The 65745-nt window shown below is 44.4% G+C and overlaps 3 protein-coding genes and 1 pseudogene across 32 annotated transcripts; 2 read left to right on the top strand and 2 right to left on the bottom strand.

The window, feature by feature from the left end:
* The first annotated feature begins 12867 nt into the window (after positions 1–12867).
* Positions 12868–16798, top strand: LOC103718532 (EIN3-binding F-box protein 1-like). The gene is made up of 2 exons (XM_008807402.4): positions 12868–13242; positions 14055–16798. The coding sequence occupies exons 1-2, from the start codon at positions 13218–13220 to the stop codon at positions 16010–16012; spliced, it is 1983 nt and encodes a 660-aa protein (XP_008805624.1). The 5' UTR covers positions 12868–13217; the 3' UTR covers positions 16013–16798.
* A 1769-nt stretch (positions 16799–18567) lies between these two features.
* On the bottom strand, positions 18568–30083 carry LOC103718533 (CBL-interacting serine/threonine-protein kinase 8-like). 29 transcript variants are annotated; one of them, XR_005513541.1, is made up of 8 exons: positions 29399–30068; positions 28405–28524; positions 28071–28300; positions 27886–27939; positions 25010–25135; positions 22783–24933; positions 22569–22637; positions 18568–18980 (listed from the first exon to the last, which is right to left on the bottom strand). XR_005513541.1 is itself a non-coding variant. In XM_039130527.1 (3 exons), the coding sequence occupies exons 1-3, from the start codon at positions 29510–29512 to the stop codon at positions 22987–22989; spliced, it is 267 nt and encodes an 88-aa protein (XP_038986455.1). In that variant the 5' UTR covers positions 29513–30083; the 3' UTR covers positions 22650–22986. The 29 variants fall into 29 exon arrangements, 1 of the variants encoding a protein (XP_038986455.1); XR_005513540.1 differs by having other exon boundaries at positions 28405–28537; XR_005513539.1 differs by having other exon boundaries at positions 29355–30068.
* A 12855-nt stretch (positions 30084–42938) lies between these two features.
* On the top strand, positions 42939–43750 carry LOC120111959 (annotated as a pseudogene).
* Positions 43118–52119, bottom strand: LOC120111958 (G-type lectin S-receptor-like serine/threonine-protein kinase SD2-5). Of its 2 annotated transcripts, XM_039130528.1 has the most exons (3): positions 51930–52119; positions 48917–51791; positions 43118–44333 (listed from the first exon to the last, which is right to left on the bottom strand). In XM_039130528.1, exons 2-3 carry the CDS (start codon positions 51403–51405, stop codon positions 44204–44206), a joined length of 2619 nt encoding a protein of 872 aa, XP_038986456.1. In that variant the 5' UTR covers positions 51406–51791; positions 51930–52119; the 3' UTR covers positions 43118–44203. The 2 variants fall into 2 exon arrangements, with proteins under 2 accessions (XP_038986456.1, XP_038986457.1); XM_039130529.1 differs by lacking the exon at positions 43118–44333 and having other exon boundaries at positions 48621–51791.
* Positions 52120–65745: the final 13626 nt, after the last annotated feature.

Here is a 65745-nt window from a genome sequence, read left to right on the forward strand (position 1 = left end):
GATTATGTTTGAAGGCAGCTGGGGTCTCTTGCACAGAGTGTTATGCTAGCTCAACGTTGGGAGACATTTGTAGTATAACTGTAATGTTGATCCTAGATCTGAGTGATGCTTGATGGTCCTGGTAGCAATGAAAGTGTGATCAGATTCAGGTTGTTTCATGTGATGGGAAGAAATAATAGTTTCTCTTTATCAACTCGAGCAACTTTTAACTGTAGTCTGGTATGATAAGTCGTGATGATGTTGGGCATTGTAATCTTTCCGTGGATTTGAATCTTCTGGGCATGCTAACCACATTTTGCTGATTTGCGAGGTGTATTGCCTGTTGATGATTCACAAGCATGATGACTCTTGGAGATTGATCTGTTGGCTGTTCAGTTTGTTGCTTAGTTGGCATTTACGTGGAGTTGATTTTCAATTTTACTGCTATTTATATAGATGTGAGTTGCATGTTAAAAGCTTTGTTTTGTTTTCTTTCTTTTTTTCATTGTCCTTTGCAACCTCCATTGCACCTGTTGGTCTTCTTGAGAAGTGTGATTAGTCCCTCCTTTCTTCCCAAACCGTTGTTTGATTTTAATTTTATCAATTGCTTGAAGTGAATGACTTGCAGGATTTTCTTATGATTTGATTGGAATGGGTGTTGAGTTGGCGTGAGAACGTTACTATGTTAGACTGAATGATGCTCCTCATATAAATACACCTGAATACCTCGCAAACTGGTTTGACAGATGGATGACGGTGGCGGCAGCAACTGGGTCCTCTCACATTGGCCCGTGGCCGTGGATGCGCATGGGATGAGCTACAAGCACTAATTATTACATTTGCAAGTTGCTGTCCTGCGCAGCGAAGATTTAGCAGCTGCTTCTGTTGGTCTCCAGATGATATGCTCCAGCTTGCCATACAAAATCTTGTAGAACTGCATGAACAAATAACCTAACCTAGTCAATGATGGTAAGTACATCATCCTCTCTTTTAGTAAGCCGCTTTTAGTAACAATAAATTAACCAATCAAGATACAGTTATGATGCACTCTGGTCAAGCAGTTCCACGTAAGGATACAATCAGGTCTTTCTACCAATTACTAAACCTTTTTTCTCGGGAAAGCCATTCAGTTTTAAATTACCCTGGTCCAAATACTTGGGATGCACCGTCCAAGACCTGAACTAGGAACCTCTAGCTTGTTAGGAGGAAGGGTGGGCATGGCAATTGGGCAAATGCCCAATTCAAATTGTTGACCTCAAGTCACCACCAACAAATAGTTACAAAATCCTTAAGATAGTGGGTGCTTCGGGTTTGACCTGACTCGACCCGACTCATTACCTCGCTCCTCCCAAGATTTGGACCCAATTTGGCCGACCCCAATCTAATTATATGAATTCACCTCCTCTCCACTTTTCTCATCCATAACCTCCATTGCTTTGATTAAACTTTGTTAGCTCGTTGAGCTCTGGCTTCCGCTGCTGGCCCTCAAGCCAATTAATCATCAGATCCTCATCATCCCGCACAAAATTATTTTGGAGCAAATCATTATACTTTAGCTTTACTTCTTCTTCAATGTACTTAAGCCTCAATTTTAGATTATAGTACACATAGATAAGATCGTTGTGCATTTCTGTATGAGACGATTCCTCTGTTTATTGTAGATTAGGACGAATGTGGACCAATTATGCTCATAGCCATTGGAGGACACCATCTGTGAAAGGACCCAAATAGTAAGCCGTCTAAGATGTCGAGCTAACTCCTTAAAATAAAACCACCACTCAATTGCAAAAGTGTTGAAAAGAATTATATATAAGATGGTGGTAACTATAAAATATCAACCAATCACCTAATAGCTATTATTTATATGTAATATACTTGGATCATCGTGATACTGCACTTGTTGAGCATAGTTTCTCGTTCATCAAAGTTGTAGAAGCCCTCTCTAATAGTTATTTGTGCAAAAAGAGTTATGACTCATGATGTTATAATATGTTATACGTGTGAAATGGATATGAAATTGTGAATATCTGGAGCTAGACCCAACTCTTCTCTATTTGATGAAAGTGTGTTTCTATGACCTAATCACTTGGATGTGTCCATGTAACACGGTTTGTGATCGTGCCCTCGCTCATCACGCTCAACGTATGCTGATCCTAAATTTTGTCTATACATTAACAAGAAATATAATTTTTATATAACTCAATTTTTTTTGGTAGACTACATAACTCAAATTTGGGAAGAGTGCATTGTGAAGCTTTGTATTTTCATGACCTTTCACTCTTTAAAGATACTGTAGCAGTGCATTTTTTTTTTTTTTTTTTTTTTGGTGGGGGGGGGGGGGGATATGATATAGCAGTGCATCTTACATGTCATATTTCCATGTATGCTGTTGTTGCTGGATCCTCACGGGAACATACGTAGCCAAATTGAATTGTTCCTCGACGGTCGCCTATGGAAGGTTTTCTTTTCTTTTCTTATTTCAAAAAAAAGGACAACCTAATTACAATGTTTTTTTTTTTTGGTCAAAACGGTATTTCATTCATATACCTCTAACGTGAATACATCCAGACATGTCAAAGAAAAGTAGACAAAATAAAGCATGTGGAACACCCTCTAATCTAGACTAGAAGGCCTCCCCAGTATGCCGGGCAACATAGGAGGCGACCCAGTCTGCTGCACTGTTCGCCTCTCGGTAGGCATGGGCGATCTGACAGGAGATCAATTCGCGTACCAGACTGCGTATATCCCGTATCAGCGGGTGACCATCCCCATACGTGTCCACACCTCGTATCCAGTCAATCACTGTCGAGCAATCACCCTCAAGAACAAGTCTGTCGGCCCCCAGGACCCGTCTCGCGACCAGAACTCCCTCCCAAGCAGCCTGCACCTCTGCTCCCACCACCGAACAGCCAAAGATACTCCGTCCTCCAGCCGCGATGAGTGTACCACGATGGTCCCTGATCACGAAACCCACACCCCCGGATGTGCCATCCTCCGCCATACCACCATCGAAATTCACCTTCAGATAGCCAGGGGGTGGGGGTACCCAAGAGAAGAAACGAAACCTGGACGCTGAATCAGCAGTGCAGGTACCCCAGATATCCCTAGTCCTCCCAAGTGAAGCCGACGTGGCCAACATAGATGTCTCCGCTGCCTGCCGCAGTGCTCTCTCCATCACAATCCGTGGGGGTAACCGTCCGCCCTCGAAGAGACGGTCATTCCTAGCCAGCCATATATGATAGGCTAGGTAAGCCACAATGGAACCTGTCTCAGCATCCCCCGGCCTCCGAGTAACCTCATGCAAGTACCGCAGCAGATCCTCCACCGACTCCCACAAGGGAGGAAGTAGCGCCGAGGCTAATCTCCAACACTGCACTGCTATCGGGCATCGAAGCAGCACATGGCCGATAGTCTCCTCAGCATCCAAGCACATCTCACATAGGGATCCCATCCTCATCCCCCATCCTAATTACAATGTTCGGAAGTGCCTGAAGGGCCGTTTGACCGTGGAAGGAGGCAGCGGCTTCAGCCACGTGCCTCTTGCGTTCAAATTTGCGCATATTCCCCTCGTGGCACAACAAGCGAGCACCTGTTGGCACCCGCCTTCTGGTCTATTAGAACAGAGTGTGAACGGGCGGCAATTGGTAAACTTTATTTTATTTTATTTTGAAGGGGCCGCACTTCTTTTGTTTTTACCTCCCAATTACAAATTTAGTTGTATGAGGATCATGCGGATATATATTTAGTCCCACATTGGTTATCATCGAAAAGATCTTGAGTATTTATACAGAGCTGAGAAATTCCAAAAATACCTTCCGACTAGCTATTTTAGGTGAGATTCCGACTTCTGATAAATAGTATTAGAGCAGATCCGGACCATAACTCATATAGACTAGAGGACACTACAGCACATGCTTTCTAAAGCTGACCACGGGCCGATCATGATACTTGTGATTAGATTTAAATAGATTTGGATTCTTAGCCTGACGTCTCGTTGGGGCTTAAACGGAGAGAGTATACGAGGACTCGTTTGTGGTGAATCTTAAAAAAGCAACTTAAAAATGGTGTCTCTCGTATTTCTTTCTCGGCATTCCTTTTAGGATGCAGAATTCACCTGCAATCCTCATAAGAGGGAGAGTTCTTTGCTTCGGGTGAACCAAGCACAACCACCTATCACTAATTCTTTCCATCTTAATGTCCTCTTATGCCATTCTACATCTGAACTGAATTCTTTCTGGTTAAAGAATCTCCTTTTATTTCCGAAGGCTAAGAAGTTAGTGCCGGATAAAGAGCACGTCGAAAGAAAAAGCCAATCTTTTGCAGGGGGACCTCCTATAGAAAGTATAATCAACGGATGATTCGAGATTCCAACAACATGAAAAAAGACTAAGATGCGGAATAGAGATTGTGACAACTAAACAAGCACTGGTAGGAAGATGTACAATCTATCGTTCGAGCTATCACGTCAAATAAGCAGTGCAAATATTTGTTATATGTATGGCGATGCTCACAATGCGGTTAGATGAGAGAGCTCCAACGGTGAGCTTTTTGGGTTGTGCTGCAAAGATGGACGGTTCTGCTTGCCATGCTTGCTGGATGCCCCTGAATTGCTTTCTAAACTCTTTGACGGATGGATGCTCTTAGAGTTAAATATAAGGAGTGGGGATCGGCTCACTCTCACGCACATACGTGCACCCAAATTTGCACGGTTGTGTGTGCGTGCGTGCGTGCGTGTGTATCCATTATAATTAGAATGAATTGGACGATCAAATGAAGAACTTAACAAAGGGAGGAGCTGCGAATAATATTAGGAAAAATGATTCTTACAAAACAGCCGGCAATGCTGAATACGTCAACCCCAATGCTGGCATGTTAGATCATGGTCAGATAATAGACTCGCACATTGGACTTTTTGGTGATCGCAGATTTGACGAAATGCAGTATATTTTGCAGACAAGCGATAAAATTGCCGCACTGATGATGATTAATGGAGATGGTTTTGAGGATTAAAAAGGTCAAGATATAATTATCAGGAAGCAATCCAGGGAGTTAGGATCTATGAAACTACATGCCGCTTTAGCAGCCTCTATTGTTTCCATATGGCGAGAAAGGATGGGATTGCCTCGGACATAATTTAGATAAGCGCAGCAACTTTGTTTTTTTTTTTTTTTTTTGGGGGGGGGGGGGGGGGGGGGGGTGTTAAGGTGGCAATACAAAGAAGCAGACTTCTTAAGGTAGAAAAGAAGAGACGGAGATGGGTGCAGCCAGCTATAACAGCAACTAAGGTAGAACACTTGCAATGAGCTAGAACTAATTAGAAGCAATTGTGAGTTGAACTGTAAGATGGCTAGAACTAATCAGCCATTACTACGGCTATTAGGAGAGTTGGGTGCTACTTTTGTCATTTTATAGGGGTACACGAGATATGTACTAGAAATACTAAGATATCGTGACTATTTTTCGATGGACTTGTCCACCGAACTTTTTTTTACCATAGCAGACGCACTAAAGCAATTTCCAGGTCTAAATTAAATTGTAGATTAGATTAGATATAGTTGCAAATTTAAAGTTTAAATTTTGGAATTTGTGGTCGTCCTAAACTTCTTAAGTTCTTTTACTTTTGTTTGGAAACTTCCTGCGGGATGGAACGAGATCAAAGCGGGGCGTGAAGGGAGGGAGGGAGCGAGCGAAGCGAGTCCAGCAGCCCGCTCCTTGCGGACAAGAAAAAGACCTTGATAAGCCTCTCTTTTTTTTTTCTTTCTGATCCCTCGAGTTTTTTTTCCCCCTGATCCTGCGGTCGGGGCTGCGAACCACGTGCTCTTGCTCTTCTGACTCATGCTCCCGTTCTCCTTCCACTCCAAGCTGAAATTCTAGCCTATCCCACCAAGAGTCCCCAAAAGGATAATTCTGTCCGGGGGAGGTGTAAGGGCAGCCTTATTCTCTTTTTTACGCATCATGAACCAATTATCATATATGCTAACTTTTCTATTCACCCTTAATTGCATGCACAAAAAAAGAGAGAATAATTTTATTTATTGATAAAAGATAAATCATCATAAAATCTATAGAGTAGTAAATACACTCTATTTCTTCCCCTATTCCCTTCTTTTTTTTTTTTTTTTACAATATCAATAAAATTTTGGCTTATTCTTCTCAAATTTATTCCTCAAACCATATTGAAGTATTGGATTGATCTAGCATTGCCCGCCCTCCACGGCACAATGACCATGAAGACCTGCTCGCTCTCCAATTCCACCATGTAGGCGGAGTCGTCGACCTACAGTTTTCCAACAAACGAAATGGTAAACCAAATGGCCCAACCCTTGCACCCTCCTCGCCAATAGTTCTTTGAACCTGAAAGTCAGTCGGGAGCCCATATTCCTCCCCCCTCAGTCTCCAACCATAAAAGAAAATATTTAAAAAAAACATGGAAATGTTTGATTTTTACGATGAAGCATCTCGCCCTGTGGTAAGAGATGCGACCCATCGTCAAGACTTCTAGGATTCACCTCCTCCAGCTATACCTTTAGCATAATTTTTTTAATAGATAGACGGGTTTCGGCGAAGTAGGTGGCCTGGGATATGGCGATGCGTGGGAACCTCCAGTATGAGGTGGAGGATTTTCCACTCGCCGACGACCACCTGATGGTGAGGTTCAAGTCGGAGGCCGACCGGAATAATGCTCTCTCCGACCGCCCTTGGGTGGTACAGGGCAGGTGCTTGCAATGGAGCCATGGGCTCCCGACTTTGTCCCGGGCCCAGACACAGTCAAAATGATGGTGTGGATATGGATGCCAAAACTCCCAATGGAGTATTGGGAGAAGGAGACGATCTTGTAGATCGTCATTGTTGCAAGTCGTCCGTTGGCCGTGGACGGCATCACCGACCAATAGAGGAAGATGGGGTTTGCTAGAGTCAAGGTGGCCATTGATGCCGCCAAGCCACTGTTGCCGGGGATTCAGCTCAAGGGACGAAATAGGGTTTTGTGGTAATCGTTCGTGTATGAGAACATCCCAGATTTTTGCTATCAATGTGGGCAAATCTGGCATGCTGACGATGTCTGCAAGTTTCCAGCAATGAAGCTGGTGGTGAAGGTGGGGGATTTACAGGATCGGTCGAAGTCCCCGGCTCCCATGGTGGTGGAGGTGGGTGGTGACCGGGGGGCGGTGACAAGCCTGACTCCAGCTCTAATAAGCTGGCTCAGAGGCCGGTTTTTGGCCTTTGGTTGGCAACAACAAAAGTCCGGCTACCGAGAGCCATGAAGAGCCCACCGCGACCGAGAAGACGATCGAGTCAAGCCCAAAATTGTCTGGGCTGAGTTCGCTGTCCTCACGGCCATGTTTCCCCCGTAAATATTAGAGCTCCCCTGGCTCGTCGTCGGACTCGAAAGGGTGGTAGAAGTCGGCGAAGGTGGCATGCCGACGCTCACCCCCAAAAGACTGGTTAGCTGAAGATGGTGCTGACCTAGGCACTAGTACTTGGGCAACTTAGGTGGGTCATTGAACAGGCTCGAGTTTCAACCCCTTGAACGATGTTGTTGACTCGACAGAGGAGTCAAGCGGGGTTGGATCGGGTGATGTTTAGGCCATCTCATACATCACGATGGTGGACATGGGCCTAGGCCACTTGAATCTCAAGAGGGCCAGGAGCCCAGCGACAACGAATGGTGGATTCGGGCCGCTTTGGCTATTGGGCCCAGCATGTCCTAGTCACCCGAGCCTAGACTCGAAGGTGGGCAAGGCCCTAGCAAGCGGGGCCAAGCGTTGCCCATCCCTTCGCCCAAGCGTCGACGGCGACCCCGATGACCGAGCCTCTGGTTCCAGCAATCCCCGGCTCTTCTTCGGCATCGCTGGGGGCTTCTTCTCCGACCTCCGAGGCCACTTAGGAGGTGGCCCCTCTTGTTGGTGATGGCTCACGGCCAAATGCTAGCTAAGCCAGCTCTGTAATTGGCGGTGGCGCTGGCACTGGCTGATGGGGAGGTCTTAGATAGCTGCAGACCTGTCAGTGGGCACCCAAACCAACTCTCCTCGGCTGTGATGGGAGATCACGCAACAACGGTAAGGAGGGCAAAGAATGCCTTGAAATTGGGAGTGATGGATAGGGTGGGTCGGCCTAGCAAGAAAAGCCTGGGAAGGGGACTTCGAGTAGTGAGGAGCAGAGTCCCTCTTTATCGCGCATTGAAGAATGAAGATTCTTGTGTGAAATTACAGGAGGGTGGGCAAGCCCTCCTTTACTGCCTCATTTAAGAGATTCATTCACGTTCATGGCCCGAATATTTTTTTTTGTATGAGATGCAACTCTTTGGAAATAGCCTTCTCCGAGTATAGTGTCGGTTTCTAGCAACCTGGGAATCTTCTGCCATTGAATCGTAAGGTCTATCAGGGAATATTATTGTTCTATAAAAGCGGGGCATAGCCACTGTGGATGTGTTTCATAACTACCTCAGTAAGTTGTAATGGTAATTTCAGAACCCAATGAACTCCTTTGGATCTTGTCGGGTGTGTATGCCAGTACTGACTACAGAGTGAGGAGGGCCCTTTGGGGAGAGGTGACTAACCGCACAGGGCATCGGCATCTCATCCATGATTGCTGGGAATTTCAACTGCATCTAGGGGCCCATAAACAAGAGAGGAGGCAAGACCTACACTGATAACGTACAAAGAAGAGAGTTCCGTGACTTCATGGCGGCGAGTGGGTTGGTAGATCTTAGATTCTCTAGACCGAGGTTCACTTAGTGCAACAACTATACTGGCCATGCTAGAGTGTGGGAGAGGATTGATAGGGTCGTAGCATCTGCTAGTTGGGTCCAGTGCTTTCTCACCTATCAGATTTGTCACATTTTCCGGATTGCTTCGAATCATTGTCTTCTCTTGCTTAGCATTATTTCCAAAATCTGTCATCACAACCCGTTTCGATTTGAGAAGATATGGCTATTGTATCCTCAATCTTGAAAATATTATCCCGGGGTGGGGGGGTGCTTGAGTACGAGGTGATGCTATGCGTAAGGTCACTCGCAAATTGAAGCTTATCAAGCAGAGGCTGTGAAGATGGAACCGAGAAGTGGTGGGTGATATCTCTAGACGTTTGAAGGAGGTGGAAGCATCTATTACCAACCTTCAGAGAAAGCAGGATAGCAGTGGCAAGTTATCTAAGGTAGAGCTAGCTGATCTTTGTTAGAAGCTGCCTATGCATCTCTCTTTTGTGGCGTTAGGAGGTATTTTAGTAGTAGAAGTCCAGAGTCCAGTGGATTGGGAAAGAGGATAGGAACACCCGATTCTTCCACTGATCAATCATCATCAAGAGGTAGAGGAACATGGTCTGGTCTTTGAAAGATGAGACTAGGCAAAGAGTTGAGGAAGAGAGCAGGGTAAGATAGATACTATTTGATTTCTTCAGATCTAGGTAGATTGATGGTAGCGATCGGGGGGGGGGGGGGTGGCCACCCCTTTTCTACCACCAGATGTTGGAGTTAGGACGACAGAGAATGTAGGACTCGTCGAGCTGGTCTCAAAGAGTGAGGTGCGTGGGGCGCTTTGGACCTTGGCGGAGGATAAGGCTCCGGGCTCTGATAGTTTTTCTCTGTTCTTCTTCAAGAGATATTGGAGTATCATTCTAAGAGAGACGGTGGAGGCAGTCCAATTGTTCTTCAATACGGATTCGATGTCGGATACTAGAAAAGAAACCTACATTACTCTTATCCTAAAGCGCTAGGAATGTGATGGAGCCTAGCCACTTCAAACTGATTAGTCTTTGCACTACCCTATATAAAGTAGTGGCAAAGATAATGTTGGGAAGAATGAAGCCGCTATTACCTAAACTTATTAGCATGAAGCAGAAAGCTTTTGTGGGGAGCCGAAGGATCACAGACAATGTTCTGATTACTCAGGAGATGATGTGGGATCTGCAGCATGCCTTATATCGGCAGAGTTTCATAGCAGTGGCGCTTGATGTGGAGAGAGCCTATGTTAGAGTTCATTGGGATTTTCTCTGGTATGCTCTTGAGAGCTTTGATTTCTATGGGCCTAGATCAGCTAGACTCTAGGCTATGTGCAGGTGCCATCCTTCTCCATCTTGATCAATGGGACGCCTGCACCATTTTTTTACTCCACTATCAGGTTGCGTCGAGGTTGTTCCCTGTCCTCTTACATATTTATTATTTGTGCTAATGTGTTATCCCGGGCCTTGCGAACAGCATGTCAGAAATGGGCTATGGATGCCTACGTGGTAGCCTCGGAGGTCCGACTGATCTCCCACCTTCTCTTTGTAGACGACTATCTCCTTTTGGCTAGGGTGAGGACAAGGGATGCAATAGCTTTCAGACGCGTCTTGGAGGATTATTACGAGGCATCAGATCAGAAGGTGAATCTCATCAAGCAACCATTTGTTTCAGTCCAAAGACCAAACTGCAAGTGAAGCAAACTATCAAGGAGTTTCTTGGTATGAGAGAGCAGGAGGGTCCATAGAGTTAGCTAGGTGTCCCATCACCAAGAGGAGATGACGGACGACGACGGAGTGACTTGGTATGGTGCTGCGCAACTAGGAGCAGTTAGAAGGTTGGAGAGCTACTTCATTATCTATGATGGATAAGCTGACTCTTGTGAGGCCGGTCCTCAGCTTCATGCCAGTCTATCTCATGTCTAATACAATTTTCATGAAGTTAGTGTTGTGGAGGATTGAGCAAATGGCGGCGGACATGGGGCGCACCTGCTGGCTTGGGGTGTCATTTGCCGGCCGATTTTGGAGGGGCTGGGTGTCTAGTCTCTACTTAGAAGGAGAGAGGCACTGGTCGCCAAACATACTGTGAGACTGGTTCTCGAGCCACAATGCCTATGGAGCCAGGTCATGACTACCCAGTATAGCCCTAGGACCATCGATGGGGCATTTTAGAGTGGACGGAGATGCTCCATCATGTGGAGGGAGATATGCAGGTATGCTCCTATTTTGGTCAACACTAGATGGTTGACTGGGGATGGCCGCAGTGTGGATGTCGTGAAGGACCCTTGGGTGGATACTCTCTCATTGAGGCTTTGGTCGACCATGGTTAATGTTGAGGCTGTGGGCGACTTGCGGGTCAATGATCTCTTCCACCCTGATGGGGGAGGATGGGATTCCAGCCTGATTGGTCATCTATTTGGAGAGCACCTTGCAGAGAGAGTGTATTCGTTGGCGGTTCCAAGGTGAGATGGCCTAGATGTGAGGGTCTAAAGTACCACCTGTAGCCCGAAAGTCACAATGAGGGATATCTATGATCTTTTTTAAAGTGAGCAGAGTTGGAGATAGGACTGCACCTGGGTTTGGAGGTTTGGTTTTCACTTGAGGATTGTCTTGTTCCTTTAGAAGGTGACTTAGGGTCGTCTACTGACGAGGGATATCTTGAGCAGGCGCAGGTTGAGCATCCTGCCAGTCTACCTTGGGTGCAAGGTGGAGGAGACCGTGAGTCACGTTTTGCTCTAGTGTGATCGAGCTATACGGGTGTGGAGGATTGTTAATATCCTGCTAGATATCCTGCGCCAATCCGGCTCCTTCACTCAGGTGCTTAGGAGGTCGCCAGGCAATCCTCAACTCGGTATGTAGCCATTAGGGCAACTTATACTAGTTGCTATATTTGGACGGCCAGAAATGCTTGGATATTTGGGAAGAGCAGTTCTACACCAAGGCTCGTCATGGAGAGGGCCCGAGTATATGCTGTGGAGATCATTGGTCTATCGGGCGGGCCGTTGACAGCTGGGGGCATTTTGGACTCTACCTCTTCTCTTGTAGCGTCTCAGATGATATACATCACTTCGAAATCTCCACCCCCGAGCTTCCTCAAGGTCAACTTTGATGGATGATGGTGGCAGGAGAGATAGTGCGAGTTTCATAATTAGAGGCTCGGACTCTCGAGTGATGGCAGTCGGAGGGAGCCCAATTTTCGACATCTCGGTCCCTATGGCGGAGCAGCAGCTTGGGTTGGTTTGTGTCATACTCGTTATGTGTTGTGGGCCAATGTCATCTTGCTTGAAGGTGACTTGGCCACTGTGATCGGTTGGATCTAGGCGCGTACTGATAATGCCGAAGGCCGCCACTCTCTGCTTTAGAATATTTGGGGTATGGCTAGTGGTGACATTACCTTTCGAGCAAAGTATGTCAATAGAGAAGCTAATAGAGTTGCGGACTGAGCAACTTCCTTTGCAATAAATTATTCTAGAGCTGAACTGGTGAGAGAGAGCCATCTAGGATGTTTTGTGATTTGCTATTTTTTAAAAAATATATTCACACTAGATTTGCATGGGCCATTCGATATAACTAAAAAAAATTATTTTATATATATATATATATATATATATATATATATATATATATATATATATATATATATATATATATATATATATATATATATATATATATATGGGGATTGCATGTATCTAGGCGATCATTTAAGCGACCAGCGGCCAAAAGGAGGTAAATCATTCTTTGGCCAGAAGGATATCATACAACCCAAACCCGAGCGGCATCCGTGGGACAGCAATAAAGGTGCGGGGATAGCAGCGAAGCAGCCGGGCGGGACCGGGTCTAATCAACAATAAATTAAAAGATAAGTAAAGAAAGAAAGAAATAATGAGGAGAGTGGGGGCTAGAAAGCAAAGAAAGAAAGGAAAAAGAAAAAAAAGAAGAAAAGAAAAGAATATCGACCGGCCTGTCGAAGGGGGATGAACCAACCATCGGACAATGGAAGTAGAAATAGCGGTTCGTGGTGTTCTTCTGGTCTTTATGTATTCCGCGTATGCGGTGGTGTTAGGTGGTTTGTATCCGCGGTTTCGGGACGGATGCAATGCACCTGTAGCCAATTACGTCATGGCTACTTGTCCTCGTTCCGACCGCTTCAACTCTCTCTCACTCTCCGGTACACAGCATCTCGCACGCACACACGCGCTCTCCTCTGGCCCAGTCCGTCCATCCCTTCCTCCCCTTTTCTGTCGCCATCCTAAATTCATCTCATCTCATCAGTCCCCCCCTTCGTCCCCCCTCTCTTTTAATAAAAAGAAAAGCACTCCTCATCTCTTCCGTTATTATTATTTTTTTGCCCCATGAAAGTAGGGTTTCTTGGATGAGAGCGGGGATTCTTGCCCGGTGATGCACTCAGCGATCGAAGGATTCGCGGATCCTGTGGCGGCGGTGTTGCTCCTCCTCCTTGTTGTTGATCTTTTCTTGTTTCCGTCGGCGGTTGGATTCGGCTTCTCCTTGGGGTTGCAGCGATGCCAGCGCTCGTCAAGTATGGAGGTATTCCCCCGGCCTTCCCTCCCCCCTCGTTATCTGACTCTCGCTTTCTTGATGTCTCTATGGACCCGGAACTAGACCTCTTTCTATCTGATCCGATTAAAAGATGTATATTAGATCCGATTGTCAATTTCATGCTCGAATATTTGTTTTGTCGATTTTTTTCTTTTGCCCCCTCCTCTCTCTCTCTCTCTTTCTGCCTCTTTTAATTTTTAAGTCGCGTTAAGGGTTTTTGATTCAGGATTCATTGTTCGATCTGTTGATCTGTTCTCCTCCCGTACGACTTGGGTGTTACTTTGATTTGGACTTTCTTTGGTGTATTCTCTTTTCCTTTCTCGATCGATTTTGTGGTTTTGATTTAAGATCGTTCCTCTCCATCTCGATGATTTTTGTTGTTTTCTTGCCTGCGCTTGATTTAACTTGTTGGCGTATGTATATTTATGTCGAGAATAGAAGCCTTTGGTGCGGATCGGCTTGAATTTTGAGCTCTGGATGGTAGATCTATGGTTTCTCTTCTTGTACGGTTTTGCAGATCTGGAATTTATGTCGTTTTGATTATTAACCTTCAAGCAGAACGATCTCATCGTCTTCTTTTAGGCTCTCACGAGTTGGTTTTTTCCAGATGATAATCATGTGGGTCTTTCTTCCTCTGTAATGGATCTTTTTTTTCTTTTTTTTTGGTGGATTGATTGACAGTGAATTTAGGGTTCTTTTTACTGATTCGCCGTTCCTGTTTTTTTCTTAATTAAAACCCGCTAGCGTGCCGTATTTGTTGGAAGTGGCCTCACCCTCCCTTCTCCCTTTCTGATTCTTAGGAAGCGATGACCTCTGCCCCGCGGGCCCTCTCTTCTCAAACCTCATGGATTCGAGCCTCCTCTTGTCTCTCGCTCCTAACGTCGATGTCTTCTGCCCGCCTCGCAAGAGGTCACGGGTCACCGCTCCTTTCATCTTCAAAGGAGGGGAGAACGGCGCTGAGAAGCCAAAGCAGAAGCTCTGCTCCATCGACGTTCTTCCCGATGAGTGCCTCTTCGAGATTCTCAGGTGGTTGCCAGGAAGCAGGGAGAGGAGCAACTCTGCCTGTGTATCCAAGCGATGGCTTATGCTTCTGAGCAGCATCCGGGCTTCTGAGATCGCTGCTAACAAGAAGAACGGCAGCAGCAATGGCGACTTGTTGAAGAATCCTTTGCCAGATCTGAACGATGCTGTGAGTGCAGACGAGGAAGAAGAACCTGAGAAGGCTGGATATCTAACTCGGTACTTAAAAGCAAAGGAAGCCACAGATGTGAGACTTGCTGCTATGGCTGTTGGGGTCGGTGGCCATGGTGGGCTGGGAAAGCTTTACATCCAAGGAAGCAATGCGACTCGTCCACTAACTGATACCGGACTCTCTGCAGTTGCCTATGGTTGCCCTTCCCTCCGGGTTCTGTCGATGTGGAACATTCCTTTCATCAGTGATGTCGGCCTTTCTGAGATTGCTAATGGATGCCCCATGCTGGAAAAGCTTGACCTTTGTAGGTGCCCTTTAATTTCAGATAAGGGTTTGATAGCTGTTGCTCGGAAGTGTCCCAAGTTGACATCGCTAACGATAGAGTCTTGCTCAAGCATCGGCAACGAAGGTCTGCATGCTATTGGCCGCTGCTGCCCAAAGTTGAAATCTATTATCATCAAGGACTGCCCAGGTGTTGGTGACCGAGGAGTTGCAAGCCTGGTCTCTGCAGCTTCATGTTCCCTAGCAAGGATCGATCTTCAGAGCATAAGCATTAGTGATGCCTCTCTTGCTGTCATTGGGCACTATGGGAAGGCTGTTGCTGATCTAATGCTTACCGGCCTCCAGTATGTGAGCGAGAGGGGATTCTGGGTTATGGGCAATACTCTTGGCTTGCAGAAACTGAAGTCCATCACAATCGACTCCTGCCATGGGGTTACCAATCTGGGCCTTGAGGCCATCGCAAAGGGTTGCCCAAGTCTGAAGCAGCTGTTCCTCCGCAGGTGCTGCTACCTGTCAGATGCTGGCCTGAAAATTTTTGCCCAAACAGCTAGGGCTCTGGAGAATCTGCATCTGGAGGAGTGTAACCGGATCAGTCTCATTGGTGTTCTTGGTTGTCTTCTTAGCTGCAATGCAAAATTCAGGGCGCTATCCTTGGTGAAATGCTTTGGGATCAATGATACAAGTTTTTGCCCGTCCCCGCTTCCTTCATGCATGTCTCTTCGGTCCTTGACCATTCGTGACTGCCCAGGTTTCACTAGCACTAGCCTAGCAGTGGTTGGGAAGATCTGCCCACAGCTGCAGCATGTAGATTTGAGCGGGCTAGTTGGTGCGACTGATGCAGGGCTTCTGCCACTGATCGAGAGTTCAGTGGGATTGGTTACTGTCAATCTAAGTGGCTGTGTGGATCTGACAGATGCCGCTATTACTGCACTGGCGAAGGCACATGGAACTACTCTCCAGATGCTTAATCTTGAAAGTTGCAAGAATGTTACTGATAAGAGCCTCTTGGCAATTGCAGACTGCTGCTCTTTGCTTGATGACCTTGATATGTCGAGGTGCACGATTAGTGACCATGGTGTTGCAGACCTGGCATCTGCTATGCAGCTCAAACTCCGAGTCCTCTCTCTGGCAGGATGTTCTACACTGACCCAAAAGAGTCTGCCATTCTTGGGCAATATGGGCAGGTCACTAGTAGGGCTGAACCTTCAAAACTGCAACCTGATAAGTACTCAAGGGATTGGAGCACTCGAGGAGAAGCTATGGTGGTGTGATATCCTTTACTAGAAGATAGACCGAGGAAGAAGGGGCGCAGGAGATTCTCCAGTCAGTCCAATGATTGGGGCCTCCAGCACCAGATGACACATAAAATCAGCATTAGTATCAGCAGGGTTGAAATTTCAGTTGGTTTTTGGCTCGTGTTTTGGGCAGTGGGCTTTCTTCTTTGTCACCGGGCATGTTGTTTTTCAGGGACCTCTGACCAGCCTCAATTTTTGCAGATTTTCCTCTTTTACAGGGGAAACCTGTTTCAGAGTGTTTTGCTGCCACTAATTGGCTAGCTTTCCTCTATCCTGGCCTTGGTTCTTTAGATTACAACTGTACCTGGTCCTGGTTCATAATGGTTTCTTTGAGTCTTTGCTTTTTTTTATCTCATTTTTAGTGGGTTTTTTATAGGGTCCTGGTTATGCATCGCTGGGGTAGCGTCATCCATGGCTGCTTCTGGTGTTCTAGCCAAGGCTCATTGGTAGTTCAACCTTGCATCTGAAGTTTCAGTCAGGTCTTGTAGGTGTTGTTCCAGCTTGGACTTACGTCCTCTGTGTCAGTTGGGTCTGTGTGGTTCTTGTTAGTGTTGGTCTTGACTGGTTGCTTTTGCGCAGTTCTGTTTGGATGCCTGAGATCCATGGGGCTTTGGTTATGGCAGCACATTCTTAGAGTGTGCCATGACATCCTAGTTTGGTTGTTTTTTTTCACCAAGCCCTACTTTTGCAGGCTGATGGCTGAGGACTGTAATCTTTGCAACCTTTCTTATAATTAATAATTCTTGTGTTATGTTATATGTCCGGTGTTTAATGATTTTTCATATGTTGTCCGAGACTGATTCAGAAACGTGTTTTCTAATCTCGTTTTTATGAAATTGGAGTTTTGTGCTCATGCACCCTGTTTGGATTATGTTTGAAGGCAGCTGGGGTCTTTTGCACAGAGTGTTATGCTAGCTCAACGTTGGGAGACATTTGTGGTATAACTGTAATGTTGATCCTAGATCTGAGTGATGCTTGATGGTCCTGGTAGCAATGAAAGTCTGAGCAGATTCAGGTTGTTTCATGTGATGGAAGAAATAATAGTCTCTCTTTGTCAACTCGAGCAACTTTTAACTGTAGTCTGGTATGATAAGTCGTGATGATGTTGGGCATTGTAATCTTTCCGTGGATTTGAATCTTATGGCATGCTAACCACATTTTGTTGGTTTGCAAGGTATTGCCTGTTGATGATTCATAAGCATGATGTCTCTTGGAGATTGATCTGTTGGCTGTTCAGTTGGTTGCTTAGTTGGCATTTACGTGGAGTTGATTTTCAATTTTACTGCTATTTATATAGATGTGAGTTGCATGTTAAAAGCTTTGTTTTGTTTTCTTTCTTTTTTTCATTGTCCTTTGCAACCTCCATTGCACCTGTTGGTCTTCTTGAGAAGTTTGATTAGTCCCTCCTTTCTTCCCAAACCGTTGTTTGATTTTAATTTTATCAATTGCTTGAAGTGAATGACTTGCAGGGTATGTATATATTTTGTTGGTCCCTGCGGGATTTTCTTATGATTTGATTGGAATGGGTGTTGAGTTGGTGTGAGAACGTTACTTAGGATTTTTAACTTCATATATTCCAAGAACTAAATTTGTTTTCGTTTGTTGATGTATTTATTTTGGATGCTAGGCTAACCATGTTTCCTTATTTCAGTTATCCATGTGTTAGCCAGCTGAGCCCTTCTTTACTTTTAGCTGATCTTTAAATCTTACTGCATGCTCATTCTATGTTTTCCATCTGGTCCTTGAGAAGGTGATCACCCTTTGGCTTGAAGGTTTGCTTTTATATTCAAGGCAATAATGTATCTGCCTGTTTGCCTGCACGTGGCCTCTTTGCTTTTCTTGTGTTACCAAATGTTTGTCAGGTTAAGGAAGATGGTAGGCATAAATGCAAAGATTTTTGCAGCATTATTTGAAGTATGGAGGGTTGATTGTTGGCATCAATGCATTATTTGCAACAAATTACGCTTATCTTTGGCCATCTAAGACTTGACCAGATAATTCTCTCTTTGAAAACAGAAAAAAGAAAAGCAAATAAAAATTCTCTCCAGCCATCTAAGACTTGACCAGATAATTGAAGCACACCATGGGGACCAAGAGAGAATTCTCTCCAGCCATGCAAACCGTCCGTTCAAGCATTCCCACGGATTTACAATACAGTTCTATTGAGATTTTGGGTCTTCCCTTTCGTCTGACCTAGGTCAAACCTTCCCAAAGAGGACATAGAATGTCTGATACACAAGAAGATATTTCTGCTGCAAAACAAGAATGTTGACCCATTGACGACAAGCCATGCGCATGTTTGAAACAGGAATGCTTCTGCAGAGGAGATTACATGGAAAAAGACGATCATAGATAAGGGCACCTTTCATTCCATCGAAGCAGCCCGTTCCGATCATGCACACATCAAACTCAGATAACCACATCAAGCATCAAAGGTCGTAAAACTACTAACTTCTGTCAAAACAGAATGCGTGACATACGTCCTGCCCAGGCAGACAGCAAGGTTCGGCAGAGTCTCATGCCACGCTGCTCAACGTTCATGTGTTTTAGAGAAAAGAATGGGAAGGATCTTCAGCAAAACTTCATTACTAGTGACCTCGGATTATCGTATATGTACAGACTGCAACTACATAAAGAATCTGTTCTTTATGGACAAACAGCCAGCAACAATTACTACAAGTCATTTCGAATAAGGAAGCGATTTGAATGATGCTCCTCATATAAATACACCTGAATACCTCACAAACTGGTTTGACATATGGATGACGGTGGCGGCAACAACTGGTTCCTCTCACATTGGCCCGTCGATGCACATGGGATGAGCTACAAGCACTAATTATTACATTTGCAACAGATCTTAGAGTAGTTCAGCAAGTTGTTGTCCTGCGCAGTGAAGATTTAGCAGCTGCTTCTGTTGGTCTCCAGATGATATGCTCCAGCTTGCCATTCTTGGAGAACTGCATGTACAATAACCTTTCCTAGTCAATGATGGTAAGTACATCATCTTCTCTTTTTGTAAGCTGCTTTTAGTAACAATAAATTAACCAATCAAGATACAGTTATGATGCACTCTGGTCAAACAGTCCCAGAAAAGGATTCAATCAGGTCTTTTTACCACTTACTAACCTTTTTTTCTCGGGAAACCCATTCAGTTTTGAATTACCCAGGTCCAAATACTTGGGATGCACCATCCAAGACATGAACTAGGAAACTCAAGCTTGTTAGGTGGAAGGGCGCGCATGACAATTGGGCAAATGACCAATTCAAATTGTTAACCTCAAGTCACCACCAGCAAATAGCTACAAAATCCTAACTTAAGATAGTGGATGCTTCGGGTTTGACCCTACCCGCCCTGTAACCCGATCCATTACCCGACTCCTCCCAAGATTTGGACCAAATCTGTCCGACCTCAACCTAATTATATGAATTCACCTCCTCTTCTCTTATCTATAACCCCCATTGCTTTCATTAAGCTCCCTAAAACCCTATACCCCTTACCCTCTTTGATGGATCCCAACTGCTACAACCACATTGAGAATGGCCGTGTCGGTGAGGAAAACACTAATGGCCCTCTCTCGAAGCTATTGTTGTCATCGCTCCCTATCTCCACTGTCGAGGTTTGCAATGAGTATCCCACCACGACCTGTCATTGCCTACAACAATGTCATGCCCCATATTGGTTGGCTTTTTTTATTTTTTTATTTTTTCAAATTTTTAAAATTTAATGAAAAGTATTTTTTTTTGCTTTTTGAATAATTTTAAGTCTAATTTAATGTTTCTTGATGCCTTTTGATGTTTTTATCAAGGTCCGCTATACCGACCGTACCGACGTACAGGTGGGCACCGGTACCGGTAACGTACTAAACCAAACTTGGTCATACCGACCCGGTTCAAGGACAGCGCGTGCGAGAGCACGGGCGCGCGGGGCACCGGTACCGGTAACGTACTAAACCAAACTTGGTCATACCGACCCGGTTCAAGGACAGCGCGCGCGAGAGCACGGGCGTGTGGCCCCGCGCGCGCAAAAAGTGTTCCGCGCATTTCTCTCGTTTTCCACTTAAAACCGCAACCGCGCAACGCGTTTTCCTGCGCCATTTTTCTTGTGGACGCGTTTTCCTCGCAAAACGCGTTTTCTGTGCGGGATTTCCTTCTTCCTAAGCCTTCTTGTTTCTTCTCCTCTCTCCTCCGCTCTTCTCCTGCGAGTAAGCGCCGACGAGGATCGCCCCGACGAAGATCGCCCCAACGAGGCCCAGTACTGGTAAGTCTCCTCTTTCTCTTCTTCTCCTCTTCTTCCTCTTCTTCTCCTCTCTCTTCTTCCTCTTCTTTCCTGTTCTTCTTCCTCTTCTTTCTTTTTCCTCGCACCGGTACTAGGTGGTACTGATGCAAACTGGACTGGTTCGCATTGGTACACAATAGGAACCGGTCGGTTCCAGCTCCTGGGGCCATAACCGTTTTCCGCGGCCGAACCGTATTGGTTGGCTCCGGTACTGGTACGGTACATGCTATACTAGCCGATACGGGCCGGTTCAGCATACCTTGATTTTTATCATCTGGTATACTTTCAACAATGCTTCTCGAAGTTTTGGAGTGATTTTTCTATGCTATCGTGGCATTGCTGTGAAACAATGCTACCTTAGGAAAACAAAAATCTAGCAAATTTGTCATTGGGTTTGCTACCCCAGCTATAACTTTTGCATAAGTGGAGTCAAGATTCCAATCCAAAGATAACCATAGATCTTCGAGTAGGTAGTTAACTAGTGACCAAAAATTCATAGTAGTATAAAACCAAAAAAATGATGGTCTTTAGAAACCAGAGCATTAGATCGAAACCAAAATGAAACGAAAAGAGCTAGTGATCCTGGCTTCGTACGTTAGGAGAAGCAACATGAATTAATCAATTAGTAAAATACAAAACATACAATGATACAATTAATTAGATGTTTTTAGAGTACAACATACATATCGATGTCTAAAATCTCGTCGAGTGGCAATATCTCTCATAGATATTGGGGTTGCTTTCGTATGTAGGAGGCTCAACCCAATGTTCGAACCATATGGCCCTCAGTTTCCGTAAGCTCGTCAGGCCAAACAAAAGGTTCGTAATCTAGATGGTCCCTATACGTGCAGTGGGTGACAGTGTCGCTCTATGAGAAGTCTCCGCCTGATACTGCGGTTGTGGAGCAACCCATCCAAATATGCTGGCAGCAAATTCCGACTCATAAGGTGCTTTAGGTTGTGTACGATAGTAGTCACTAAAGGATGATATGTCTGAAGCACCGTATCTACAAGAAAAGTAGCCGACACCATATCTATAGGATTCCTATAGGATTCTGAACTTGATATGTTGAGAGATTCTACCCCACGTTCTATATCATCTACAACAGCCTCGTATTCACCACGACCTCGAGAACCTCGTCATCTATATGCAATCGTACCTTCACGGTCTCTCGATCGTGCACCATGATCTCTATCCTACATGGCGTGAGTGAATTGAGACTCTCTGATGAATCGAATCCCATCCTAGGGTTGTGAGCCATACACGGTGGTCTGACCTCCCTGGCCACCAAATGCATCATCATTGCTACTCTTATATGACAGTAAGCATAAGAGCTCCTTGGTATCTGAATCTAACTTCTCCATTCTCTTCAACGAGGCCTTGCCTTTGCCTTTACCTTTCTTCGTAGCTGCTTTCTTTTCTGTCCTGCCCCACTCTGACCGGCTTCGCTGCAGTGATAGACCATGCCATCCTAACTGGCTGGACCGGGTAGTGTGGCAGCCTCGTCCAAGTATCTCTAGATCAAATCGTTGGGATGATGTCTAAGATATGGAATCATGTGACCATCTGATCCCCATTGATCCCTCTACCTGATTTGTTGGATGCGAGCGTGGGATGTTACGTTTTGTCCATTGCTCTACATCCACCCTAATCTCGCCCACTATAATGCTAGCTGCTTGTGGAGACGATCCTAACTCGTCGAGCTCTTGCTTCCATTGTTGGCCTTTAAGCTAACTAATTATCGAATCCTTATCATCCTGTACAAAATCATTGTGGAGCAAATCATTATACTTCAGCTCCACTTCCTCCTTAATGCACTTAAGCCTCAACCTTAAATTATAGTGCACGTGGACGAGATTGTTGCGGCATTTCTGTGCGAGACGGTTCCTCTATTTGTCATAGATCAGGACGAATGTGGACCAATTGCGCTCATAGCCACTAGAGGACACCATCTGCGAGAGGATCCAGATAGCAAGCCGCCTAAGATGTCGGGCTAACTCTCCGAAATGAAACCACCACTCAACGACAAAAGCGTTGAACAAATTATATATAAGATGGTGGTAACTATAAAATATCAACCAAGCACCTAATAGCTATTGTTCATATGTAATATACCTAAATTCATTATGATACTGCACTTGTTGAGCATAGCTTCTTATTCATCGAAGTTGTGAAAGCCCTCCCTAAATAGTTGTTTGTGCAAAAGATATATGCCTTGTGATGTTATAATATGCCGAATAAATTTAAAATTACAAAAGGCATACCCCACCTAAATTAATTAACCTACTCAAAACATTGTGTTACGACATCTGGATCAGGCTCCATCTTGCATATCACACTGCACAGGGCATCCATTGCAATATCAGGGATGTACTGGAACTTTGGATTCAAGTAGCAAGTTGTCAATACAATTTGCAATTATTTTAGTATGACATGACCAACTAAAAGACTAGACAATGAACTATTTTAATGCATATTCTTACTTGCTAGATGCAGCGTCCTACCCATTTGGTAGTCCTGCATCTGCTCAATGATGTCTATGTACTCAGGCATTCAATGGATCTGCCTATCTGATCTGCTCCTTAGCAACCATCATCATACGATAAAAAAAGCCCATCTACGGATACCTCTCACAGTCCATAGCCCAAAGCATGGCAGCCAGCATCCAATACTGATTTTTGGTATCATCAATTTAACTTCTGAAGAAAACCAAGGTGGGCAGGAAAATTCTGCTGCATTGATCTGCAAAGTCATCAGATATGTCAGCACTGAAAACAGCTAATGTAGCAGATTGAAAGTAAAGGAATCTAACTTTTAAGTGGTCAGGAATATTTGCACTGCATTGTGGAAAGCAAGCTTCTGGAACAATACAGCAGTTAGGGGAACAGAGATCATGTCAGTTCAGTGCGAAATTCATATTTGGTGATATTAGCAATTATAAAATCACTTTATACAAGTCAGAGCATAGGACACTTCTAATGACCTTTGAATTTTGATACTCAATTGAATCAGCATTTCCTCCAGTTCACTTTGTCAAGATTATTCTTTAACTTTGCTTACCCACCCCCCCCCCCCCCCCCCCCGGCACTCCCACTTCCACTTAGGGCTGTTACTCCAACCCATAAACCCGTTACCCAACCTGGTCCCCGTCGACCCCGCTATGACACACCAATGAATGGGTTGGGGGTATGGGTTCAAAGTCAGACCCATTGAAAATTTCACGTCACGTCTAGGTTTAAGGTTTTTAGACCTGACCTAATTCAGTCCTGACGAATAACCTCATTTATACTATTTATATAATATCAGTTTTATTTATACCCTTCAATTCTGAACTCTTTGTATATGAATGTTCTATAACTTAAAAGGGATAGATAAAAATAATCCCATGTTAGGACATGTTTGGTGTTTGAACTTGACTTTAGATCAAGTGTATATTTTATGTTTTTCCTCAATCATTGTTATATGGGTAACTATCAAATGCTTGTTGATCATGTTTTAACTTTTGCAGCACATAATTGGATGTTACATTAATAAGATTCTCAAAGCATGGATAGTTTTAACTTGACTAATTGCTCAGACTATTAGGTCAGACACAGGTCTTAACATACTTGAACCGGCCTGAAAACCAGATGGGTCTTATGATATTTTTATTGCTCGAGTTAAGACCTGATCCAGTCCTTCAAATAGGCATGAAACAAAACTTAGACCCAAAACTCCAAGAGGTCTAGGTCCAGGTGTACTAAAACCTGGACCCAACCCAGTAGCTCCTGTACTCTTGCTCCTATCTCACTCCTCGATATAAATTTATTAAACTATCTAAGCAGAGACAGAAAGCATGTGACATATTAAGGATTGAAGCAACATACTAAGGATTGAAGTACTGATTTTCTGAATATAGCTAACTCTGTCGTGACATATTTCTCCAAAATAATGAAAGTTATCAAATCAATCTAAGTTTTTATCAAAAAATTCTCATTTTCCCAATCTTACTATGGCTTGTTCTGAATTGTTACAAACGTCCAACACTTTGTCTAATTACTTGACAAAAATCTCAGAAGTTTAGATGAAATCAGTTCCCAACTTTCCATTATTTTAGTTTAATCATTTCAATTAGATTTAGTTATGATTATCTAGTCAAACTGTCCACCCAATTAAAGCATCTAAAATAGTTACATCTTAAATAAAGAAGATTTTGTAAAGTAATGACTTTTTGAATTTACATTGGAATTGTCATCCTGAATTTGAATAATCCCCTTTTTATATAAGACGCCCTTCAACATTCTCCAGTTAAGATCTTAACTCTCGATGCCTTTGATATAATGATGAAAGCATTTCAGAATATCCTAATCCTAGACCTATACACATAGTTTATATACTTAGTAGACACTATAGAAATGCATATGTAATTCAACGAGCATGCACGTAGGCAAAAGAATGATCTCTAACACCATAGTGCAATTATCCAAGTCAAAGGCCACAAGACGGTAACATTATTTCCTTGCTCATAAGGAATTGGAAGGGCATCTTCATGGATGGACTGCAGATTTAATGACAGTATGTTTGTTGCTTGAGAAAATGTATTCCCTGAAATCATACTTATAAAAATGTTCGCTGACAAGAATGTCAGTGATCCCCTGTCAAGCATAAAATACAAAGTTAGGATACATGATGCAGGCCCCTGATGAAGTGACTTTGGGGTAAGGAACTTACTTTTCTATACAAGGTTGGAAAATCAGTCTTGTCAAAAGGAAGATATCCAGCCATTAAAACATATAGGATGACTCCACATGACCATGTATCTGCTGCGGAACCATCAAAACCTTGTTGCTGGAGTTCCTAGAAGCCCAGCTGCTTGTTTTTATACCAGTGTATGGCAAATAACTTGGCAAAATTACTTCAAAAGTAAAAGTAACCATTCCTCAAATTTAACAGTTAAAATTAGATACATATAACAAGACTCAGAGAATCAAACGAAACCTGATAAGAAGCTGATGGAAAGTCCTGAACAAATATGGCAATAAGTATTTTCAACATATTGTTTATTATTAGCGTATGCACAATTGCAGCAGAAATCCAAGATCAGATTATATGTTTGGTATTTGTTTAAGCAGTCTCATATCTCATATGCATCGCAGGTTATAGGATCCCTCCAGTGAGATCTAAGCCAGACAGTAGGTGGAGATACGGCTCTTAGTTATTACACAATAGGCATTGAGACCAAATGAATGAACCATCAAGCCTTTTTTCCAACTGTGGTGTTGCCTTTCTAAATCACCAAGCATTCCTATTTAGGGCAGCCTGTACGTTATTTCAGGACATTGAGACTAAAAGGATAATTTCAGATAATAGTTAGAAAACTATCTTTATGGTATGATTCAAGATATTGCATACTAACAAGCACCTACAACCATAAAACCAGCATAGCCAGGATTTGGTTCTTGAAAGGATTTGATGCATTAGGTATTTTCGGCATGTTTCTTATTCTTTTTTCAGTCATTATTTTCTGTTTAGGAGGATCAATTTTCTTGAAGAAACAAGAGGCCTCAGGCCATCTTTTCTCCCCTCTCCGCCTCTTCTACTTTATTTCCTCATTGTTATTCTTCTACTTCCTCTTCTCTTATTCCTTTTCCCCCGTAACTTGACTATTATCTGGCTTGCATAGCAGAGTTCTATTTTCTAGATCAGAAATCAGATCTACTTCTGTATGCAATTATACCATAATCTTCAGAGATAAAATTTGAAGGGTAAAAGATAATTTAGAATATCCTATTCTAAAGCAATATTTGCCGCAGAAAAATTTATTGTAGCCTTTAAATCTGAACAAAGCCACATTAGAATTTGATAAAATTAAGAGCGAATAAGTTAAAAGTGAAGACATTAAACAAAGGTTCAGAGTTGCAGTAACAAACATTAAGTGAGAAAGTAGATTTTGGAATGGCTTATCCATGTACGTAATAAGTGAAAGCCCCAGCAAAGACAGGATCTCAAATCCAAGTTGATGGGTCAAAAAGCTGAGTGAATGACCTGAGAATGCTTTAGAGGAAGTAGTAAGAGATGATTGAGATCCACAGAAGTGACTCTAAATTGTCAGGTTAATGCTTGTCGTTATTTTCATATAATGCAGTAACCTACTAATATCTCACATACATACAAACATGGATAAATATATACATGTATGTCAAGTTTAGCCAAACTGGGCAGTTCGGACCATACCAAATCAGTCAAGAACCGGAACGGTGCAAGAGGTCTAGATGGTTCGGCACTTTAAAAAAATCCCTCCCCACCACCCCTCATGCGCACAGTCGCCTCGCTTAATCACCCTCTTGGATGCCTCCTCGCCCGATCTTGAGCCCCCCAGCCTCCTCACTTGATTTTCAATGGAGATCCTCGGGTATGATCTCAAGCTCCCCCCCCTCCGCCCCGACCCCCTAGAGTTAGGGTTAGGATTAGGGGGCTCTCTCCCTCCCTCTCTCTCTCTCTCTCTCTCTCTCTCTCTCTTCCCTTCATCCCTCTCTCCCCCTGCTCTCTCTCTCTCTCTCTCTCCCCCTCCCTCTCCACCGCCCTCTCCCTGTTTCAGTACACTCCGGCACGACATGGTACGAGCCCATACTGTACTCGGTACAGGTTTGGTGAACCATGTATATGAGTATTCCATTACATGAGTGCCATGGAATATATTATAGTGAAATATATCGGGGGACGTCTTTATGCGTCTATCCCAATTATCTAACACATGGAATATAAATACAATGGAACATACAAATGCATAAGGAGCGTGCACGCATGCACCCTTGCTGCATAATAAAAATTGGGCATATTTAGGTCAAGGTTTTAAAATGTAATACATGTGGTCGCATTTCTAGATGCAGTCCCTGTTGCATATGCAGCTTCTCAGCACTATGGGGACACATGCAGGCCACTCCTATGTGGGTTCATGCAGATGTAGCGGTTTCAAGCTGATGGATAAGGCAGCTGTGTTCTTGGTGGCCTATGTACATGTATTAAGAATGTTAATATGTTAATTATGTTATAATTATTGTACCAGTTATCAAGTAGTAAGCATTAATTGTTAGTTGTTGTAGTTATTAATATTGCTCCAAGGTATTCCTGTTATTCTTGTTATTTCTTATATATAATAATATTTATTTTATTTTTAAAAAAAACTAACCACATATGCCCCCGTATATGTGGGTCTGTATACCATATAAGCTCCATGCAGTCCCTTGACTGCTCTTATACCACAACCACCTCTCAAAAGACTGGTTTCAATTATATAAGGGAATGAGTTGGCTAGAACGAAATTCATGCACAGTTAAGATTACTTTCAGAATGTTCCAAAATCTGTTATCTATTGTTTAAAAATATTGAATCATTTAGTTTTCCCAGAATAACATATTTGTTTTAAGAATCATCTTGCCATGAAAACACTATGCTACACTTAACATCTGACAAAAGAATGTTTGCCCAAGTTAAACAAGATATCTTGACACAGATATGTGTAAACTATCAAAGAAAAATAGAGCCATATATAATCAATGCAGCCAATCTAATTAACGGATTTGCAAGAACAATGTACTTGAAAATACCTCAGGAGCAACATAGTTTGGGGTCCCACATGTTGTGTGAAGAAGTCCAACTCCCTGGAACCAACAGAATAGCCATTAATTACAAAAATAAATAACTGATAGAATAGACTAAATTGAGAATACAGAATAGCCATTAATTACATGTTGTGTGAAGAAGTCTAAATTGAGAGATGATCATGCCTTACATGAAATTATCTGCTACACTTGTTTCTAATCGTTTTTAGCATCTCTCTATTATTTCTAGAACTCTGTGCTGCAATAGACTACATGGCATACAAAATCATCTGCCATCATCACTATGCAGGGTTAGCTGAAAGTTCCTGCCGTGTTGTCTGCTAGCAATTTAGGTTGTGTTCTCAGAGGCTTGTGGTCTAATACATTGGATGCATGTGAACACATTAACGTTGGAACAAGCCTGGAATAAGAAAAGAGAACCAAAATTTGCTGAATGACGATAATGGGGAATATTTCTTAAAATAAAAAAGAAAAATAAAACATAAACAAGGAAAGTGCCAGCACCAAGCTCAGGAGAATGTCAACGTTTCCCAAAAACCTTTGAGGGATTTTTTTTCTTTTTCTCTCTTTAACGCACTGTCAAATTGATGTTGATCATCCACCTTAATCATCCAATCTCGAATCCTGCGTTGAGCCACTGAAAACAGAAATTAAAACGAAAGCAGATGAACGTTGTTCATCCTTTTCAAAGTCTTGGCCGATTTAGATTTCCAAAACCTATGTTCGTTTGAAATAAGTCAACAATGTGATGATTCTAAGTAATCGACTGTGGATTGCATATCTTTATCCCGGTCCTGCACCTATTGTATTTGTTGTGGTTGAAATTTGGCCTGAGGGTGACCATGCCGGACGAAGCTCAGAAGCCGCCGGCCGGGACGGAGAAAGGGAGCTACCTCCTGCGCTCGGATGTACCTGCACAAAGCCTTGGCTGGGGATTCCGGCGAAGGCCCTCCGATGGTTAAGTTAGCAGTTTCTGAGTGTTTTGAATTGCTTTGTATTGTTTCTCCTTGCTTCGTCCGGCTTGGTCACCCTCAGGCCAAATTTCAACCACAACAGTATTTTTCCTTTTTTCCCTCCTCCTCTGGCTCACTTAGTTTAAGAATTTTTGGAATTTAATGAACAAGCTTTGAAATGAGATCATGATGTTTTGGGCTTCAAGGGAGACTTCTATCTACTGAGTTGGAAAAACAGTGGACTGTTTTCATCAATTCCCTTCCCTGAACAAAATCATGGGGAACAACCGATACTCGAGAAAAAGGGCAGCAAATGCTCATGTTTTTCTCCGCGCAATCTAAAGATCTTTCCCGTCCTAGAATTATGAGTCAAAAGAATGGAGGCGGCAGGACATAATTAGAAGAGGAAGCAATAATTCAGGCGGGGTCTTGTCAAATTCGGTGAGCACGAAAAAACGGAAGAAGAAGGAGAAGGAGAAGGGGAAGAAGAAAAGGCATAACTGATGGACCATCTTGTGCTTGAGGATGGTGGCCTTGGCGAGGACCTTCATGGCGACGCTCTCTCCGGTTTCGGTGTTGATGGCGAATTTGACCTTGGCGAAGGTGCCCTCCCCGATAGTCCGGCAGACCTCATACTTGCCGACCTTTCTGGTCTCCATTAGTCTCCCTGCGCTTATTATCCCTCCACGCTCATTGGAGGCCGCCCGGCCCTGGTTGGGATCGGACGGAATCCCGCGAAAGAATTTCTTCGCTTTTTATTTCAAGAAAGGGAACAAAAGAATCACGCCCTTGCCCCTAAACTAAAACAATGTCCGCTTGCGTTCTTGAGAGGAAACAAAACAAAGCACCAGAAAAAGAAAAACGAAGTGAAAGAACAGAAAAAAGAGAAGGAAGAAGGAGCGAAGAGGAGATGGGAGTTGAGAAGACCCGCAGCGGAAAGATTTTTTTTGCTTTGCTCTGACGAGAAAGGGAAGGACAAAGAAAGAAAGAAAGAAAGAAAGAAAAGAAAGTTATCCATCAATCCGATAATAATGCGAAAGAGAGACGAGATCGCAGGAGCTGATGACAGAATCCGGCGAGGGAAGAATCGAGGGCAAGCAGCTTGGCTTCGAGCGGAAAGACGGGCTGTGGCCTCATCGTTGGACTCGATCGGAATTCAGATATATTTAAAGAATATGACAAGAAAACAGGGGCTGCTGCGATCCGTTGCTGCCTTTCTTTTCTTTTTTTTTTTCTTTTTTTTTTATTTGCTACACAATGACTCCCACCAGCCTGATAGGGATATGTATTAAAAAAAAAAATACAATAAGATCCGAAGCGTCCAAAAACACCTCCTTTTCACCCCTCTAAAGAACTCCGCTTCACCCTGAAGACAATGATTGCAATTTGTCATTACTAGCCTTGTCTCAGATATTTCGAAGCAGGAGGTGGTGGCCATTGACAACGCCAGGATACTTTCGAATTCAACCGATCACAGTGGCTAAGTCACCTTCAAGTAGAATGGCATTGGCCTGCAGCACACACCAAACATAACAGAGGCTGGCTCAAGCAGCTCTCAGCTCCATCCCAAAGATTGAGATATCAAAAATCTGGCTCTCTTCAGCTGCCATTACTGAAGAGTCCAAGTCTCTGATTACGAAACCTGCACCGCTCCTCCTATCACCGTTCAAAACACATATATCAAAGTTGACCTTGAGGAAACTCGAAGGTGGGGGGCTCCCGATGAAGTATACCGAGATACTGCATCAGTAGAAGAAGAGTCCCAGGTGCCCTGAGTTATCAAAGAACCGTTCAATGGACCGGCATAGATAATCTTCGCAGCATGTACTCGAGCTCTTTCTATGACGAGCCTAGGTGTTGAACTACTCTCCCCAAGCAACCAAACATTTCTAGCCAGTCAAATGTGGTAAGCAACATAAGTTGCCTTGATGGACAAATACCAAGTCTAAAGTGTACCAGCTCACCTTTTGAGAGCCTACGTAAAGAAACTAGATACAACCTCCATACCCTCACTATTCGATCACACTGGAATAACACACAATTTTACGGGCTCCTCCGCCTCACACCTAAGGTAGATCGGTGGAATACTCAGTCCTCGCCTGCTCATGATGGCCCTTGTTAGTAGGCATCTCCAAGTCACCTTCCACAAAAATAATACAACTCTCGGATGAAGACCAAATCTTCAAATCCAGGCACGATCTAGCCTATGACTTTACTCACTCTGGAACAGGTCATAGATATCCTTGGCATTGGCTCTCGAACTGCAAGAAGTGCTCTAGACCCTCACATCCGGAGCAATATATCCGAGAACCACCAGAGAATGCACTCTCTCTGTAAGATACTATCCAAATAGATGATCAGTCCAGCTAGAGTTCCACCCAGTCCCATCCGAGCATAGGAGATCACAAACCGGCAAACCACTTACGACCTCAACGTTAACCGTAGTCGGCTATAGTCTCACCGAGAGAGTGCTCATCTAGGAATCCTCCATAAGATCCACACTGCACCCGTCGCTGATCAGCCACCTGATGTTGGCTTACACTTTACCGTCACTAATCGGGAAGGGGGCAGATGGAACATTTGATATAGGATAATAGGAGCAGTAATAATTAATAAAAAATCTCGCATACTCGCATATGGGGCAGGATTAGCACCGTGGAATTACGGACAGATGTGTCTAGAAATGTGTCGATTTCCCCCTGATACGATGGATCTTCCCAAGCGGTGGCTGTGGCCAGCCAACACGGGGATCACCGGGAATCCAGTAAATTGGATGTATAGTTGATCACGGGCTGGGCCTCGGGCCGAAACTCTATTTTTACTTAGGCTAGCATCCTCTATCCCACTTGTTGGGTAAAAAATTTTGCAACGTAAGCTGGAAGTATGGTGTAAAAGTAGTGGCAGCCTTCCACCGGGTACAACCTATAATTATGTCACGTGCTCTAGCACGTTACATGCACATCAATCTATCTAATATGTAGTAATAGATATATGTTGCATGTTATCACAAAAGACTTTGTAGATTTGTGCCACCAACAAATCACGATTGATATAGCTTGAACAGAAAATATCCTCCAAAAATAGTAAGATGTCAACATCTGAGTCACGTGTAGAGCAGCAAACCAAGCATTCACCTACTAGTTTCCGTGAGCATATTTATCACGTATGCAAGTAGCTTACGTGTTGTCTTTAAAATCACAATATGACTAAATTATCTCAAGGTGATTTATCATAAATTTCGATTTTGATAAAGTATCAGACATCACGTTGTTGCAACAATATTTATATCATTTTTTTCAAAGTGAAAGTTCTCTTACGTTACGTCACAAGATACGACAAATGCTTTGTAGTCTATAGCATGTTAAGATATAATGTCCATTTCATTCTTGTATTTTTTTTTTTTTTTTTTTGTGGGATGGTGGCTCATTCATCATTTATAAATTATCCGCTATCTACCATCATTCATCAGTTATATTTTACTACTTTTTCTTACGTTTGATATAGGGTTGAGTTTAAAATGTATGGCCAAGTGATGCTTGACTTGAGAATAATAGACTACACAGTCTACACTATGAAATTTTCCGTACAATCCTTCTCAACGCGGCATTTATTTCACATACCACAATTGTTTGCGAAAATATTTCCACATATTAGGCCAGATCTCTCTCTCTCTCTCTCTCTCTCTCTCTCTCTCTCTCTCTCTATATATATATATATATATATATATATATATAATTTATCTACTCTACTTAAAGGATTGAGATTCCAATTCTACCAATTCAACATCAATATTGGACATTTTAAATTAAAATTCTACATCATTTGATATAATCTATATCAACAAAACTATCAAGAAATCAAAAATCAAGTATTTTAGAAACCTTCTATCTATATATTGATAGGTACAAATGTCGACGAATGTGATAGTGTTAATGTGCCAAACTATGTCGGCAAGCACATAAATTAGAAATTTACATCGTTGATCATATACTTTAAAATATGTAGATATGAAAATTCAGTAGATTTTGATGTATAGACAACAGACCTCGAAAAGATATATTTTTGTTTCAAAGTTTCTTTTGATATCAACGGGATGGGTTCTCTATATGAGGCTTGGTGTATGAAGTACATGCAATCTCGAGGAAGAAGAATGGTATTCGTCTTGTTGAACTAGTTATTTTCTACATAGATTATATTAACATATAGATATAATTTTATTATTTTTTGGTGCATTTTTTTTCTTTTGGTATATCTGGATACTTGTATCAAGCGAATGTAGGTGCATCCCTGGCTCGACAGCGTGGACGGGACAAAGTAAAATTTGCTCCACGGCCTGGCTACCGTGCATCCAATATCTGAAAGCGAACTCCGCAGAGTCCAGGAGGGACCAGATGAGGGTCATCTCGATAAATCAAACATTTATCAACTTGTACCGATTTATTTAGTAGACGGTATAAAAATTCAGATCTAAAATTGTTCATTTTAATAAACAGATAATCTAACCGAATTTGAGACAATCTAAACGGGTTAGTGCTTTACCCGGGCTGCAGACGGGCCCCGGCTCATTGGGTCATCAGTCACCGCCACACGTTTGAGGGAGATGGGCGAGGTGCCTCGGGGTTTAAGAGCCGCGGACCGTGTCAGCGAACGGAAACCAATTTTTGACCGCACATATGGCTCCTTGCTCCTCCTCCTTTCTCCTGTCCTCAGCCTCAGGCTCGGCGTTCCTTCTCTACCCTTCCTGGACCCGTGATGGCTTCCCTCCTCCTCCTTTTCCTTCGTCTCTCCCCTCCCCCTGGGGTTCCGGGGGTTACCCTACTGCGCTCTCCCCTTTCCTTCGTCTCCGCGGTCGCTCGCCCCTATGTAGACCAGCAGACCGGCTATCCCATCACCGTCTGTGCCACGGCGCCACCGGTTCGGGTTCCGGCCCTGGAGAGCCTCCTTTTGGAGAGGATCCAAGCTCCTTCGCCGGTTCGTATCTCTACCCTCCCCCTCACCCCTACCCTTTGGATGGGAATGCCCCATGGCTGCATGAATTTGCCTTCTCTTTTCCTTCCTTCATATTCTCTTTATTAGAGAGATGATGCTTTCCCTAAGAATTCCTAACTGCGCGGTTTATTAGGGGGATGGTGATTTCCTGTTCAATCACGAGAAAGAAGCTCTGCGTGTCATCGTCAAGAGTTCTACTTCTTTCTCTCGGTTCCTCCTCTGGGATTCGCCCCCCTCTTTTTTCTTTGTATTTTCCACGAATAATATATATATATATAAAAACTTGTTGAGCGTTTTATATGGCGAGCGCGATGCTTGCTGCGGCCAGAAGTTGCTCTAACCGTTTTATGATAAAATTCAACAAACACAAAAGGCTGTCATTTATATGCGTTGAAGTCCATTCACTTATAATCTGGGTTTGACAGGAGTCCTATTTTTCGGTTTGGAAAGCGTATTAGGAGTGCACTTAGGTTCTAATTTGAGTTATTGTGGTAGGGGTCAAGTTTGGGTCGGGGTATCTTAAGATTTACAATTCTTGTTCTTTTAGTGGTTATGCTTATAATTTCTAAAAGCCTTGTGACACACTCTGAATTGATGAAATCTGCTTGGTTTTTCTTAAAAGACCCGATAATGGAATTTGTTTCAAAAGTTTTCGTTTCTTTAAGCCCTATCTCTGGAAGCGATCGGTTTATTTGTTGATAGGACAGTATCGTATCGCTGATTTAGTATGTGCTTCCTTAGAAACATCTTTCGTAGCGTCTGGACTCTGGATCCGCTTAGTGGTTGATTAAGCACCCGGAAGCTCTTTCTGTTATTTTCTAAACAGCGGAAATGATGGAACAACCTTCGTCCTCAGCCAAAACTTATATTTGGGTGAACCAGCGAAGACACTATTTCCTTGATTTTTTAATGATAAACTTAGGGCCTCACTGGACCTTGCTTCCCGGTCAGGAATTTGATCGCCCTTGTCTTGCTACCTCTTCATAAGTTGCTAAAATCAGGATGGAAGAAGAAACTCATTGTAATGCCTAGGTCGAACAGAAATTCTTATCTTGGAACCTCTACAGTGGCATTTGACTCTTTTCCTCTTTTACCTGATAAAAACAGGACAGTCCAGTGCATGAGGCTCCCATCATTGTGGGGCTTGAGAAGAGCCATCTATATGTGCAGTTAGACTGTTTTCATGTTTCAGACCTGTCACATCTAGCGCAACCTTACCATTGCATCAAGGTCCATCCTCACCTCTTTCACTTGATATGTTTGCAAAACAAAGGCATTCCTAAAATCTTACCTTCAATACTTCTACTCATCCGTTCAGTTCAAAGATTTAGGGAAAGTTGCCCATTCAATTGAAAAACTCAGAAGGGTTCTCCGGTATACTCATAAGTTGGCCAACCAACAAAATTGTCAACTTAGTGAGATTTGTTCTCGGCCATCTGTGCCCATTTGGCTGAAGCAGTTCACGGGATTCATATTCTACGCAAAAGCTGAAACAGTCTTATGGTTTAGATATATCAAATTGACTCAATTTATTGAATGGTTATGCATCCTGTACTTGCTCGGCTAGAAAAAATAATCTATCACAAAAAAATGTCTGGCTAGATCAGGGAATATCGAACCATATTGGTCAAGGGGGTGAGAAGGGAAATTTTTTTTCTCAAGTTAAGTGGGACGGTTTTTTTATAACACCTATAGATGGCTGAAGAACCCTACCAAGGGCCGATTTTTAGGTTCCGGAGGTGTCTTGCTGATTTAGTTGGTGGTAAATGTGAAAGATTCCCCACAAAGAATAAAGGCATTTAGCTAAATGCCGATCCCCAAAGAAAGGCATTTGAACTCACTAAGTAAATGAGAGATGTTGATAATAGAATTTTTTTTCATTATCATTGAAGGAGTGCATTTCTAGGTATTTTGATGTAAGTTACTACCTTGAACTCTCTAAGTAAATGAGGGATGGTATAGTAGAATTTGGCGTGGCTTATCCCTTAGGGGGTACATTTCTAGGTGTTGTGATGGAAGTTATGTAAGTAAATTAAGCTAGGTGCCAGTCTAGGGAAGATGAAATTATCAATATTTAAATTTTTGTTTCATGCATTGTTTTAAGTATGGTATGGGAGGCATATCATATCAACCCAATAGGCTTAGTCCTCTGCCTGTCCCAACGGATGATAGGTATAGGTATGGAGGCGTACCATAGCATATTAGCAAGGTATTGGTATGGATTCAGGAGTGAGACTTAAAATATTGGTTTTGCATTTGGTCTTAGTTGATTATAACTAATGATTGACTGTATATGACTGTCATTGACTATGATCATATTCTTGTAAAAGGTTTCAGTGTTATCATTTCAAATATCAGGTACTAGATTTCACATTCAAGAAATTAATGCATATCATTTTTTGCATATTTATGCAACCAGATGGACCTGGACCAACCCTAATGGCTCAGACAGAATGTTATGTAATGGATATTAAACTCAACTAGATCCATGCCCAAAATGGATCACAAATTGTCATGGATTGTAATCAAAGACTCAATATGGATTAAAAAAGCTTAACTTTTGAAAATAGTTCACTCTAGGCATTTTTGAGAAAGCATGGCTCTGAAAGACTAAGATTGGGGTCGTTGACTTTGATAATTACTATAGAGGAAGATTCAACAACTCTCTCAAATCCATAATAAAGCGGAGGTTTGAAACTTGAACTCTTATTGGAGTAGTGCCATAATATGTTTAGTAACTATCAACTATTAGAAAAGATCTAGGCAGAAACTTTAGGTAGGAGCCTCCTTACTGATATTTGTCATTAATTCAAGGTCTTTGGGGGATTTTGAACCAAATCTCAATTTGGAACAGAATAACTATTCAGTGTTATTGACACTTGTATGGCTGGATCTTTGCTATGATCGAGCAAAACTTGTTGATTAGTGTACAAATATGAAGTTATTTAAGGATTCAATCCAGCAATGATGTACAATAGATTGACCCAATAGTCTCCAAAATATTTTCCTAAATATGTCTGGACAATTGATTACTGGAGATTGTTTTATAAGTAAGATATCCTTTCTGTACTTAATCTGGGGCCCTGCTATTATTCATGTAGGATTAAACTGTTCCTTGCACTCTTTTCATGCAACTATCCTATAGCAATTTTTAACTATTAAAAAACTCTATTACTGATTAAAATTTTTTATGTTCTTTCATTGATTTCTTGTCTTTTGATGTGCCTCTCTTCGTGTACTCTCTATCTTTTTCTCTCTTTCCCTCCAATTGCAAATCATGTCATGTTATCACGAGTATCATTTCTCATCTTTCCTGATCAATCATATTTTTTGGACGGTAAGTTCATGTCCATCTCTCAATTTTCTGCAATATTTTTCTAATCATTGTTCTTAAGATTCGGATCTAGTCGTAAATCATAGAAGAGGTTAGATTGAATCAGTTATATCTAGTTGATGTCTCCGCCTATTCAAGACATTAAAAGCTACCTATGAGTTGAATTATCTTTTCTGTTAGAATGTTTAGGAAAGCTCAAGGAAAAGATTTTAGCAGATGGTTGTAAGTATGAAAATTTGCTCTTATTGTTAACTCCATTAACTCGGATAACATGCTTGTTAGTTTGACAACTTCATAGTTATTATTTATAAATTATAAGTAATTTAGAAGCCATATAGTTAATTTATTATAGATAATGGACTTCCACGTGATTTGATATGCAAGTAGCATGATGATCCAAGGGACTACATAATCCGTGTCCTTATACATATCATAATCTTTTGTATTGAAACCTCTTTATATGCTTGTAATGTGCATCAATTTAATTTATTCCAGTCCTTTCCATTTTGCCTTGAAGATGGAAATGACTTGTGCCTGTGTCTTTCTTCTATCGGGCTGTTGGATTATTACTTTTTTGATTGTTATGATCTGGTAGCTAATCTGCCCAAACCAATTTATTTCACAAGAAACCTTGTGGACAAAAGTTCTTTTTATGTTCTTTTATCGTCAAATGAATAATGAAGAATAACTCCATCACTGAGGCTTTCATGATTTCTGGTAATTGTATATGCATTCTTCAGCTATAGACTGTAATATTTAACCTGTTTTGTAACTAGAGCCTATGTCATTTGCATAGTCTGTAAATAATGCTGCTAAATTATAAACTTTATGATTGAAGTCCCTTCTCTTTGTAGTTTGCTGTGCTTCCCAGTGAACTTGTGAGAGAGGCTTTTTTCTCAGTATTGCAACATGATACCAGGATGCCTATTTTAGTTATTCATCGCTTTTGACTTTTTGAGTAACTGAAGGACATTGTTCAAATTTGGGGTTGTCATTGTGCATAAAAGGTGATCAAACAATTTAACTTAATCCATTTTTTTCTGCAGCCCTTCCAGCAACTGTGAGTAAAGCATCACAACATCACTGCCGTTAACACTTTCTGTGTTGATCACTTCGATCTCCATAGTTATGTCTTTGTTGCAATTCAAATCTTCAAAACACACAGACACAAAAAAAATTGGGGTTCCACCCCACCGCCTGCCCCCCACCCCCCCACCCCCCACAGACATACACCCACCCCCTGCGCACACACGTACACGCATAAAAAAAAGGGGAGCAACATAACAAGCTTTATAATATAGTTGCCCGAACTTCCTTAATGTTCTAGATTAGCACACGATTGCTTCACGGGCATGCTGGAATACTATGGCAGGTAAAGGGCAAATTTAGTGCTAAAATTGAAGGCATGGTTGGATTTTATTAAATAATGAAGGACCCAAAGCTTGAGCCAGCATGGAGTTTCGGTGTTTCATCCGTTGCAGGAACTCACATGTCAAAGACAACTATAATTTATATTGCTAGGGAGAATTTCTAGTCAACACATGTGACACCATAGGTAGCTCTGGCTTTTGAGTTGTTACATCTACATGAAGAAACGAAGGGCATGTAGTGTTTTAATGTCCCTTGGTGATATATGTAGATGATCTGATTGATTTATCTGATAAGAAGGCGCCAATTACATCAAGATTGCAAGGCACACACTATTTCCAATTACTTTGAAGGGAACTGCGATGATCAGAATAGAAAGCTGAAGCTTTTAAAATATAGTTGAGGAGACTTAGAGGATTTTAGGAACTTAAATGCATGTGTAGTTAATATATTTCAGTTGACATTGCGCTAATGATCTTTCCTTTCATCTTCTATTACGATGCATGATAATTGATGATTCTTTGATACAAGTTATAGCCATCTTGGACAGGTCTGCAAGCAACGCTCTCAAGGATCCAGGATAAGTTACGGATTTTCTTAGCTGTTCTTTTCTGGATGTCTTTGTTTTTCTGGGGCAGTGCATGGGATGGGAGAGATAATGGTAGAAAGAACAAGGGACCCCGGTTTAGAAAGTGACTCAAGTTTTTGAACTATGAATGTATTGGTCTGCGGGTTCTAGCAGAATCTATGGAGATGTAGCATTTATTCTTTCATATAGCACCAGTAAGTGTATGTCTTTCTTGAAGGTTCCAGATGGGGCTTGATTTTGAATCAGATGTTATTCTCCCATGCACATTTATTAGATGTGGTGATTTTGATCTCTTCTTTTATACATGCTTTTGATCTCCCACACGCGTGCATGCGCATACACATCTCTCTCTCTCTCTCGCTCTCTCATGATACCATGTGGTGGGCAACTGCTGAAGGTGGTTGAGAATGATGGTAGGGAGCTGGGATATATGAACATTCTGAGGGTCAACATACATTGATTTCATTTGCTTCTACATTTTCTTGTTCGTCCTCCTTGTCATCCTCAATGAATGACAAGATTGCTTATTTCATAATGTAACCAAGGGCTCGTGGGCCGAATCTGCTTTTACAGGCCTGTTGTTTGGTGTTGTTTTCCTGCTGGCATTTGGATGCTTGCAAGTTGAAATCTGTACTGTCTGCTTATGTACTGAGGTAAATTCTAGTCGTAGACTACTACTAATGTAGTCAGTTAAAGAGTTTGGAGGTATTGAATATTCTGTATCCGATCGCGTTTTAGCATAGAGGGCTCGTTTGGTTTGCGGGAAGCATTTTCTCTCCTAGGAATATGATTCCTGAGAAATAAATTTCTAGGAAGAGGATGCATAGGAAAGTACTTTTGGCATGTTTGGTTGATCATCCACTTTTCTGGGAAAGTTATATATAATTTCTATTATGCCCTTAATAAAAATTAGGTCTTTAATGCTTCTTTAATGCTAAAGGGCCTTTTTGGAAAAAAATAAAAATAAAGTGATTTTTCTATGTTTCTCATGGGAAAGACTTTTCAATGAAATGTGGGAATCATATTTCCATGGAAATACAACTTTTCCATTTCTCTCCTTTGAAAGCTCCAACCAAACAAGAGGCATCTCATTATTTTTCCGTTGATCACACTTTTTCCTTTCTTTTTCTGCGAACCAAACGAGCACGAGCCCAGAGTAAGAATAGAATCCAAGGAGTTTGTCTAAAGTTTTGCTTGTCAGGTCAGGCAGGCTGGTGAATCAAAATGGCGGCATCTTGCATTTCTATGATTATGATCGTGGCCGGCAACGGCAAAGGTTGTCCTTAACAAAAATTATTGGTGGATAAGGGGTCATAAAATGGATGCGGGATGAGAATTAATGGTTATGGTCATTGACCCAGCTGTTATGGATGCGGAATAATAATTGATGATTATTGTCCGTTGTCAGCGTCTTTTGTGGTGGAATGTGAGTCCGGTTTTTCTGTTATTTATTTTCTCGGTTAACCTTGCATTTATAGGCTATTAATGGAGAAATTATGTCCCACATCCGGTCCTATCAGCTCAGCTGCAGTCCGGATCAACTTCGCTATGCTACACCAAAGGGAGTTGTAAGATATTGCATGGAACACTAACTATGACATGGAACAGCTGCAGTCTGATTGCGCAAGATGCCTTGATGATGCGAAGAGTACATCGATCAGGTTATGCCTTTCTCTCGTAGATCAGGCACATGCATGATTGTGGGGTTGGCTTCAGAGAAACGAAAGGTCGTGGAACTCTTCTTACTAGAGTCAAGGACGTCGTGATGGTCCACACAGCAATGCAAGCAACATAGCTACAAACAAAGCATACGGAGGATGCTACGAAAGCAAGGAAGAACAACACTGTACCGTAATAACAAGTCAGCTATAGCTGTAGACAAGAACCCAGTGAGCAACTATCGTATGAACCGTAAAGTTGTATAAGTATTGGTGCAGGAGAGAACCAAGATATAAATCACTATACGACCCGTGAACAGCTTGCATACATTTTTTTAAGAATTTGTTTGATCCGTGAAGGCTTTTTTTATATATTGAGTATTGGTACACCATCTGTACTATATATCAGTATCGAATCAGTACAGTATAGTATGTCCTGTACTGCTCGGTTCAGGTTGGTACAACATTTTATGATTCATAGGGAGAAAAAGAGGAAAAGTGTGGTCAATGAAGAAATGTTTTATGTTTGGTTAGAATTTTCAAAGGAAAGAGATATAAAATAGTTTTTTTTATGGAAATTAGATTTTTATATTTTATAGAAAAAAAAAATTCATGTGAAAAATAGAAAAGTCTAATTTCTATAGTGCTGAAAATTGGATATTTTTTTTTTCCAAAGTACTCTTAAGCTTTTAAATAAAATAGAGTAATTTTTTTTTCTTTATTAAAGAGATAGCAGATATTTTATATATTTTTTTCAAGAACGTAGATGTTTAACTAAATATAAGCTATTCTGAAATATATCATTTTTTATGGTTAAACAAATATGCAAAAATTATTTTTTCAGGCATCAATTTTTCAAAAAAAAAAAAGCAGACAAGTCCCAAGATGTTCACTGAAAATAAATTATGATATCTTAAAATTAATGGGAGTTGTAAAAAGGCGCTTTAAGAGTAAGTGATTGAAATCTAGATGCAATAAGAGCTTTGCTCAAACAAGTCTAAGCGTCAGCACCGTAAAGCAAAGCATGAATAAATATGGGGATAAAGGACACCCTTACCACCACCCCATTGTAGAAGTAAATTGAGCCGCGGGGGATCTATTCGTTAAGAAGGAGAAGGCTGGATAATGAATCTTTTAATCCATTTAATCCTCGTCACAAAATTCAAACTACTGAAGGACAACTTCTAAGGAGCCCCAACAGTGCCATGAGCCCTTTCCCTGTCTAGTTTAATTGCCATTAGAGAACTCCATGCATGATAGATTGCGGATTACAAATATTTCCTTTAGAGTTGCAGAAATTAAAAATACGATAATCAGCATTAACGAGAAGAAGAAGTAGAAGAAGAATAGGCAAGAGCGATTTGTACGAAGAAAGCACAACAGTCAATAGTAACCATGCTACTTTTAAATATTCTGAGTTAGCTTTAAGGCTTGTTCATTACGATTATTACAAATATCACAATTCACCAAGAGCATTTATCATACAAAGCAGTCCCATCTAAACAACGAAAAAGGTATCATACAGAGGATTTAACTATTTAAGTTACCCAGACACTGTAAATATGATAGATATATGTGTCCCTAATGCAAATTCTATCATTTGCTTTTGTCCTAAGACAGTTTGTACTAACAAAAACATGGGCTGCAATCAAGCAAATGGAAACGGGTGCAAGATTAGGATCGCAAGAAACCCTTCTTAAATTAGCCAATGATCCCGTGTATTAACAGTAGACTTCCGCCGCCAAGCTGTGGCGAGAAAGGAAAAAGGAAGAAAATTATGGACCATTTGGTTGCCTGTGAAGTTTCTTAAAATAAATAATCTTAAAATCTGATTTGTTTTTCTTATAGAGCATAGGTTTTATGGAAAACATAAAACTCAATTTTCAGGTTTTGTTACCCGTCAACTTTTGCAAAGTCAGTTTTATAAGACTTAACCAACCACGCATTTTCATCAAAGTTGTTACCTTCGGGTTTTGCACAGACCCATTTTAGTAAAATCCAACAACCAAACTATGACTTCCAAACACACGCACACATCAATTATTTTACAACAAATCAAAGAAGCTTGAATGTAGTTTAATTGTCCAATCTTCTCCATCTCTAAGGCTAAAGACAGAAGCCCACTTCCCCAAAACCTGAAGGGATTTCTTTTTTTTCTTTGCGCTAAGCCGGGTAATTCATACAACACGTATATGGAAACATTCGGTGAAGTCAGAACATCATAGAGCTCGTGAGGCAGCTCTCCATCTTCTGCCCATACGATGCTGCCCGCGTGGTTGGCCACTATGCCCACTTCTACTTGGTTGTGAGCATTGTCATCGTGCTTGGATGCGTTTTCTGCTACAACATTTTAGGCAAACTGCCCACCATGAAATGCTATTAGCACAGAAGACTTCCACCTTCAGATCATCGAAGCTTCATGTCTCTGAAAAGGCCACGAGTCAGCGGATCCTCGAAGCTTGCACTGTAGCACAGCTGATGTTTGGAAAGAATTCATTGTCGGTGATCTACATTGTCGCGCTCTCTATATTCCCCGGGATTCATAACTGAAAACGTGCATTCGGAGCTTCTCAAGGATTGATATGTTATTCTGCTGGTGGCGGCATACAATGTGTCTGATTCGGTTGGGAAGTCTTTGACGACGGCATATGCTCCAAAAGGTACACAAAGGGCTATATGGCATTGCTTTGCTTCGTATTCTATCCACTCTCTGCCGCCTGCCTCCATGGGCTCAAGTTCTTCCAAACAGAAGTCCCTGTGATATTTCTGACTTGACTCTTGGTCTGAACAATGGCTACCTCACAGGCGTGCTCACGATTCTTGCTCCCTTATCAGCGTCCTCCATGGAATCAGAAACTGCAGGGACCGTGAAGATGATGTTCTTGGGAATTGGGCTTGCAGGAAGTTCTGTTATTGGTTGGTTTCGGGCCATTTAATGCTCATGACTACCTGCGGATATCTTTTGTATGGACCAAATGTGTAATTCCTATGCTTAGTAGTCCCACTAACATCGACTAGATGACAGGAGGGAAAAATCCAAAAACCTCACCCACCTTGTGAAATAGATTTCATGTCTTCATCAATATTTCCAATGTAATTCTGCAAAAAGTATTCCTGTGAACCACCAGTGAGTGCTTGTGCCTATTGACATGAATCAGAATGTGAAATAACGGGACAGACATAATGGAATCCCAATCACCGATGACAAACAAGAAAACTTCAGAATTATGTGCTTTGCAGCCAACTACACTTTCTGCATAGAGAGTAAAGAGCTCCTCTGAATGATTGGTGTTCACTGTTTGTGTCCACAGTCTGATAGGCAGAACTTGTACAATAAGAACCGATGCCTCCACCAAAATAATTCCAAGATCAAAGATCATTCATTACACATGACAACATAATATTCTTGTAATTATGAAAGGAGAGAATCCAAAATAACATACTGCAAAGCCAAGGGGATGATGATTACAATTAGTTTCTTCTTGCTCCACGAGATGCATGAGATGTTGCTTAATAGACTATTCCTAAGCCCCCTGATAGCACTGAAGTATATTCCAAATATTTTACATCATTGGTTAAACAATTTGCAGTACCAAAAGTAGCAATAAAACAAATTCATACGCTACTAGTAGAAAACTCAGTATCGATAACATAAAAACAGACTAGAAAATTTGGAGTAAACAACCAAACTAAGGCAACAACAATTCAGGGATCAAGACATCATGTTCGTTTTGCCCCTTCGCTAACTCTCTCCTTAAATTTATCAGAAAGCACCCCGAAGAGCATCCAAGACAACAATCAACATGACCTAAGCATCAGAATTCTTTTTTTTAAGAGAATGACCAGATATCAAAATTCAACATCATCTATAACCAGTAGAAATATCCTGATGTTAGAAATCTCGATAGACGACCTTAGTTAGGACACAGTTCTGAAGTATCTTGTTAGCTTGCATTTGTTGCCATATTATATCACAGTTATCCAGGCCCACATCGATACACATGACAAAAAGCAAGTCAGATTAAAAAGAAAAAAGCTAACAAACGACGCTTACTTTCAGATGAAACATTATAGGATAAAATGCCAGCTGAAACATTTTGAGAAAAAGAACCCAGAAAAGGACAGAATGTGACATATCAAAGATGAAAAAGAATCACCTCACCTCCTCTGGCTAGGACAGAGGTTGTGGATGAACTGGAGCATTAGTGCAACAGGGAAGAAGGCAAATCGATGTTGATTGAACCTAGAAACTTTTGCTAGCAAGAAAACGAAGGAATACGGTGCATCCGCCAGTCAAAGTCTGAGGAATAAGGTAGATTATGCCACGACGATTATTCAGCTAGGCAAGATTGATGAGGATCCATCAAACTCCTGTCAGATCAGCTGCATTCATGCATTTAAAAAAACAAAAAACCCCTTCATGGAGCACATCTTGCCAGCCAAACATCTTTGAGAAACTAAGATTTCTTGGCACTTGCTTAAATTCCAACACTTTAGGAAAGATTGCAAAATGGTCATTGAAGCTGTTGTGGACTAAGAATAATCGCGTTTCTCTCTAGAGGTATTGTCTGCTGTGGGGATCGGGGATCGTAGACCCTTATACGGAGCCACCCATCCACCCCTTACGGTTTTGCTCTTTAAAAAGCGCCTCTGAAGAGAAAGAGGGGAGCCCCCCCCCCCCCTTTAAGGCACAGCACTCTCCGTCACACAAGCGGTATGGGATTAAAGGAGTCCCCCCAGACCCTAACATAGCCCCCCCTGACGGAGAGTGCTGTGATTCCACACTTAAGTTTTACAGGTATAGGGTGGGCCCTCCTTCTAGCGCCAACTGTTGTGGACTAAGAGTAACCGCGTTTCTCTCCAGAGGTATTGTCCGCTTTGGGGATTGGGGATCGTAGACCCTTATAGGGAGCCACCCATCCACCCCTCACGGTTTTGCCCTTTAAAAGGCGCCTCTGAAGAGAAAGAGGGGAGCCTCCCCCCCATTTAAGGCACAGCACTTTTCGTCACACAAGCGGTATGGGATTAAAGGGGTCCCCCCAGACCCCAACAGAAGCTTTGGAGATCTTGCTTCATTAAAGGTTACAAATTGAAATAACTTCGTGAAAACTTCCCAAAACAACAGTAAACTGTCTAGAAACACCCTTATTTTTCCCAAACCTAAAGTTTGACAAAATTTGTTTGTAACCAACCACAGACTACTTTTTTCAAAATAAGTCCTCCCATAGTACGAGGTGAGTCAAAGAAAAAGGAGCTACTCACCAGTCAGTTTGAGAGATTGTGCCATAATTTGTATTTGTAAAATAGCTGGATGGAAAATTGGCAGGCTGGTGTGAGTATCTATGTGTTATGCACTCTTTTAATAGGAAACGTCCATTTCTCAAGATGCTGTTTCTTGCAACCTTGTTACGGGGGCCTCATCTTGGTCAATATCCATGACTAAAATTTGTTCTTTTCCTTGTTTCAGTCTGTTTTGTTATTTTTTAATTGTTTATTTATTCCTTTTTCCCTGCTGGGGGGATTGAGGAATGGACAGGAGGGGATCGATGGTAAGAAAGACACCAGCAAGAAACTTCAGATATGAACCTGTTATTTCCAATAAGTATGGATGAATGACAAGCTAGCTTTCTTAGTTTTCATAAGGAGTTCCAATAAGACCAACCGGATCCAACTACCTTAGTCGTTTTACAGATCATCATCGATAACTTCTCCATGACACAGTCCAACTACCATTAAAGACCACTAGAAAGCTTGCTTACTTCCCAAGCTATGATTGTAATGAATTTCTAGAAATAAAATACTAGAAATACCTCCAATCAGATTTGATGCTGACAACTCCTAATTTAACTTCATAACTAGCAATTTGCTAAAATGAGGACAATGGACATCCTAGAAGCCTCTAATTGCTTCTATCTGGACTTTGAGCAAGACTCCAAACTGACATTTATAAAAATCTTGATGCATGTTAATATGGAAATTTCAGAGCCTGCTTATCTCATGATACTGTCTCCATGCTGATGGATTATTATAATCCATCTCTTCAAAATCACTTCATAGTTAAATCTTATATGTTTAAATTTGCATGGCCCAATTCATTCCTAATGATTTGACTTGTGTGATTTCTCATAGATAATTTAAAATTACTAATGCTTGTATCTACTCTTAAGCAAGGTTCACAATCCCAGTATCAGATACCATATAAATGAGTTACCAGTTTGGTATGATATGGTCGATACAATTGGTATAGTATGGTACGCAATCCGTATCGAGACAACTTCCAACCTCTCTTCTCACTTTTTATCATGGCATCGTCCGAAATTGGACAGTATAGATCTGCACAATATGATAAATACTTCAGTTTTTGGGCAACGCTGAGCAATATGATATAGTTCAGCTTGATTTGGGTCAGTATGGATCGGTTTGGGGTTTATACCGCCCTGAATGGTGTTTTTGTACTTGTTCCAACATGGTGCGGGTCGGTACACAAGCAATTTGGGATGGCATGATGAACATTGTTTTTAAGGATTGTAACTCCTTTTTTTCTTGCATGTGTGTACGAATTTAGGTGAGGTTTGGTTGGAGTATAAGATCTGAATAAGGCCTTATGCGGGCCAAATGCTATTTACATAATAGACTTGAATAGGCTATGCCCGGTAAAACCATTTTATGCCCTTTTTTGGGCATAGGCTATCCTTTGTCAATCTTGAAACAGGCTTATGCCCATCTCACTCTTTTAAATTGTACCTCTGAAATTAATTTATATTATCTATTAGACTAGATAAATAGAATAATATGATAACTAATATACTATATAGTGTATTACTAGCATGTTATTTATTGAATATTACTAGCATATGATATTATTATTTTCATTCTTCTCTAATAAAGTATTAATATTAAAATAATATTATGTCATATTTAATATGTGATATCTAAATATATCATAGTATGCTAATAATAATTATTAAGAATGTTAAAATAACATAAAATATTTCTATAATATCAGTATATCTGTTATTATAATTCTTTAATATTTATTACAATAATATAAAATTAATGCTATAATATTTTAATGTTATATAACATTGTTATAATATTATGTTGTACTATAAATTTTATAGATATAATAATATTAATATTAGAATAAATTGTTATATTTCTACGATTGCAGTATCATGTTAAATACTTTATATTAATTGCAATAGATTCTTAATATTTACATTATAGCACAATATTTTATAATATATTATGACATAATATATATTATTTTATAAAATATTATTCTAAAACAACATCATAATATTATTATTATTTATTAGTATTATAATACAAAATATATCTATATAATATATATAGTATAAAGTATGCCATAACATATCAAGGGTAGTTTAGTCATTTAAAAAATAAAAAAATATTTCAATTTTTAGCTCATTCCAAAAATTTTGACAACCAAACAGAACCTAGAATGCCACCTGGCATGGCTTTCCTTATTCCCATTTTCCTTGAGCTCCTACAGACACCACCTTAAGAATTAGGTGCAATCTTAGTACCATGGTTTTTTGAAGAAGGGAGAAAACCTTTAGTAGAAGTTTAGAAACACTAAATACTTTCAAAACTTAGGAATATCAAATCAATTTATATAGGAAAAATATAGTCTATAACAACCAAATTATAGAAACTATCATCCTGTTTCTATCATCAAATTGAACAAAATGCAGCATATCTTGCTTAAGAGCCTACCTTGAAAATACAAATAACTATGTATGAGTTTGCTGCATGGAGATGCCAGGCCAGAAGGGTAAATTTGAAGAGGTTATGAAGGAGAAGGATGAATAAAGTCATATTTCGTTGCTGAATGCAAGAAGTTATGAAAGTTGAAGAGGACAAATCCTCTAGGTCCCTCAACAAAATGACTTCTAGCAATTGATACATATGCGCACCGTAGTGAGAATTACATAATAAAAATTTATTTTCATTAAACGAGACCTCAAAATATCAAGCCTACAATTCACTATTCTTTTGACATCTATACATCATATGAACAAATGATTATATAAAGCAAAAAAAATCTAAAAAATGCTGGCACTTGTCCAGCAAACCTCAGCAAGGTATAAACTTTAGTTACCTCGGCCCAGAGAGGCGAACAGCTGAAAGGAATGCATCACTGTTGCAGTCTGATGGTCCTGAAGACGTGCCTTCTTCACTTGTCGACTTGAACACGTTAGCATAAAGCCGAAAGCCCATCTGGGAGGAAGTTGGAGGTTGAGGAACATCTAACAGGCCTTCGAGCATTTGAACAACTTTTGTCATCGATGGTCTCAAAGACAAGTCCTCTTGGATGCACCATAGAGCAACCTTAATTGCTGTCTCCACTCTCTCGTCCTCGTCATTAAATTTTAGCTTGGCATCGAAAACTTCCTTCAGCTTGCCCTCCTCCATTTTTTTGAAAGCATATGAAGGAAAATGAGCTTTCTCAGAACTCTCTGCTGGATCAAAATTCTTTCTCCCACCAATGATCTCAAGCAAGACCATCCCAAAGCTATAAACATCGCTTTTTTCTGATATCGCATAGTTTGTGATCCATTCTGGTGCAAGGTACCCCCTAGTGCCTCTAAGCGTTGTGAAAACATGGCTCTGTTCTCTGGTCATAAGTTTTGCAAGCCCAAAATCTGATACCTTGGCAATGTAATTCTCATCGAGAAGCACATTTTCGGGCTTAATGTCACAATGAATTATCTTTGAATCACAATCCTCATGGAGGTAGGCCAACCCCTTGGCCGTTCCCAAAGCAATATTGTACCTCTTATCCCAGTCCAGTTGAAATCCTTCATCATTATTCTGGAAGATCCATCTATCCAGCGACCCTTTCGCCAGGTACTCATATGCAAGAAGCCGGTGCATACCCTCTGCACAGAAACCTCGGAGCCTGACCAGATGGAAATGGTGGATACTGCCTATTATGGCCACTTCAGAGCGGAACTCTTTCCTTCCCTGACCTATGCCCTCCAATTTCTTCACCGCGACTTGAGTACCATCAGGAAGCTTTCCCAGATAGACAGAGCCAAAGCCCCCTTGCCCGAGCTTAATGGAGAAATTATCTGTAGCTTCCTGAAGCTCTCTGTAACCTAAACGGACTGGCATTCCAGTTATACCCTCCAAGAAATTATCTTCCTCTGAGGAACCTTGTGATGGTTCAGGTAATCTCTTTCTCTGACGAATTCTGATTGCAAAATATATGAGAACTGCTATGACAGCCGCCGTCGCAAGAGAGATAATTACGACAATTGTGGAATGCTTCCCGCCGCTGCTCCCACCACCCTCCTGCCGTGGACTTTGATTGCCACCTCCATCACTTGCGATCTTGATGAAAGATACAACACCGGTCACGTTGGGGGCTGACTGCTGCAGGCTGCCTATCTGATTAAACAGAAAACAATCCCCCGATTTGGAATCATGGAACAACGCAACGCACGAGCAGTTATGCGTGCATGCATCTGTGCATCCTGTCAGATTTGACTTAGCACTAGGCGAGAGAAAACGAGTGGCAAAGTACCCGACCCCATCATCGAGCTTTGCTAGCATGAATGCAGTTTCTGAGCTACAAGGAGAGGTGATGTCGGGATTGCAGTTGGAGTCCCGGTTAAGGATGGAAGGGCACTGGCACCGGGTGCCACTCTCACAAATATAATACGGACCGCAAGGTTCGGGTGTATCACACGAACCTTGGGGTATCTTTGTTGATGAAGGAGCCCCTGATCCTCCGTTATCAAGGCTGTAGAATGAAATGAACCCGTCGACACCCAGCACAGCAGCCCATGCGCCGTTGGCATCGACGCTGCCCGAAGCAATGACGAACTGCCACAGCAGAGACCGCTTTTGATCGTAGAAATTCCACGAATTCGAAACGAGGGTTGCGGAATGCATGCCACCGCCTATCTTGTTAATGACTTTCCTGCTATCCTGCTGCAACGACCAGTATGGCTGCGGTGGTCGAAAATCCGCATACAGGATCATGTCCCCCGAGTCAATACGGAGATGATAGCTCAGGTTGTTGCTGTTGGGCTTGCTCACCAGCGTCATCCCGTCGGCGAAGATCTGACCGGACAGGAGGGTGTCCGTCGGATGACCGAAGCTCTGCCACAGAGGCGGCGCGGAAATATTGCTGCCGAGCACCACCAGGTTCCCGGAATCCTGCAGCAGCATGGAGGTGGCTCCTTTGCCGGATGTGCTGGTGGACCAGATGGTGGTGCCGCCAGATTCCAGATACGCATTCCCATTCTTGTCGAAGACAAAGTTGTCGGAGGAGGTGACAGGCGAACCTCGATTGGCAGTCCACACGACGGTGGAGGTGCCCAGGTGGATCACCTGCAGAAGAAAGGACGTGGTGTCCTTGGAGCCATAAGTGGTGAAGCCGAATGCGAAAATGGAGCCGTTGGAGAACAGGAAGAGACCATCGTGGTCGATCCAATTCATCTCGGAGCCCTCAAATCCTGGCGCTATCTGACGATTCTGAGTGCTGCAGCTGCAAGGCTTCACAAGCAGGGCGATGGCCGACCAAATGACGATGACAATAGAACGGACGAGGACTGGTGGCAGCTGGATCTCCATGCTCATCCCCAGACCTATTGATTCGCGTGATAACGGTGGCAAACGGGCAGTCGCCGTCGCAAAGTAGAGAAGAGTAATTTCGCAGGCAGGCAAAGAACTCCTCCCCCTTGTGCGAAGATAAGCGAAGGGAACAATCCAGAGTAACCTGTCTGATGCGGGCGGACAAAGCCTACTCCCGGCCTCCCCCTCCTCCTCAAGCCGAGACAGGTGATCGCGCGCGACAGGACTGGAAGGGGTTTCTTCTTTCCAAATCAAGACCTTCTATGCTATTATATACATATTTCTATAATTCTTTTATGCATACTGACAGCAGGATGCGGCCGATGAAACCATTCATCCGATGGAACAGCTATCCCTACTCCTAACACAGGTTGTCGCGCTACAAGATGCTGCTGCTAGCAGGAATACATGGAGAAAAGGGGAAAAGAAAGAAAATGAGTAGCTGCGAATACAGGGAAGGGGGGGGGGGGCAAAAAAACGAAAAACAAAAACAAAAACAAAACAAAACGAAAGAGAAAAGACCGGCTCACCTCCGCCCTGGTCGATCTTCTTGGAGGGGCTTGAAGCATGGAGGGTCTTACACTCTCTCCATAGTTTCCTCCTCCCCCAACTCTCCAGTTTAGCGTATTCGGTGAAGCGAGTTATGGTATGGGCTCGAGAGAGAGAGGGAGAGAGGAAAAGAAAGCAGGAGGCTCTGGTGATGACTGAAGAGGCCGAATGGGGGGGGGGGGGGGGGGGGGGTGGGGGTGGAGGGCTCTGATTTCGTCTTCCGTGCGTCGTGCGGTGCGATTAATTAGCATGGACAATTGAGGGCGGGGAGGTTGGACTTTTGAGGAGAAGATGGGTGAATTGGATCGGCGGAAACGGGGGGCAGCGGCAGCTGGATCTGCGTGCATTAATTGCCGATCCTGATCCTGCCTCGCTGGCCTGAGTTGCGACCATCGTGAGGTGAGGCAGGAAGAGCATGCCGGGTCCCAGTCACATCCTTCTCGCGGATCACCATCGATGCACGGGTGCGCGCGATAGCGGAGCAGAGATCTGTCTTATTTGCATTGCCCCCTTGATATTCTTCCCCATAGATCTGTCCGTTGAAAAATATCCCAGTTTCTCTAATTAATTTTCTTTGATTGAGTAAATCTTTTTTACTAATTATATTGGAAGTTTTCTCTGTCTTCATGTTCTAAGGTCAAACCTATTTTGCTTTGATTTTGCACACTTGAAGACAAAGAACCTTAGAACCCCACTATTTATCCTCATGAAAATTTCTTTCTAATTTCTTGGATTGGTTCGCTACATTAGTACTGAAGAGTATACTTGAGTGATGCGATGAGGTAATTATAAGGAGATCAGGAAATGATCTCTCTACGTAAATTCCTGCTACCATTGGGACAGAAGAGTTTTCCCTTGGCAACAGCAAATTCTCTCAATCTCTTGGTTAACATGCATGATCTATTGTCACATCTAGACACAGTATGTCACCATGGCTCATGGTGCATTGGTGGTTTAGCCGCTGGTTTATTACGCTTGGGGCCTATTTGGAGAATTCGACAAAATTGGGCTGAATTTCATCCGGCCTGTTAACCTACTCAGTCCACTTTCTTCTGAAGACTTATTCTAGTTTTGGACTGAATTTTATCTATGGGCTTGTCAGACTGCACGATTAAAAAAAATAAAAAATCTAAAGAGTTTTTTTTTTCTCCCTCTCACAGGATTTGGGCTGCAGAATAATTGGGTTGATTTGAACCTTTCTTAAATAGATTGCATTATCCATGATTTTATGGAAAATCCAGTCCAATCATGCTGAATTTTCCACTGGGTCTCAAGAGGATAAAGAAAATGGACTTTGTTTTGTAAGGGTGGACCATATACATAAGGACAATGTTTTGCGAAGCTAAGAATCTCAAGAATACCGAGGTAGGGTAATCGTTGGAATATTGACAAAGGCGTGTGAACTTTTCTGATCTGCCAGCGGAGGGAGAGCTCACAAGTTTCATTTCCCTTTTGATCTCAGTTCTGGCTTAGCTCTCTAATTATATGTTGAGGATATGATCGATCATTAATGGCGGCTGCCACACTTTTTTTGAGCAGTTTATTGGGACTTTGAGCTTTGAAAGGGCCTATCACTCATCTTTCAAGGGACTCCAGATAGAGGTGCATCAAAGGCTGCCCCTATTGGACTTTCAATCTGCTGAAGCAAATGATAAAATTTCCAGCTGTATGGCAGGTTCTTCAACTGTTCATCCCCAATCCAGTGCAACAGCTCGCAAAATGTTAAGGCACCTTGAAAGAACTGTTCCTTTCCCAAAAGAAAAATCACTGCACTTAAAGCTGGATATAACAAGGATGAAGGTTCCTTCAATGTCTTCTACTCCTGTGGTGAATGGCCAGGATGACAGTTTCAATGCAAGTTCCTCTGATGATTAAAAACTGGTCATCTTATTCGGAAAGGATATTGGTGAACTACAGGAGCGGGCAGATGCCCAAAAGGTATCACTACTCACTTGAGTAAAGCTCCTGTTTGGAGGCACTTGTTTTTCTGTTCAAGTTGCATGAAAACATGGAGATGAGCGCATATGATGACAGTTTGTTTTTTCCTTTCATACTGTAGGTTTTGCCTGGACCATCTGTGAGCAAAAATCATGAGGACAAGTTGTTGTTGTGCCCTTCGCAGAGCAGTGAACAAGGCAACATTGCTGCTGGCTCTGAGGTATTTCCGATACCTAGGCTCGTGCCTTCATTCCTCTGGTTGCAAGCCAACCTTTTCCTCTCACTTTGCTGCCAACCCAACCAGTAAAAGTTCTGATAATGGCTTTAGCTTTAGATTCCTGTTTCTGTAGCTTCAAATGCCATTTCAGAACCACCACCAACACCTTCCATGACTTCATCTCAAGAAGTGAACAGAATGTCGAGCAACAGTGAAGGAAGCATTCCATCTTTTAGTTTTGGTTCATCTTCTGTTGACAGTGACCTTGTTTTCTCACTTGGTTCCATTGCCAGCTCCACCTAACTGACGCTGCAACCCCAAGGTTCAAGTTTGGGTCTGATGAGAACCGCAGTACTGGAAATATATATATATATATATATATATATATATATATATATATATATATATATATATATATATATATATATATATATATATATATATATATATATATATATATATTCTTCTGTCCCTTTTCAAGCTGGATTTGGCTTAATGTAAACTATCAATATTTATAAGAGTGATCCTTATTTTCTCCCCATTTTATCCTTTCCGCTTCCACTTCAAAGTCCCTGTCACTTATTCTCCTCCTCCTCTTTGGCTTCCCTAATAAGTTTGCTATTTTAGCATTCGCTATCTCATATTGTTGCTGGAAATTGGACCCGGGGGCTGCCGCGAAGCCAGGGGAGGAGGAGCTCCGCTGCCGGAAGGGCGGACGGCGGTGCGCCGGCCGGCTGCGTCCTCCTGTGGAGTGAGTGAGCGAAGAAGGGAGTGCGTCCTGTCCTGTCCTGTCCTGCAAAAAAGCCGGTGGCCGGGCTTTCCGGCGCCGGCCCTCCGATGCTTAAGTCAGAGGGGGCGAGTATGTGGAGAGAGCAAGCAAGAGAGCGAAGAAGAGAGATATGTGGAGAAGATAAAGAGAATATTGTGCTCAATTGTGTCTGTGCTGTTTATTTTTTGTCCCGGTCCGAGTCCGGGTCCGGTCCCCCCCCTTTCTTTCCCCCAGGTTCCCTTTTATAGAGGGATATTGTGTTACCTGGGAGGTGACAGGAGAATTTGTCCTCTTTTGTAATAATTGGGCATCATTTGGCCCATTAATGGCGTAGTGGAGAATAAGGCCGAATCAGACCGGAACTAAGGAGTTGTCACGGTCGATCAGACCTGTTGGAGTGGTTGAACCGTCGGCCGTGGTGGGCCTGGGGTCCGTGGATGGTAAGTGCATTTATTACCGAGTGAACCAGCGGTCAGGGAGAGCCATACGCTTTGATGGTTCAGTGATCCGGAGATCGCCTTGAGCCGTGTTCATTAAATGACTGAGTGCATCGGAGACTTGAGGGGGTCTCATGCATTAATGGCAAGTCGTGCCGAATACCTGCGGAGATCTTATGCCTTGATAACTTGGAGATAGCGGCAGGTTGTAGTGGAGTTGTCAGGTCCCTTAGAGGGTTGGGCGGGAGTTGAACATTTGGTCAAGGCAATCGGCTCGGCAGGGGTGCCGAGCCGAGCTGGTCGCCCAATGGGGCGCCCTGTGGCGGGGTCACTCCTAGTACTTCTGGTCGGCGTCCTTCGGGCGAGCACCTTCTAGCCGAGCGCCTCTATTTGGCGCTTTTTGTCTCTGGTCAGCACTTTCTAGTCGAGCGCTTCTCTGGTCGGCGTCCTCCGGTCGGCTCTTTCTAGCCGAGCACCTCTACTTGGTTATTTTGGTTGGGCGCCTCTTCTTGGCGCTCTCTCCGGTCGGCGCCCTTCAGTCGAGCGCCTTCCTGGTCGGCACTCTTTGACCGAGCATCTTTCTGGTCGGCGCTCTTTGGCCGAGCGCCTCCGCGGCGGTATGACTTGGGGTTTTTTTCCAACACTACCCCCCGACTTCCGAGTTTCAGTTGGCTACCAGCTGGAGCGCGGGAAGTAGCTTTAGTTGGGTCATTACGGATTCCGAAAATTTTAATTTATTGCGCATTTTGAATTATCGGACGCCCCGAGGTGCCTCTAATAGGCGGCGTCTCTTCTTTCCCGAAAAGCCTCATTATTGGGACACCTTTTGCGAAGCGTCCTCACGTCGTGGGCTCATAATGGGGCCGCACGATCCGATGGGGCGCTTCGGCGTTCGAAGCGCTAGCCCTAATTAAATGCGTCGTTCTGTCTTTTGGACCGACACGTGTGGTTATCTCAACGGGGTGCGGCTTTTCTTTTTGCCGATCGGGGCCGTTGGGGAGGTTTATATAAACTCTCCCCTAGCCCTCCGTCCCCTTCCTATTGCCTTCTGTTTCCAGCTTTTCTTCTTCCAGTCTTCCTCAGACCGAAGTTCCTTTTCTCCGGCATCTTCCTCAGGTCCCCCTTCTTTTTGGATTTCTTTTTCTCATGCAATGGGTTCTCTTCCCAGTGAGGTCGAGTCCACCATGAGCGTCCTGGAGGTCGAAATGACCGAAGAGTGGTTTTTCCCTCTTCACGGGTTCCGTTTGGAGCCCGCCAGGCGAAGGGATCGGGTAACCGATCCTCCGGTAGGCCGGATCGGAGTGCATCTAGAGTCGCTCTGGGCCGGCCTTCGATTTCCTCTTCACGGCTTCGTGAATGAGTTGCTAACAGTTTGCCAGTTGGTTCCGGCGCAACTCACTCCGAATGCCTGGAGGACAGTGGTCGGTTTCCTGTCACTGTGCTTACTGCACGGGATTCCGACTTCTGTCAACGTTTTCCGGCGACTTTTTATCTTTAAGTCGAATCCGGGAGACGGAGAGTGGCTTTATATCGCCCTTCGGGCTGGTCGGCCACTCTTTCATGGTGCCCCCTCGTCCATTCATGACTGGAAGAAGAAATTCTTCTTCCTTGGTTCTGAACGGTCCTGGGGGTTTGACCCCAGGTGGGGGCCGGCCCAGCTTAAGTCTATCAACAGGCCCCCCAGCTTTCTCCACGTGAGCAGGGGATCATCGACACCATCCGCGGCCTCGGGGATGGCATTTTGCTGAACGGCCTCATATGTGAGGACGCTGTAGTGAACGTGGGCCTGAGCTCGGCGCGTCCCCATGATAAGAGTAATTACAAGGTGTCTATTTATTTCCTTACTGTTCTAATGTTCTAATCCTGTTCGCCTTTGCAGATATCGCAAAGATGGTGACTAAAAGCGAAGTCCTCTACGCTCGCTTCCAGAAGAGGGCAGCCGAGCTCTCAGGCGAGCCCACCGAGCCGAGAAAGAAGCAGAAGGTCTCGGCGACCCCAGTGGCCGAGGCGGGCCCTTCTCGCCTCGCGCATTCCGAGGAGGGCCCTTCCCGCCCCGCGCACCTCGATGCTGGTCAGAGGGAGGGCGCGGATTCCAGGGGCTCGGGCTCCCGGGGAGCTTCGGTGGTGCTCCCATGCCCGATGCCTTTGGCGCAAGTTTCTGGTCGGCAGGATGCTTCAGTTGCCGACCAGGGGAGAAGTCCTGTGGGTCCCGCGCTTGCGCGCCCCGCTCCAGTCGTGCGGCAGTCAGATCGGCCGCTTGTCCGACCCCCGCCCCCTAGCTCCGAGCCGGGGAGCAGTCAGGGAGCCTCGGGGTCGGCTCCGCCTAGGCCAGCCGAAGCTGGCCTTCCGGGCCCATCAGGCTCGGGGGAGCGAGTGCCTCTTGCACTCACTTGGTCGGTATTCGAGGGCGATTCAGCCCTCGAAAACCTTCGAGTGGCGCGCGAAGTATTTCGGGTCGCGCTGCTCCCGGCCGACCGGGCCACGATACAGTCCATGAGCTACAATGCCTTCATGGACGCTACCCGCTGCAACGCCGTCCGGGTAAGTAAAAATTTTCATCGGTGTAAAAAATTTTACTCGCAGCGCCTTATGTTTTTCTTTTCGTCTCTTTTACAGCACTTGCACGAGACGGAAATGCTGATGCACATAGTCCAAGACTACCGGGAGCGGGCCCGGAGGTGCCAGCGTGGTTACGAGGAGGCCCAGGCGAGGTACCTGGCTGCCGAGGCGAGGTACCAGGCCTCCGAGGCCGAACGTCAGGTGCTCCAAGAAAGAATTGGAGCATCCGAGGAAAGAATTCAAGCTCTGACCGCCGAGCTCGATGAAGAGAAGGGCGCGCACACACTAACAAGGTCCGAAGTGCGCGCCGCCGAGGCTCGTTTGGCCGCAGCCGAGCTGGCGTCAGCCTCCCGCGAGCAGGAGGTGGGGAATGCCCGCCTCCGACACTTAGAGCTCGAGCGGGAAATAAAAACCCTTGAGCGGAAGGCCGCATACCACGAGGCTCGGGAGCTCGAGGCTCGGGAGCAAGCCCAGAACGCGGTGAGGCTCTTCCGCGAGTCGGAGGAGTTTCACGACCTCCTCGCAGAGGAGGGCGTGAATGGGCTGATCCAGGGCTTCCGAAATTTCCGCAACCAACTGCGGCGGCTCCTCCCGGATTTTGACGTAAACCTGCTTCAACCGGGAGCAGGGGTCGAGAGGCCGGAGGCGGAGGCAGAAACTCCGGGGGCCGACCAGGGAAGTCTGGCCGAGGCGACCGAAGCCGCCCTCGAAGCCGCCCCCGAGGCTACTCCCATTGCTGCCGAGGCTACTGAAGCCCCGACTGCTGAGCCTACCGCTCCCGATACTGCCGAAGCCGAAGTAGTCGAGCTCGAGCCTTGATGTAATTTTTGTTATTTTGTTTAGTCGGGATGGCCCCCCATACTTGTAAGGGCTAAACCCGAATCTTTGTACTTAGCCTACGGGCTTTTTGAAATGAATATATATTTTTTTTTTTGGAAACTCATCTGTTGTAGTCCAAGTTTCTTTGCTCGGGTCCATTTTAGGTTCCGAGGATATGGGCTCTAGGGCCTCAGCTTTGCCCACCACAGGGTTTGGTTTTAGGTTTGGCTAGCCGAGCTCCATTGCTCGGTCCTTCGACCAGTGGTATAGCGACGCTTATGCTTATACTAAGGGGATTTGGGCTCGGAGAATTTTTCCGAGCCTAGTCCAGAATTCGGCCAAGCCCTGGGGCGGTCGCTAGGACTTAGATTTTTTAGCGTAGTGAACTTCGAATCCGAGCCTCGGGTTGCCGGGGCGGACCGGATTCTTTTCCAACGAATGGGTCGAATGCTCGTCAGCTCGTGACGGGGATTCAACAGACTAGGTTTATACCAAGTTTGTTGGTATCGTGAGTGCTTTCACGCCGAGGCGACTAAAAACATTCTGCTCGGAGTCCACTCTTTGGGGACGTCGGCAGAGATCCAAAACAGATAGGATAATGTAGAAACATTAAATAAACGGGTACCTTGTACCGTGTGCGTCCTTGCGCCGAGGCGACTGAAGACGCTCCTCTGTTCGGGGTCCGTTCTTTGAGGACGTCGGCAGAGATCCAAGAATAGATAAGATAATGTAAAAAATACTAAATAAATGGGTACCTTGTACCGTGTGCGTCCTTGCGCCGAGGCGACTGAAGACGCTCCTCTGCTCGGGGTCCGTTCTTTGAGGACGTCGGCAGAGATCCAAGAACAGATAAGATAATGTAAAAAACACTAAATAAATGGGTACCTTGTACCGTGTGCGTCCTTGCGCCGAGGCGACTGAAGACGCTCCTCTGCTCGGGGTCCGTTCTTTGAGGACGTCGGCAGAGATCCAAGAACAGATAAGATAATGTAAAAAATACTAAATAAATGGGTACCTTGTACCGTGTGCGTCCTTGCGCCGAGGCGACTGAAGACGCTCCTCTGCTCGGGGTCCATTCGTGTGAAGACGCTCCTCTTGTACCGTGTGCGTCCTTGCGCCGAGGCGACTGAAGACGCTCCTCTGCTCGGGGTCCGTTCTTTGAGGACGTCGGCAGAGAAATCCGGCGATGGAGAACGAGCCGAGCTCGTTGGTTGAAGTCGGTGGAGAACGAGCCGAGCTCGTCTTGGTCAGTGAAGACCGCATCCCAACGTATCGGGGCATCCCGAAGAATCGGGGCATCTTGACGTCTCGAGGCATCCCGGCCGAGGTCGGGGTAGGAGGATGAGCCGAGCTCGTTGGCTGATGGAGCACGAGCCGAGCTCGTCGGTGGAAGTCGATGGAGAACGAGCCGAGCTCGTCTGGTCAGTGAGGACCGCAACTCATATCTCGACATCTCGAGCTTCCCTATAACCGGGGCATCCCGACGTCTCGGGGCATCCTGACCGTGGTCAGGGTAGGAGAACGAGCCGAGCTCGTTGGCCGATGGAGCACGAGCCGAGCTCGTCGGTGGAAGTCGATGGAGAACGAGCCGAGCTCGTCTGGTCAGTGAGGACCGCAACTCATATCTCGACGTCTCGAGCATCCCTATAGCCGGGGCATCCCGACGTCTCGGGGCATCCCGACGGATTGGGGCATCCCGACGTCTCGGGGCATCCTGACCGTGGTCAGGATAGGAGAACGAGCCGAGCTCGTTGGCCGATGGAGAACTAGCCGAGCTCGCCGGTGGAAGTCGATAGAGAACGAGCCGAGCTCGTCTGGTCACTTAAGACCGCATCTCGACGTCTCGAGCCATCCCGACGGATCGGGGCATCCCGTTGTGGCAGGGCATTCCAATATATTGGGGGCATCCTGACGTCTCAGGGCATCCCGACGTCTCGGGGCATCCTGACCGTGGTCAGGGTAGGAGAACGAGCCGAGCTCGTTGGTCGATGGAGAACGCGTCACGAACTCACGAACATCTTCAGGGAGTCCTCGTAAGTACTCTATCATCCCGAGATATTGGGGCATCCCAACCGTGGTCAGGGGAGGAGGAATAAACCTGGGATCATGAGATAACCAGGAAAATTGGTGAGCTTGAAATGAGTATGCAGACCATAAGTTTATTATGAAATGAAATTCATAGAATGAAATTCAATAGTTGAATAATGAGGGACCCCTTGGGATTCTACTGGTGGTACACGCGGAGATTTTCAGTGCTCCAGCTCCGCGGAATGGGAGTCCCATCTAGAGACTCTAATTTATAAGTTCCGGGTCGGCGGATGCGCGTGACTCGGTATGGTCCTTCCCAGTTCGGGGCCAGCTTCCCTTGCTCAGTTGGTCGGGAGGCTTCAGCTCTTCTGAGGACAAGGTCCCCTGGTCTGAAAGATTTGACTTTGACCCTGGCGTTGTAGTATTGAGCTGTCCTTTGCTGGTACCTCGCCATACGAACTCGGGCGGCTTCCCTTATTTCCTCGACTAGGTCAAGGTTGCTTCTGAGCTGCAAAGAGTTGGAGCTGGCGTCGTGATGCTCGACTCTTGGAGAAGGAATCCCAATTTCCAGTGGGATGACGGCCTCCGTCCCGTATGTCAGGTTGAAGGGAGTCTCGCCGGTGGGGACGCGGAACGTAGTCCGGTAAGCCCACAGGACATTGTATAGGTCTTCGACCCATTGTCCTTTGGATTTGTCGAGCCTGGCTTTGAGACCCTGCAAAATAGTACGGTTTGTTACCTCGGTTTCTCCGTTCGTCTGAGGGTGTGCGACCGAGGTGAAGCGGTGGTCAATGCCAAGCTCGGAGCAGAATTCTCTGAAGTGAATGTTGTCAAATTGGCGACCGTTGTCAGAGATGAGGATACGGGGGAGCCCGAATCTGCAGATTATGGACTTCCAAACAAAATTCCGCATCTTCCGCTCGGTGATCTGGGCGAGGGGCTCAGCTTCCATCCACTTTGTGAAATAGTCGATGGAGACGACCAGGAACTTTCTTTGCCCAGTGGCCAGCGGGAATGGCCCTAGGATGTCAATTCCCCACTGGGCAAAAGGCCAAGGGGAGCTGATCGAAGTCAAGGGAGCCGAGGGCCGGCGTTGAACATTGGCGTTCCTCTGGCACCGGTCACATCTTTGGACGAAGTCCACAGCATCCTTCTGGAGTGTCGGCCAATAGTATCCTTGGCGCAAAATTTTGTGGGCCAATGCTCGCCCTCCCAGATGATTTCCACAAATTCCTTCATGGACTTCGCGCATGGCGTAATCAGCCTCCGTTGGGCGGAGGCATCTGAGGAGGGGAGATGTGAAAGATCTCTGATAGAGCCTTCTCTCATATAATATGTACCGGGTGGCGGAGCGCTTGATTCGGCGAGCCTCTCTTTCACCAGTGGGGAGGACTCCATCTTGCAGATAGCTGATGAGTTCGTCCATCCAGCTCGGCTCGAGCTCAGTGCAGAGGGTCTGCTCGGGCCCGTCTGTACTGGGCTTTTGGAGATACTCCAGTACTGCCTCCTTGGGAAGCTCGCTTATGCGAAAGGACGCCAGCTTTGACAGCTGGTCGGCCCTGAGATTCTCCGACCTGGCAACATGTTGGATGTGAAACGAGTCCAGGGTCAAGGCGAGATCCCGTACCTTCTGAAGATACTTTTGCATGGTCGGGTCTCTAGCTTCGAAGTCGCCCACGATTTGGTTGACGATGAGCTGAGAGTCACTGAAGGCCTTCAAGTCCTTCACTCCTAGCTCTTTGGCTAGCTTGAGCCCGGCGACGAGCGCTTCGTACTCCGCCATGTTATTGGAAGCAGGAAACTCGAGGCGCAAGGCTTGCTCGGCGACCGCCCCCTCCGGGCTGGTGAGGATGAGCCCTGCTCCGCTACCCCCCGAGTTTGAAGAGCCATCGACATGCAGAGTCCATGTCAAACTCGGGGTCGGCTCCGTTGGTGGCTCAGGCTCGGGCTCGGCCTCGTCCGGTATGGTGCACTCGACTATGAAGTCTGCGAGCGCTTGTGCTTTGATCGCCGGTCTGGGTCGATACTCGAGGTCGAATTCCCCGAGCTCGATGGCCCATTTAGTGATCCGGCCCGCACGGTCTGATTTCTGCAAGATCTGCTTGACCGGCTGGTCGGTCAGTATGGCCACTGTGTGGGCTTGGAAGTAGGGTCGGAGCCTTCGAGCTGAGATGACCAGAGCATAGGCAGTCTTCTCCAGCTTGGAGTATCGGGTCTCGGCGTCCCTCAAGACCCGGCTGGTGTAATATACTGGCTTTTGGAGTTTACCCTCCTCTCGGACCAGGACCGAGCTTACTGTTACAGGGGAGACAGCTAGATATAGATAGAGAAGCTCTCCCTATTGAGGCTTCGTGAGCAGGGGAGGGGAAGCCAGTAGATGCTTGAGCTCCTCAAAAGATTGCTGGCACTCGTCCGACCACAAAAAGTTCTTCGGCTTCTTGAGGGCTGCAAAGAATGGAAGGCAGCGCTCGGCCGAGCGGGAGATGAATCTCCCGAGGGCTGCCACTCGGCCCGTGAGCCGTTGTACCTCCTTGACCGTCCTGGGAGGCGTCATCTTTTGGAGGGCTCGGATTTTTTCGGGGTTGGCCTCGATTCCCCGTTGTGTAATAATGAAGCCGAGGAATTTGCCGGAGGTGACTCCGAATGCACATTTGGCTGGATTGAGCTTCATCTGGTACTTTCGGAGTGTGGAGAGGGCTTCAATGAGGTCGGCTATATGATCTTGTGCCACCTTGCTTTTCACCAGCATATCATCAACATAGACCTCCATGTTCCGGCCTATCTGGTTTTTGAAGATCCGGCTGACCAGCCTTTGATAAGTTGCCCCGGCATTTTTTAAACCGAACGGCATCACTTTGTAGCAGTAGGTTCCTCCGTCGGTGATGAAGGCTGTCTTTTCCTCATCTTCTGGCGCCATGCGGATCTGGTTATATCCGGAAAAGGCGTCCATAAATGCCAGCAGCTCGTAACCTGAGGTGGAGTCCACGAGTTGGTCGATGCTGGGGAGTGGGAAGCTGTCCTTTGGGCAGGCTTTATTCAGGTCGGTGTAGTCCACGCACATACGCCACTTTCCGCTGGCTTTCTTGACGAGGACCACATTGGCGAGCCACTCCGGGTAGGATATTTTCCGGATGAAACCAGCCTCAAGGAGCTTGCTGACCTCTTCGGCTGCTGCTCGCTGTCGTTCAGGGGCGGCGTCTCGCTTCTTTTGTCGCACGGGCTTGCTGGTTGGCTTCACTTGGAGCCGGTGGACTATGATCTCCGGATCTATCCCCGGCATGTCTGCAGGCGACCATGCGAAGACATCCATGTTGTCTCGTAGAAAATTAACGAGGCGACCCCTCTCATGCTCGTTGAGGCCAGAGCCGATCTGCACGGTTAGCCCGGGAGAGTTCTCTCGTAAAGGAACTTGAATTAATAACTCACCAGGCTCTACCCGCTCTTTCTGAGGGTGGACCCGTGCCTCCAGAGTCCTAGTCGAGGGCTGGCCGGTCGCTGGGACAGGCACCTCGGCTGGTCGCTTTGTCTCGTGGGTCGCCAGGTAGCATCGCCTTGCCACCATTTGATCTCCTCGAACTTCGCCGACTCCCTGGCCGGTGGGGAACCGCATGAGCAAGTGGCGAGTTGAGACTACTGCTCGGAGGGCGTTGAGGCCTGGCCTTCCGAGGATGGCATTGTAGACTGAGGGAAGGAGTATCACGAGGAAGCTCATCCCCACGGTGCTTTCACGGGGGGCGAGCCCAGCTGTGACCAGAAGGTCAATCTCTCCCTCTACTGGGACTGAATCCCCAGTAAATCCAACTAACGGAGCATTCATCCTCCGTAGCTGTTCTTTGGTCATCCCCATTTTACAATAGGCACCAAAATACAAAACATTCGCCGAGCTTCCATTATCAACCAGGACGCGTTTTACATCAAATTTATTTATGATCATGGAGATGACCACGGCATCATCATGGGGAGTTTCGACTCCCTCTAGATCATCATCTGAAAAGGAGATGGCTTCAGAGGCGCGCAGGCGCTTTGAGGAGGTTTCTTCCCCTGAAGCTTCTCCGGCCGAGGCCCCGCCCCGGATGGTGTTGATGATGCCGGCGATGGGCCTGTTGGCATTTGAACCTTCAGGCTGGGCGGCTCCTTCGGCTGGCTTCTCTTCACGCCGGCCTTGCACGAATCGATCAAGCACCCCTCGGCGGATGAGTGCTTCGATCTCGTTTCGGAGCTGATAACAATCCTCAGTATCATGGCCGTGATTCCGGTGGAAACGGCAATACTTCCGGGAATCACGCTGGATTCTGGTATCTTGTTTTGGAGGTGGGAGCCGGATGCGATCCCGACCCTCGATCTCCATGAGGATTTCAGCCCGAGGAGCATTGAGGGGAGTGTATTTTTCATACCTCTCCTCGGGTGCATGGGCCCGCAGTGGGAACCTCGGGCGGAGTGGTGACCTTTGCTGTGGCGGTCCCCTCAACCGGGGTGGACTCTTCGGGCGGGGCGGATTCTTAGCTCGTCGCGGAGACGGGCTTCTGGGCTGGCCGCGTTCCTCGCGGCGTCTCTTCTTGGGGTTCTGCTCGGTCCCGCCCCGCCTAACTGCCACGGCTTCTTCCGCCTTGGCGTACTTCCGCGCCCGAGCGAACATTTTGGTGAGGTCCGCGGGGAAATTCTTCTCGATCGAGAAGAGGAACCTGTAAGACCGGGCTCCAGTCTTTAGTGCTGACATGGCGATTGACTGGTCAAGCTCCCGGACCTCCCATGTTGTGGCGGTGAACCGGTCCAAATACTCCTTAAAGGATTCTCCCTCCTTTTGCTTAATGTCTAGGAGGGAGTCGGACGTCCGTCGCTGGGGCTGGCTGGCGGCAAAGTTGCCGGCAAATTGTCTGCCGAGCTGCTCAAAGGAGGAGACAGTACTCGGCTTCAGTCCGGTAAACCACAGCCGGGCTAGTCCTCGGAGTGTCGCCGGGAAAGCTTTGCACATCATGGCCTCCGAGGCTCCTTGTAGGGCCATCAAGACCCGGTAGCTTTCCAGGTGGTCA

The sequence above is a fragment of the Phoenix dactylifera genome, chromosome 9, assembly GCF_009389715.1.
Source record: "Phoenix dactylifera cultivar Barhee BC4 chromosome 9, palm_55x_up_171113_PBpolish2nd_filt_p, whole genome shotgun sequence".
Classification (NCBI taxonomy): domain Eukaryota; kingdom Viridiplantae; phylum Streptophyta; class Magnoliopsida; order Arecales; family Arecaceae; genus Phoenix; species Phoenix dactylifera.

What these genes read in the sequence shown, in the direction of transcription:
- LOC103718532 (XM_008807402.4), top strand. Translation starts at nt 13,218, where the DNA reads ATGCCAGCGCTCGTCAAGTATGGAG. An exon ending in AGCGCTCGTCAAGTATGGAG is followed by an intron (nt 13,243 to 14,054) that starts GTATTCCCCCGG and finishes TCTGATTCTTAG; the next exon opens with GAAGCGATGACCTCTGCCCC.
- LOC103718533 (XM_039130527.1), bottom strand. Translation starts at nt 29,512, where the DNA reads ATGGAGACCAGAAAGGTCGGCAAGTATGAGGTCTGCCGGACTATCGGG. An exon ending in AAGCACAAGATGGTCCATCA is followed by an intron (nt 27,940 to 29,354) that starts GTTATGCCTTTT and finishes TGTTGGTTCCAG; the next exon opens with GGAGTTGGACTTCTTCACAC. An exon ending in CAAACTATGTTGCTCCTGAG is followed by an intron (nt 23,042 to 27,885) that starts GTATTTTCAAGT and finishes ATGACTTTGCAG; the next exon opens with ATCAATGCAGCAGAATTTTC.
- LOC120111958 (XM_039130528.1), bottom strand. Translation starts at nt 51,405, where the DNA reads ATGAGCATGGAGATCCAGCTGCCACCAGTCCTCGTCCGTTCTATTGTC. An exon ending in GTTCGCCTCTCTGGGCCGAG is followed by an intron (nt 44,334 to 48,916) that starts GTAACTAAAGTT and finishes AATATACTTCAG; the next exon opens with TGCTATCAGGGGGCTTAGGA.